The 72,089-nt window shown below is 50.2% G+C and overlaps 1 protein-coding gene across 1 annotated transcript; it reads right to left on the reverse strand.

Annotated features, from left to right (window-relative positions):
• Positions 1 to 5,588: 5,588 nt before the first annotated feature.
• On the reverse strand, positions 5,589 to 59,504 carry LOC120924713 (C-type lectin domain family 12 member B-like). The gene is made up of 7 exons (XM_040335728.1): positions 59,379 to 59,504; positions 33,247 to 33,369; positions 26,521 to 26,610; positions 23,289 to 23,591; positions 19,714 to 19,859; positions 10,949 to 11,040; positions 5,589 to 5,984 (listed from the first exon to the last, which is right to left on the reverse strand). The coding sequence occupies exons 1-7, from the start codon at positions 59,446 to 59,448 to the stop codon at positions 5,795 to 5,797; spliced, it is 1,014 nt and encodes a 337-aa protein (XP_040191662.1). The 5' UTR covers positions 59,449 to 59,504; the 3' UTR covers positions 5,589 to 5,794.
• Positions 59,505 to 72,089: the final 12,585 nt, after the last annotated feature.

Below are 72,089 nucleotides of genomic sequence, written 5' to 3' on the forward strand. Positions count from 1 at the left end.
ACACAGCAAACATATGGGGGAGGGGACACAGCAAACATGTGGAAGAAGGTGCTCTGGTCAGATGAGACAAAAATTGAACTTTTTGGCCTAAAAGCAAAACGCTATGTGTGGGGAAAACTAACACTGCCCATCACCCTGAACACACCATCCCCACTGTGAAACACGGTGGTGGCAGCATCATGTGGTGGGGATGCTTTTCTTCAGCAGGGACAGGGAAGCTGGTCAGAGTTGATGGGAAGATGGATGGAGACAAATACAGGACAATCTTAGAAGAAAACCCTGTTAAAGTCTGCAAAAGACTTGAGACCGGGGCAGAGGTTCACCTTCCAGCAGGACAACGACCCTAAAGTACAGCCAGAGCTACAATGGAATGGTTTAGATCAAAGCCTATTCATGTGTTAGAATGGCCCAGTCACAGTCCAGACCTAAATCCCATTGAGAATCTGTGGCAAGACTTGAAAATTGCTGATCACAGACGCTCCACATCCAATCTGACAGAACTTGAGATATTTTACAAAGAAGAAGAATGTGCAGAAATGTCCCTCTCTAGATGTGCAAAGCTGGTAGAGACACCCCCAAAAAGACTTGGGAAAGGGGGTTCTACAAAGTATCGACTCCGGGTGGCGCGCCATACAAATGCCCCTCCCCCCCACACATTTCACATATTTATTTGTATCATTTTCCTTCCACTTCACAATTATGTGACACTTTGTGTCTCTCACATAAAATCCCAATAAAATACATTTATGTTTTTGGGTGTAACATGAAAAAATGTGAAGAATTTCAATGGCACTGTATATGGGCATAGAACGTCGTAATCAAACCAAAGCCAGAAAAGAGCCCTCCCCCTTAACCACTCGCCGCCCGCCAATGACAGATTGACGGCGGCAAAGTGGTTGTAGAATCCTGACCGGACGTCATATGACGTCCTCAGGATTCTGAGCCGCTGCGTGCCCCCGGGGGCGCGCATCACGGCGATCGTTGTTGCGGGGTGTCAGTCTGACACCCCGCAACACCGATCTCGGTAAAGAGTCTCTCACGGAGACTCTTTACCACGTGATCAGCCGTGTCCAACCACGGCTGATCACGATGTAAACAGGAAGAGCCGTCGATGGCTCTTCCTCACTCGCGTCTGACAGACGCGAGTAGAGGAGAGCCGATCGGCGGCTCTCCTGACAGGGGGGGTTCGCGCTGATTGTTTATCAGCGCAGCCCCCCCTCGGATCGCCACATGGACCACCAGGGATGCCCACCAGGGAAGGGCAAAACAAAAAAAGATGCAAAAAAAAAGTCAAAATAAATAAATAAATAAAAGTAAAAAAAAAAAAAAATGGGAAAAAAAAAAGATGCAAAAAAAAAAGATGCCAATCAGTGCCCACAAATGGGCACTGACTGGCAACAAGTAAATCAGTGCCGCCCCACAGTGTCCATCAGTGACGCCCCACAGTGTCCATCAGTGCCACCCCACAGTGCCCATCAGTGCCATCCCCACAGTGCCCATCAGTGCCACCCCACAGTGCCCATCTGTGCCGCCCATGAGTGCCCATCTGTGCCGCCCATGAGTGCCCATCAGTGCCGCCCATGAGTGCCCATCAGTGCCGCCCATGAGTGCCCATCAGTGCCGCCCATGAGTGCCCATCAGTGCCGCCTATGTGTGCCCATGAGTGCCGCCTATGTGTGCCCATCAGTGCCGCATACCAGCGCCGCCAATCACTGCCACCTCATCTGTGCCCCGTCAGAACTACCTTGTCGATGCCCATCAGTGCCATCTCATCTGTGCCCATCAGTGCCACCATATCAGTGCCCGTAATTGAAAGAGAAAACGTACTTATTTACAAATAAAATTACAGAAAAAAATAAAAACGTAATCTTTTTCAAAATTTTAGGTCTTTTTTTAGTTGTTGCGCAAAAAAAAATCGCAGAGGTGATCAAATACCACCAAAAGAAAGCTCTATTTGTGGGTAAAAAAGGACGCCAATTTTGTTTGGGTACAGTGTAGCATGACCGCGCAATTGCCATTCAAATTGCGACAGTGCTGAAAGCTGAAAATTGGCTTGGGCGGGAAGGTGTATACGTGCCTGGTATGGAAGTGGTTAAAGTCCCAATCTCAACATTTTCAAATGCGTCTCCCATTTAATATGAACCCGGTAGCAACTACTAAAAAGACTCAGGGCCACAAAAATCCCACCTGATAGCTATGAAATCTCAATGTAAACAATAGATAACAGGTAAAAAATCTCTACCAATTTTTTTGCGTAATTAACATATTATACCAAATCAAAACAAACTAATGGAACTCCACCACACTACAATTGGGGAGACACAGAACAATAATAGTAATGAAAAACAAAATATAATAATAATAATTCTTCTTCCTTTTATTATTTATATTAATATTATTTTTTATATAGTAATAATTATGTACAGTATGGCCCAGATTCTCAAAAGAGATACGACGACGTATCTCCAGATACGCCGTCGTATCTCTGAGTCGCGCCGTCGTATCTATGCGCCTGATTCTTATGCCGCGTACACACCATCACTTTATGTGATGAAAAAAAATGACGTTTTTAAAAACGTCACTTTAATTGACTGTGCGTGGGGGAAAACGTTGTTTTATGTCTTGTAAAAAACGACCAAAAAAAATACGTCATTTTTTACTTCACAGAAATTGACCGTGTGTAGCAAAAAACGTCGTTTAAAACGACGTTTTTTCACCCGCGCATGCCCAGAAGCTACTTATGAAGCGAGCTTCAATGGAAAAACGTGGTGGAACGTAACCTCGCTTTGCTAGAACATTGTGAGAAAACGATGGTGTGTAGGCAACTTCGTCTTTGAAAATTGAACTTTCAAAAACGTCATTTTTTACTTCACTGAAAGTGTCGTTTTTTTTCATCACATAAAGTGATGGTGTGTATGCGGCATTAGAATCAGTTACGCGTAGATTTCCCTAAGATCCGACAGGCGTAAGTCTCTTACTCCGTCGGATCGTAACTGCATATTTTTTTTGACGCTAGGTGGCGCTTCCGTTGAATTCCGCGTCGAGTATGCAAATTAGCTAGATACGCGAATTCCCGAACGTACGCGCGGCCGACGCAGTAAAGTTACGACGTTTACGTTAGGCTTATAGTTGCCCCCTGCTATATGGTGGCATAAGTGCGGCGTAACAATGTTAAGTATGGCCGTCGTTCCCGCGTCGAAATTTGAAAATTTTGCGTCGTTTGCGTAACTCGTCCGTGAATGGGGCTGGACGTAATTTACGTCCACGTCAAAACCAATACGTCCTTGCGGCGTATTAGGAGCAATGCACACTGGGAGATTTCCACGGACGGCGCATGCGCCGTTCGTGAAAAACGTCAGTCACGTCGGGTCACAGTACATTTACATAAAACACGCCCTACTGATCCAAATTTTAATTAGGCGGGCTTACGCCGGCCGATTTACGCTACGCCGCCGCAACTTACGGAGCAAGTGCTTTGAGAATACAGCACTTGCCCGTCTAAGTTGCGGCGGCGTAACGTAAATTGGATACGTTACGCCGCCGCAGAGATGCGCTGATCTACGTGAATCTGGGCCTATATCTTTATAATAATTTAGCAATTTAATTAATATATTTTTTTATATGTTATGAGATCAAACCCTGAAAAGGCTTATGGGGTAGCGGTAAACAGTCAATGTATACCCATAGTCATTAATTCAATATATTTTTATTATTATTTATATTATTATTGATAAATATCAAAAAAACATAAATTTTGAACATTTACATTTCATCTATGGACTATAAAATAAAAAAAAACACTTAAAATTCCCCAGACACACTTGACACTAGCCTCTAAAAAAAAATATCAGGCAAAAAAAAACAAAAAATGCATATAAACGCTCCATAATAATCTCTGTGTTTCAAGGATTGACATATTCGGAATCGATACCCCAAATCCATTCACTGTCTTCAAAAGCAGATCCAGTCACCTGAATTGTATATTATACAATGGCGCCTCCTCCCTGATGCTAATCATCAAACTTGAGTCCTCTGCGCATGAAATCCCAAATGATATAAAGAAAAAATAATAATAAAAACCCGGGTATATAATTTCATATTGGAATTGTAAGGTTCTTGTACACAGAGATCTATTCAGGTGATTTGCACTCTGATTCAGCAATTTGAATCTCACGTTTATTAATTATTTATGTTGTGATCCTGGCCTGTGATTTATTTTATTGTATTTATTTTTTTATTTGAGGAATTCTTTATTTTATTTTAATTTTTTCACTTGAATTCTTTCTTTGTTGTAAATAGTAGATATCCACTATTCAATTGATGGGTACAGTAACTGCGTTTGATGACATTGTGGCGGCAATTTATGGGTACAGTGGCTGCCTAGGTGTAGGTGTCAGGGGGTCAGTATTGGTGTCAGGGGGGACGGTGTAGGTGTCAGGGGGGTCAGTGTAGGTGTCAGGGGGGTCAGTATTGGTGTCAGGGGGGTCAGTGTAGGTGTCAGGGGGGTCAGTATTGGTGTCAGGGGGGTCAGTGTAGGTGTCAGGGGGGTCAGTGTAGGTGTCAGTGTAGGTGTCAGGGGGGTCAGTGTAAGTGTCAGGGGGGTCAGTGTAGGTGTCAGGGGGGTCAGTGTAGGTGTCAGGGGGTCAGTGTAGGTGTCAGGGGGTCAGTGTAGGTGTCAGTGTAGGTGTCAGGGGGGTCAGTGTATGTGTCAGGGGGTTAGTGTAGGTGTCAGGGGGGTCAGTGTATGTGTCAGGGGGGTCAGTGTAGGTGTCAGGGGGGTCAGTGTAGGTGTCAGGGGGGGTCAGTGTAGGTGTCAGGGGGGTCAGTGTAAGTGTCAGGGGGGTCAGTGTAGGTGTCAGGGGGGTCAGTGTAGGTGTCAGGGGGGTCAGTGTATGTGTCAGTGTAGGTGTCAGGAGGGTCAGTGTATGTGTCAGGGGGGTCAGTGTAAGTGTCAGGGGGGTCAGTGTAGGTGTCAGGGGGGTCAGTGTAGGTGTCGGGGGGGTTAGTGTAGGTGTCAGTGTAGGTGTCAGGGGGGTCAGTGTAGGTGTCAGGAGGGTCAGTGTAGGTGTCAGGAGGGTCAGTGTAGGTGTCAGGGGGGTCAGTGTAGGTGTCAGTAAGGTAAGTGTAGGTGTCAGGGGGATTAGTGTAGGTGTCAGGGGGGTCAGTGTATGTGTCAGGAGGGTCAGTGCATGTGTCAGGGGGGTCAGTGCATGTGTCAGGGGGGTCAGTGCATGTGTCAGGGGGGTCAGTGTAAGTGTCAGGGGGGTCATTGTAGGTGTCAGGGGGGTCAGTGTAGGTGTCAGGGGGTCAGTGTAGGTGTCAGGGGGTCAGTGTATGTGTCAGGAGGGTCAGTGTATGTGTCAGGGGGGGTCAGTGTAGGTGTCAGAGGGTAACTGTAGGTGTCAGGGGATCAGTGTATGTGTCAGGGGGGTCGGGGGGATTACTGTAAGTGTCAAGGGGGTCAATGTAGGGGTCTGGTAGGTCAGTTTAGTGGTCAGCACAGATGGGCACTGGTGAGCCAGGCAGCAGCCAAGCCTAGCCCCCCCCCCCCCCAGCCGCCGCCCTGCCAAGCTTGGACTTCGGGTTGAAGCCCCTGGTCTTTTTCACACCTAGCCATGCCCCTGGATGAATGAAGGTGATGGCCATATATTGGTCGGGGTCCTGTTCCTCATAGATGGACACCATAAAGTCCCCCAGGTACGGTGAGTCCTGATGATCATCAGAGTATAATTGCGATAATGTTGGGGATTTTAGAGGGAATACATCGTCCGGTCTCTTCTCCCAGACGTTTGTCCTACATGTCCCTGTTGTGCTTTTTGTAACAAAAGAATTCTTCATTTCCCAAAATAAATTCCAGGTTCTTGTATTGAGTCTTCAGTGCAGTTAATACGAGGTTCCTCTCACAGATCCACCTATTGGAGTCCCAACAGGCCACACCTTTCAAGTTCCCTCCATCGATCTTCCAACAAGGATCCTCGAGATGTCTATGGAGCCAAACATGAAACAAAGTTACACATTTTTCATGAGAGATTATCTTCCAGGGAACGTGGGCCCGATCCTTGAAGGGGCTCCGAGGAATAACTATATATGACAACCCATGTCGGTCCCGTAGAGAGGCGATCGACACAGCAATGGTCGCTCCGATCTCTACGAGATCCAAGAGCATTTTTGTTCATTTTTAGGTAGATTCAGGTACAATGGCGTTAAGTTGCGGCGGCGTAGCGTAGCCTGTTTAGGCTACGCCGCCGTAAATTAGCTAGGCTAGTAATGATCCTCTATATACTTGCCTGCTAATATACGGCGGCGTAGCCTAAAACGAGCGGGCGTAAGGGCGCCTAATTCAAATGGGTTGGGGGGGGGCGTGTTTAATGGCAATGAGGCCTGACCTCACGTTTTTTACGTTTTTTGTCACTGCGCATGCGCCGGGCGACTACATTTCCCAGTGTGCATTGCGGTTACGTACGCCGCACAGGCCTATTGATTTAGACGTGGACGTAAATGACGTAAATCCCGGTTCGCGGACGACTTACGCAAACGACGTTAAAATTTCGAACCTCGCGGCGGGAACGGCGGCCATACTTTAACATTGTTATTCCACCTAATAGGTGGAATAACTTTAGGCCTGTAAAGGCCTTACGGAAACGGCGTAATTTGACTGCGGCGGGTTGGCGTACGTTCGTGAATCGGCGTACAAACTCATTTACATAATCTACGCCGGCCGCAATGGAAGCGCCACCTAGCGGCCATCCGAAAAATTGCAATCTAAGAGAGGATGGCGCAAGCCGTCCTATCTTAGACATGTTTAAGCGTACCTCTGTTTGAGCATACACTTAAACATACAGCGGCGTAGATTCTGAGTTAGGTTGACTTATCTACTGATAAGCCGGCCTAACTCTACCTGAATCTACCTATGTAATACATGAATTTTTCAGCCCTATGAAAAATATGGGAGCCAAGGTTACCAGATATATCAAATGAAATCCTAAGACACTCTACTGACCACGCCCATTTTAAGCCACACCCACAAGCCCACATCTGCATTTGTAGCCACGCCAACTAAATTACTCCCCCCATATTTAACCACTTGACCACTGGGTAAAAATCACAATTTTGTTTGCTAGAAAATTAATCAGAACCCCCAAACATTATATATATTTTTTAGCAGACACCCTAGGGAATAAAATGGCGGTCATTCTCGCACGGTATTTGCGCAATCATTTTTCAAAACGCCTTTTTTTAGGGAAATTAGGGAATTAAAAAATAACAAAACAGTAAAGTTAACCCAATTTTTAAATAGATACCTAACATGTCACGCTTTAAAATTGCGCACACTCATGGAATGGACGCCAAACTTCGGTACTTAAAAATCTCCATAGGCGACGCTTAAATTTTTTTTACAGGTTAGTATTTTCGAGTTACAGAGGAGGTCTAGTGCTAGAATTGTCGCACACGCTCTAACGCACGCGACAATACCTCACATGTCACATTTTTTATTTTATTTTAATAATTTTTTTTATTTTTACACTTTTTTTTACATTTTTTTTTTTATCGCTTTTATTCCTATTACAAGGAATGTAAACATCCCTTGTAATAGGAATCACTGTGACAGGTCCTCTTTATGGAGAAAGGCGGGGTCAATAAGACCTCCCCCTCCCCCCACATCTCTCCTCCAGGCTGGAAAGCATGAAATCGGTGAAAAAAATCACGACAGCCGCTTGTTTCTTTCCGGGTTACCGGGCATAACGTCGCGCCCGGGCCTCCGACGGTCATAGAGATGACTGTTACCAGGAAGCGCCGGCCGATTCGCTCTCCGGGCCCCCAATGGCACGGGAGAGCCCGCCGCCTATAAGAACGATCAAGCGGTGGAACTGCCGCTTTGATCGTTCTTATCGTGCGCAGAATCGGCGGCTGAAGACAGAGATATCTGAATGATGCCTGTAGCTCCACCCATCATTCAGATATCACCGCACAAAGGGGAGGACGTGCAGGGGTCAGGAGTGTGCAACACTGAGTGCATGGGTCAGGAGTGTGCAACACAGAGTGCATGGGGTCAGGAGTGTGCAACACTGAGTGCAGGGGGTCAGGAGTGTGCAACACAGAGTGCATGGGGTCAGGAGTGTGCAACACAGAGTGCAGGGGGTCAGGAGTGTGCAACACAGAGTGCAGGGGGTCAGGAGTGTGCAACACTGAGTGCAGGGGGTCAGAAGTGTGCAACACTGAGTGCAGGGGGTCAGGAGTGTGCAACACAGAGTGCAGGGGTCAGGAGTGTGCAACACAGAGTGCAGGGGGTCAGGAGTGTGCAACACTGAGTGCAGGGGGTCAGAAGTGTGCAACACTGAGTGCAGGGGTCAGGAGTGTGCAACACAGAGTGCAGGGGTCAGGCGTGTGCAACACTGAGTGCAGGGGGTCAGGAGTGTGCAACACAGAGTGCAGGGGTCAGGAGTGTGCAACACAGAGTGCAGGGGTCAGGAGTGTGCAACACAGAGTGCAGGGATTCCCCAAAAAGCTCTGGGTCTCAGGCATTCAAAATTGTATTATTAGCCCCGAGCCAGATAGGGGACGGATCTGACCCTGAGCGCGGCCGAGTGACATAGCAGGTCCCGCCTTCTGGAGCCTGCAGCGCCTATGATGGATGTCCCACTGGTCGGGCCCGCTGGACGTGAGACGTCGATCATAGGCGCTGCAGGCTCCAGAAGGCGGGAATTACAATGCGCCCGCTGCGCCGCATCACTACGAGGAGATGAAGTTCAATGCTTCCGCGCATGTGTCGAATGGTTTCCGAACATGCCTCGGAATTTTGCGCGTCGGAATTGCTACAAATGATCGGATTTTCTAATCAGAATTTTTGCCCTTCGGAAAAATTGAGAACCTGCTCTCAATCTTTTGCTGGCAGGAAATTCCGACAGCAAAAGTCCGATGGAGCCTACACACGCGCGGTCGGAATTTCTGATGAAAAGCTCACATCGGACTTTCGCTGGCGGAAAATCTGGTCGTGTGTACGGGGGCATTAGATTACGGCTTTGAAACCCTTCCTAGACCGACGCATGTCCATTATTTTGTTTCTAATGTGTTCTTGAATTTTTATAGATTGTGGCATGATGTGTGGCTTTTTGTGACCTGTAAGCGCGCTTCACTTTGTCAGACAGCTTCTGTAACGGTAGGGCCTGTGGGACCCAGAGGCGCTTGAAGGATGTGGGGTACTCCTGTGCCAGCTTCACCAATGACTCTTGGGTCTAGGGTCATCCTATGTCCACTAGGGGCATAGGATGACTGAGAAATGATATCATGGATTACATGAGATGGGACAGTAATGATAATTCATGTATTGCAGGATATCTTGAAATATTACAAGTTGTTCATTCTGAACCCAACAGGTCAATAGAGTGTCTCCTTCAATGTGGAACATAGACTGTTGAGTTGCTAATTAAGTCTGCTACTGTTAAGATGTTAATTGATGTTAATCACCTCCAGCTACCTGGCTGTAGTGATGAAAGCTTGCTGTGATTGCATTCTATTGTCTATTGTGTTAATTAAGCCTGGCTCCTAAGATATTTCATTGTGCTATGCTAACTAACACTGTATTGTGTGAAAGTTCTATTGATGATAATATGTGTTGTGAGTTAACACACTCTAAAGGTCAGAAGTCTGACTTATGTTCACTAAAGGAATGTGGATTGTGTAGCAGGTGAGAATAGCTTATCGCGGAGTCAGAAAGTCTGTCTAAGATGTGGATTGAGGGGGACTCGTTAGCACCCATTGTGTGATGTTGTGGGTGGAGTGTGCCATTGTCCCTTTTCTTACTGCAGCATGCTTTGTAACTGTATATAACAAACCTGAGTTTACCATTAAACTCTATGGGGCAGATCCTCAAAGATCTGCACCGGCGCAGCGTATCTGAGATACGCTACACCGCCGTAACTTACCTGGCTTTGGTTTGAATCCAGAAAGACTTTGCGCCGTAAGTTACGGCGGCGTAGTGTATTTCTCGTGGCGTAAGGGCGCGGAATTCAAATGCAGCGAGTAGGGGGCGTGTTTCATTTAAATGAAGCGCGTCCCCGTGCCGAACGAACTGCGCATGCCCCGTCCGTCAAAACTCCCAGGGTGCATTGCTCCAAATGACGTCGCAAGGATGTCATTGTTTTCGTCGTGAACGTAAATGGCGTCAAGCCACCCATTCACGGTCGACTTACGCAAACGACGTAAAATTTTAAAAATTAGACGCGGGAACGACGGCAATACTTAACATGGAGTACGCCACCAGATAGCAGCTTTAACTATACGCCGGAAAAAGCCGAACGGAAACGACGTAAAAGAATGCGACGGCCGCTCGTACGTTCGTGTCGGAAAAAGCTAATTTGCATACTCGACGCGGATTACAACATGAACGCCACCCAGCGGCCGCCGGAAAATTGCATCTTAGATCCGACGGCGTACTAAGGCGTAAGCCGGTCGGATCTAACACAGATGCCGTTGTATCTTGTTTGGTGGATACCAAAACAAAGATACGATGCAGGAAATTTTAAATTACGCGGCGAATCAACAGATACGCCGGCGTAATTTCTTTGAGGATCTGCCCCCATCTGTTTGAAAGCAGAGAACAGAGCTTGTGTCTCGTTATTTTGGGGGAAATCCAATGGGTCCTGTCTGCTGGATTGTGGAGTGTCGGAAGCTGTCCGTTACAGCTTCTATTTATGTGATTTCTTGATTCAACAGGTCTGGCAGTAATTGGGCCTGGGTGTGGCAAGTGAAATTTATCTCAGCTTTGCAAAAAATCGTGGTTAATCAGAGTTCATTCATGATTCAGCATGGGAGGGGGCAATTACTTTTTCACAGCATTGTATTACAGATCAGCACTTGGAGTTCTTCAATCCATCAGCTCTATGAAGGAAGATCTTTACGCTGGGAAAAGTTGAACGTCCACCGTGCGCTGCTATAATGTCATACTTACGAATTATATTCAGTGGGCCATTTCCACCCTCTTGGATAATTCCATATTATTTCCTTCCCAACCCAGAATTCTCCTTTTCTTGATAGAAAATTCTAGGAAGAATAAACAATTTGTGAATGAGGTGAGGTGGAGTACAGCTAACAAAACATTATCCTGAACCTTGCAGGAGCTATAGCTAGGGTTGTCCCGATACCGATACCAGTATCGGTATCGGGACCGTTACCGAGTATTTGCGGGAGTACTTGTACTCCCGCAAATACCCCCGATGCCTAAATAGAATACTTGCCGTCCCCACCGCCGCCGCCGTCACGCCGTATATCGCAAATCCGCCGCTGCCGTGTTAATCACCGTGCGGCGAACATTACAGGCACCTTTAGTTTGAATAGCTGTTTTGCCCGCCGCGGCGTGTATAGACACTCCCCCTTGGACGGATCTGTCCAATCCCGAGCAAGGGGGAGTGTCCTTTACACGGCGTGGCAGGGAAAACAGCTATTCAAACTAAAGCTGCCTGTAATGTTCGCCGCACAGTGATTAACGCGGCGGCATCATCATCATTAGGTATGGGGGACATGGCTGCATATGTTTGGGGACATGGCTGGATATATGTGGGGGACATGGCTGGATATATGTGGGGGACATGGCTGCATATATGGGGGACATGGCTGCATATATGTGGGGGACATGGCTGCATATATGGGGGACATGGCTGTATATATGTGGGGGACATGGCTGCATATATGTGCGGGACATGGCTACATATATGTGGGGGACATGGCTGCATATATGTGCGGGACATGGTTGCATATATGTGGGGGACATGGCTGCATATATGTGGGGCACAAGGCTGCATATGTGGGGGGACATGGCTGCATATGTTTGGGGACATGGCTACATATATGGGGGACATGGCTGCATATGTGGGGGGGACATGGCTGCATATGTGGGGGACATGGCTGCATATATGTGGGGGACATGGCTGCATATGTTTGGGGACATGGCTGCATATGTTTGGGGATATGGCTGCATATGTGGGGGGACATGGCTGCATATGTTTGGGGACATGGCTACATATATGAGGGACATGGCTGCATATATGGGGGGGACATGGCTGCATATGGGGGGGACATGGCTGCATTTGTGGACACATTTAAAAAAAAGTATCGGTATTCGGTATCGGCGAGTACATAAAAAAAAGTATCGGTACTTGTACTCGGTCCTAAAAAAGTGGTATCGGGACAACCCTAGAGCTGTAAAAAAAAAAAAAAAGCAGCCTGGCAATGTTTATCAAAAACATTGCTCAGCCAACACAGGAAGCTACAAAGAAACATTTTTCCGTTTTGTATCTTTCTGTTTATTCATCTACAGATCAAAGGGATGAACTTTCGATTTGCAAATTAAATCAGTTAAAGCAACATGACATGTAAAAAAAAAAAATGAAATTAAATGTTCCTCTGTTGAACCCCTTATTAACCCTTAGTTTACTCTCATCAGCCCTAATTAACTCCTTATTCTCCTTCTCCATTCAATTAATTTTCCTGGTGATTTTTTTTTTCTATTTTATTAACCACTTCACCCCCGGACCATATTGCTGGTCAATGACCGGACCGCTTTTTGCGATTCGGCACTGCGTCGCTTTAACTGACAATTGCGCGGTCGTGCGACGTGGCTCCCAAACAAAATTGGCGTCCTTTTTTCCCCACAAATAGAACTTTCTTTTGGTGGTATTTGATCACCTCTGCGGTTTTTAGTTTTTGCGCTATAAACAAAAATAGAGCAACAATTTTGAAAAAAAATAATAATTTTTTACTTTTTGCTATAATAAATATTCCCAAAAATATATAAAAAAAACATTTGTTTCCTCAGTTTAGGCCGATATGTATTATTGAAAATCGCAATAAGCGTTTATTGATTGGTTTGCGCAAAAGTTATAGGGCAAGATTCAGGTACCTGCGCTGCGGCGTAACGTATCCCGTTTACGTTACACCGCCGCAAGTTTTCAGCGTAAGTGCCTGATTCACAAAGCACTTGCGTGTAAACTAGCGGCGGCGTAGCGTAAAGACGCAAGCCTGCCTAATTCAAATGGGGCGTGTACCATTTAAATTAGGCGCGTTCCCGCGCCGGACGTACTGCGCATGCTCCGTTTTGAAATTTCCTGCCGTGCTTTGCGCGAAATGACGTCGCCCGACGTAATTTTTTGAACGGCGACGTGCGTTACGTACTTTCGTATTCCCGGACGACTTACGCAAAAAAAAAATTGAAATTCGACGCGGGAACGACGGCCATACTTTAACATGGGCTGTCTATTGTTACACCACCTAAATAGCAGCCGTAACTTTGCGACACGAAAAGCCGACTAGCGACGATGTAAGAGAATGCGACGGACGTGGGTACCTTCGTGGATCGCCGTAAACAGCTAATTAGCATACCCGACGCGGAAAACTACGCGATCTCCACCCAGTGGCCACCGAAGTATTGCATCCTAAGATCCGAAGGCGTACGAAGCCGTACGCCTGTCGGATATTAGCCAAATGCCGTTGTATCTTTCTTTGTGAATTACAAATTAAGATACGACGCGGCAAATTTGAAAGTACGCCGGAGTATCAGCAGATACTCCGGCGTACTTCTTCTCTGAATCTGGCCCATAGTGTTTAGAAAATAGGGGGGAGTTTTATGGCACTTTTATTAATATTTTTTTTACTACTAATGGCGGCGATCGTCGATTTTTTTTCGGTACTGCGACATTATGGCGGACACTTCGGACACTTTTGACACATTTTTGGGACCATTGGCATTTTTATAGCGATCAGTGCTATAAAAATGCATTGGATTACTATAAAAAGGCCACTGGCAAGGAAGGGGTTAACACTAGGGGGCAGGGAAGGGGTTATTTATGTTCCCTGGGTGTGTTCTAACTGAAGGGGGGGGTGGGACTGACTTGGGGAAATGACTGATCGCTGTTCATACATTGTATGAACAGACGGTCAGGCATTTCTCCCCTGACAGGACCGGGAGCCGTGTGTTTACACACACAGCTCCCGGTCCCCGCTCTATAACGAGTGATCGCGGGTGCCCGGGGGTGATGACGCGCGTCAGGATCAGGGGGCGAGCGGGGGGCGCGCACACGCCCCTAGTGGCTGATTCGTGAGGTGACGTAGATCTACGTGACCTCGTGCAGGGGAGCCGACCTGCCTCCGTATTACTGCGGCGGCTGGTCGGCAAGTAGTTAAAGTGGTTGTAAAGCTTTAAAAAAAATGTTTTAAATAACAAACATGTTATACTTACCTCCATTGTGCAACTTGTTTTGCACAGAGTGGCCCCGATCCACATCTTCTGGGGTCCCTCGGCGGCTCTCTCAGCTCCTCCCCACTTCTGATAACCCCCTCTGGGAAGCTCTCTCCCAAGGGGGTTACCTTGCGGGCACGCTCCTGAGTCCTGTATCCGGCGAGCATAGCCGGCAACTACACGACTCGGCCCTGCCTCCCAGCCCTCACGTCATTGGAGTTGATTGACAGCAGCGTGAGCCAATGGCTGCTCTGCTATCAATCTATCCAAGGAAGAGCCGAGAATAGCCGAGAAGACTGGGTCGAGATCAAGCGCGTTCTTGATGCGGGAATTTTCGAGGGCTCAGGTAGGTTAACCAGGGGGCTGAGGGGGCCGGAAAACATCAGGGGGCAGATCCACGTACATCGGCGCATTTTTGCGTCGGGCGTAGCGTATCTTGGGCCCCGTACTCACGACCAAACATGTCTGCTGAAACTGGTCCGCAGACCAGTTTCAGCAGACATGTTTGGCCGTGTGTTGGCCCGAGCGGACCATTTTGGGACGGATCAGACAGGTTTCCAGCGGACAACTGTTTCCCGGACTTGCTTTAAAACAGTCCGCTGGAAACCTGTCCGCCCGGACATGTACGGTCGTCTGTACAGACCTACCGTACATGTCCTGCCGCCCGCATCCCTCGCATGCGTCGAATGACTTCGACGCATGCGTGGAAGCATTTTTAAGGCGGCCCGCCCACGTCGCCGCGTCATTGTCGCGGCGACACCGCGGACACGCCCCGCGTAATGTTTACGCGCGGGCTTCTGTTCGATGGTGTGTATAGCCATCGAACAGAAGTCCCCGGGCAGTCCCCGGCCAGACATGTCCGATGGAAACGGTCTGCAGACCGTTTTCATCGGACATGTCCTGCCGTGAGTACTCGGCCTAAGATACACTACGCTGCCGTAACGTTTTTTTTTTTTTTTTTGGAATCCTCAAAGAATCTGCGCCGTAAGTTACGGCGGCGTAGTGTATCTTTGCCAGCATAAGGGCGCGCAATTCAAATGGATGAGATGGGGGCGTGTTTTATGTAAATACGTTGTGACCTGACGTAAACAACGTTTTTTTTTAACTGCGCATGCGCCGTCCATGGGGGTATCCCAGTGCGCATGCTCAAAATTAAACCAGAACAAGCCAATGTTTACGACGGTGATGTAATTCTACGCAAATCCCTATTCGCAAACGACTTACGCAAACGACGTAAAAATTTCAAAATTCGGCACGGGAATGACGGCCATACTTAACATTGAGTACGCCTCATAATAGCAGGGGTAACTATATGCCGGAAAAAGCCGGCCGGACGTATGTTCGTGGGTCGCCGTAACTATCTAATTTGCATGCCGAATTCAACGGAAACGCCATCTAGCGGCTGGCGGAAAAATGCACCTAAGATCCGACAGCATACTAAGACGTACGCCAGTCGGATCGAGGCCAGATGCAGACGTATCTTGTTTTGTAGATACAAAACAAAGATACGACGCGGGAACTTTAAAATTACGCGGCGTATCAATAGATACGCCGGCGTAATTCTTTTGTTGATCTGCCCCCAGATGTTTTTTCACCTTAATGCATAGGATGCATTAAGGTGAAAAAACATGAACCTTTACAGCCCCTTTAACTAATATTTAACCACTTGCTTACTGGGCACCTATACCCCCTTCCTGCCCAGTACAATTTTCAGCTTTCACCGTTCTTACACTTTGAATAGCAATTGCGCGGTCATACAACAATGTACCCATATGACATTTTTATTATTGTGTTCACACAACTAGAGCAGGGGTTTTTTTTTTTTTTGCTAAATACATGTTAAAAGACCAAACATGTTAAAAAAATATATATATATTTTTTATAGTTTGATATACAATTGTACAAACAGGTAATTTTTCTCCTTCACTGATGGGCACTGAAGAGGCAGCACTGGTGGGTACTGATGAGGAGGCACAGATGAGGCTGCACTGAGGGGCGGCACTGATGGACATTGGAAAAATGAGACAGATCGCTAACTTACAGGTAAGTAATATAATCCACCAAAAAGGAAGGGGGCTGGGTGCCAGCGCCGGCTCGCAACCGTGAACATGTAGACCAAGTGAGAAAAATTAGCTGCACGCCAACATCCGTCCAACAGGTTTATTGAAAGACTGCCAGCAGGACTAAAACAACGGACCAAGGGGTGACAACGTTTCACATATAACCCCGGGTTTTGAAGACGCACAAAGTACCGTATATACTCGAGTATAAGCCGAGGTTTTTTGTGTGCTGAAAATGCCCCCCTCGGCTTATACTCGAGTCACCTTTTTGCGCGTGATCTCCTGGCATTTGGGGACCAGGTCCTGGCCAAACGTAGGTCCCCTGGACCCTAAACTTGGCACACATGTAGCCCCATTTCTCCTCTATAAGTGTGCAAAGTTTGTTGGTTGGGGGACCTGCGGCTGGGGAGCACCGATTTTTCAAACTAGGGAACCCCTTTCTATAGACTCCCATGTTAAACAGTTCTTTCTCCAGTGATTTTTGGTCACCCGGTACTGGCCGGTCGTAGGTCCTCTGGACATGGAAATTAGCACACATGTAGCCCCATTTCTTTTCTACACGTGTGCAAAGTTTGTTGGTTGGGGGACCTACGGCCGGGGAGCACCAATTTTTCAAACTAGGGAACTCTTTCCATAGACTCACATGTTAAACAGTAATTTCTCTGGTGATTTTTGGGGACCCGGTACTGGCCGGTCGTAGGTTACCTGGACCTGGAACTTAGCACACACATAGCTCCATTTCTCCTCTAAAAATGTGCAAAGTTTGTTGTCTGGGGGACCTACGGCCGGGGAGCACCGATTTTTCAAACTAGGGAACTCCTTCCATAGACTCACATGTTAAACAGTAATTTCTCCGGTAATTTTTGGGAACCCGGTACTGGCCGGTCGTAGGTCCACTGGACCCGGAACTTGGTACACACATAGCTATATTTCTCCTCTACAAGTGTGCAAAGTTTGTTGTCTGGGGGACCTACGGCCGGGGAGCAACGATTTTTCAAACTAGGGAACTCCTTCCATAGACTCACATGTTAAACAGTAATTTCTCCGGTAATTTTTGGGGACCCGGTACTGGCCAGTCGGGCACCCCTTCCATAGACTCCCATGTTAAACGTCACAGTGAGGCATGGGCACAGTGAGGCATGCACACAGTGAGGCATGGGCACAGTGAGGCATGCAGATGGGCACAGTGAGGCATGCACACAGTGAGGCATGGGCACAGTGAGGCATGGGCACAGTGAGGCATGCACCTAGTGAGGCATGAGCACAGTAAGGCATGCACATGGACAAAGTGAGGCATGCAGATGGACACAGTGAGGCATGGGCACAGTGAGGCATGCAGATGGGCACAGTGAGGCATGCACACAGTGAGGCATGGGCACAGTGAGGCATGGGCACAGTGAGGCATGCACATAGTGAGGCATGAGCACAGTAAGGCATGCACATGGACAAAGTGAGGCATGCAGATGGACACAGTGAGGCACAGTGAGGCATGCAGATGGACACCCTAGGCTTATACTCGAGTCAATAAATTTTCCCATTTTTTTGTGGTAAAATTAGGTGCCTCGGCTTATATTCAAGTCAGCTTATACTTGAGTATATACGGTATATGTGGAACGTCCTCACCCATTGGTCCGTAGTTTTTGTCCTGCTGGCAGGATTTCAATAAACCTGATTGGACGGATGTTGGCGTGCAGCTAATTTTTCTCACTTGGTCTACTGATGGATAGGTGGCACACTGTACCCATATGGAATTTTTATCATTTCTTTCCCATAAGTAGAGCTTTCTTTTGTTTTTTTACAAACAAAAAAAGATGGAGAATTAAAAAAAAAAAAAATTCATAGTTTGTCATATTTCCAAACAGGTAATTTTTCTCCTTCATTAATGTGCGCTGATGAGGCTTTAACCACTTCAATACCGGGCACTTTCACCCCCTTCCGGCCCAGGCCCATTTTCAGCTTTCAGCGCTGTCGTATTTTGAATGACAATTGCGCAGGCCATGCAACACTCTACCCATATGAAAGTTTGATCATTTTTTTCCCATTTTTTTTTGGTGGTATTTGATCACCTCTGCGATTTTCATTTTTTGTGCTATAAACAAAAATAGAGCGGCAATTTTGAAAAAAAATCGAATTTTTTTACTTTTTGCCGTAATAAATATCCCCCCAAAATATATATATATATAAAAATATTTTTCCTCAGTTTACGCAATAAGCGTTTATTGATTGGTTTGCACAAAAGTTTTAGGGCCAGATTCTCAAAAGAGATACGACGGCGTATCTCCAGATACGCCGTCGTATCTCTGAGTTGCGCCGTCGTATCTATGCGCCTGATTCTTAGAATCAGTTACACATAGATTTCTATTAGATCCGACTGGCGTAAGTCTGTTACGCCGTCGGATCTTAACTGCATATTTACGCTGGCCGCTAGGGGCGTGTACGCTGATTTACGCCTAGAAATATAGTAAATCAGCTAGATATGCGAATTCACGAACGTACGCCTGGCCGACGCAGTACAGATACGCCGTTTGCGTTAGGCTTTTCCCGGCGTAAAGTTACCCCTGCTATATGGTGGCGTACATGCGGCGTACCAATGTTAAGTATGGACGTCGTTCCCGCGTCGAATTTTGCATTTTTTTACGTTGTTTGCGTAAGTCGTCCGTGAATGGGGCTGGACGTCATTTACGTTCACGTCGAAACCAATACGTCCTTGCGGCGTACTTTAGAGCAATGCACACTGGGATATTCCATGGACGGTGTCAATCACGTCGGGTCACAGAACATTTACATAAAACACGCCCCCCTGTTCCAAATTTGAATTAGGCGGGCTTACGCCGGCCTATTTACGCTACGCCGCCGCAACTTACGGAGCAAGTGCTTTGAGAATACAGCACTTGCCCGTCTAAGTTGCGGAGGCATAACGTAAATAGGATACGTTACGCCCGCACAAAAATACGCCAAACTACGAGAATCTGGCCCATAGCGTCTACAAAATAGGAGATACATTTATGGCATTTTTATTGTTATTTATTTATTTTTATTATTAGTAATGGCGGTGATCTGCAATTTGTATCGTAACTGCAACATTGCGGTGGACACATCGGACACTTTTGACACATTTTTGGGGCCATTCACATTTATACAGCGACCAGTGCTATAAAAATGCACTGATTACTGTATAAATGTGACTGTCAGGAAAGGGGTTAACCACTAGGGGGCGATCAATAGGTTAAATGTGTACCCTAGGGAGTGATTCTAACTATGGGGGGAGGGGACTGATGAGGGGGAGGAGACCGATCGGTTTTCCTATACACACACAGATGCTCTGTCCTGCTGTGTGACAGGCAATCGCGGGTGCCTGGCGGACACCGGGCACGTGACGCGGCGGGCACGCATATATATATATATATAATTATCTGTAATTACCTTTAGCTCCTTGTCATTCTGCTGCACAACAATCAGTTTGGAATTTTTGCTTCCGCAATCATTTTCACTATTTTTCCACGTTTTCTTTTCACTGGAAAACCAGAAACATTTCATTCTGAAATAGATCCATCCTTCAGGACAAAAGTCTGAAACGGAAACCCCGGAAGAAGCAGTTAGTGGTGGTGGTGGGGGGGGGGGGGGGAGAGAACAATAATAGTAAATGATTTTCTGAGGGGAGGGGTGTCAATTCCTTGTTACTTTTATAGGTATTTTTAGCACAGTCCCCAACAAAAGGTAAATTATACAGGATAATAAGATATTTTATCCCATAAAAACATCCATTATGGCCCGGATTCACAGACATCGGCGCATATTTATGCCGGCGTAGCGTATCTCTTTTACGCTACGCCGGCGCAGCGCACAGATGCAAGCACTGGATTCACAAAGCACTCGCTCCCACTCACTCTTAGGCCCCATACACACGATAGGATTTATCCGCGGATACGGTCCGCCGGACCGTATCCGCGGATAAATCCTCTGCGGATTTTAATCCGATGGAGTGTACACACCATCGGATTGAAATCCGCGCCGAATTCCCATCGCGGTGACGTGTCGCGCCGTCGATGCGATGATGACGCGGCGACGTGCGCGACGCTGTCATATAAGGATATCCACGCATGCGTCGAATCATTACGACGCAATGCGAGGGAAGGGTTCGGACGGATCGATCCGGTGAGTCTGTACAGACCACCGGATCGATCCGCTGGTGCCTATTCCAGCGGATAGATTTGTTAGCATGTCTACAAATTTTTATCTGCTGGAAATCGGAAATATCCGCGGATAAATATCCGCTGGAACGTACACACCAGGGGATCTATCCGCTGAAACCGATCCGCTGAGATTTTTCAGCGGATGGATCCTCTCGTGTGTATGGGGCCTTAAAGATACGCTGGGTTGCCTCGGCGTAAGCCAGCGTAAGTGGAAGTGGGAGTGAGCCATGTTAATGAGGCGTGACCCCATGCAAATGATGGGCCAAGCGTCATAGAAGTATTTAAAATGAACGGCGCATGCGCCGCCCCGTGGACATATCCCTGTGCACATGCTCAGAATCACGTCGGAATTACTCCCTAAGATATGACGGCTGTTCCCTGGTCTATACCTTAGCATGACTTGCGCCTCCTATATGGGGAATAACTTTACGCCGGACGTACGACTTGCGCAAACCGCATATATTATGCGCCGGGCGCAAGTACGTTCGTGAATCGGCGTATCTCCCTAATTTGCATATGTGCATAGGAAATCAATGGGAGTGGAAAATGCGCCCAGCGTAAATATGCGCCCACGATACGACGGCGTAGGCAAGTTACGTCGGTCGTAGGAAGCCTGTATTCAGGCGTATCTAGTTTTGTGGGCATGGCGCACAGATACGACGGCGCACATTTACACTTACGCAGCGTATCTCGAGATATGTCGGCCTAAGTGCTTTGTGAATCCAGGCCTAAGTATTTTTATTTTATTTATAAAGAATTACCGTATTTATCGGCGTATACCGCGCACTATTTTGCCCTGAAAATCAGGGCAAAATCGTGGGTGCGCGATATACGCCGATACCCGCTTTCCCGCCATGAGTTTGAATACTGCGCCCGCATATAGCGAGCGCAGTACACTCGTGAATCTTCGGCCAGTCTCGGCGCCTCTCGTACTGACGTCCTGACGTCCTGAGCGTACAGGACGTCAGTGCGAGAGGCGCCCGAGCCTGCCCGAAGATTCACGAGTGTACTGCGCTCGCTATATGCGGGCGCAGTATTCAAAGTCGTGGCGGGAAACGAGCGGGAGGACGCCGCCGAAGGACGCCGGACCCGCCGAAGATGGACACCGGACCCGCCGAAGATGGACACCGGACCCGCCGAAGATGGACGCCCGACCCGCCGAAGATGGACGCCCGACCCGCCGAAGATGGACGCCCGACCCGCCGAAGATGGACGCCCGACCCGCCGAAGACGGACGCCGGACCCGCCGAAGAGGACACCCGACGAGGCCGCAGAAGGACGCCGGACCCGACGAGGCCGCAGATGGACGCCGCGCAAGACATCAAAACTGTAAGTACAAAACAACAAAAAATCTTTTTTTCCCACAGGATTGGGGGCCACTTTGGGGGTGCGCGGTATACGCCAGAGCGCGTTATACCGCGATAAATACGGTACAAATAAATCTAAACATTTCTGCGCTTTTTTAGCATCATCAGCAAAGTCTCTGTATGCCTGTATAGAAGAATCTCAAAGAGATGATTCATTATAGAGAATGATGTGAGGGATTCTGGGAGATTCCTGCAAGTTGAAACATTGTGACAAGTTCATTCTTTTATTCTGTCAGAACTATTAAAAGGATCAATATGATTAAAACTCCTAATCATAGATTAGCACAGAGCAGAAGCCATCTTGTTCTAAAAAAAAAATATTTGTTAGGAGGTTAACCACTTAAGCCCCGGACCATTCGGCTGCCAAATGACCCGGCCATTTTTTGCGATTCAGCACTGCGTCGCTTTAACTGACAATTGCGCGGTCGTGCAACGTGGCCCCCAAAAAAAAAAATTGGCATCCTTCTTTCCCCACGAATAGAGCTTTCTTTTGGTGGTATTTGATCACCTCTGCGTTTTTTATTTTTGGCGCTATAAACAAAAATAGAGCGATAAGTTTGAAAAAAAAAACAATATTTTGTACTTTTTGCAATAATAAATATCCCCAATTTTTTTTTTTTAACTATTTTTTTTTTGCTCAGATTAGGCCGATACGTATTCTTCTACATATTTTTGGTAGAAAAAAGAAAATCGCAATAAGCGTTTATTGATTGGTTTGCGCAAAAGTTATAGGGCTAGATTCAGATAGATTAGCGGATCTTTAGATCCGCGTAATCTATCTATCTGATTTACGATCCGCCGGCGCAAATTTGAGAGGCTAGTGCAGTATTCAGAAAGCACTTACCTCGAAACTTGCGCCGGCGGATCGTAACTCCCCCGGCGGAATTCAAATTCCGCAGCTAGGGGGAGTGTAGCATTTAAATCAGGCGTGTCCCCGCGACGATTTAAATGCGCATGCGCCGTCCGTGAATTTTTCCGGCGTGCATTGCTCCCAATGACGTCGATAGGACGTCATTGGTTTCGGCGTGAACGTAAATTACGTCCATCCGTATTCGCGACCGACTTACGCAAACGAGGTAAAAATTCAAAACTCGGCGCGGGAACAACGGCCATACTTAACATTGGATACGCCGCATATAGCAGGGGTAAGTATACGCCGGAAAAAGCCGAACGCAAACGACGTAAAAAAAAAAAGCGACGGGCGGGCGTTCGTTTCTGAATCGGCGGAAATCAGAATTTGCATATTCGTCGCGTAAAAAACCGAAGCGCCACCTAGCGGCCGGCGGGAGATTGCAGCCTAAGATCCGTTGGTGTAAGTCACTTTTGGCTTCTTTCGGCTACTCGTGACACGCTGTATTAATTTTCATTTGTGTTACTTGTTTTCAAAATAGCACAGATACAATAATTTTTGATTTCTTGTTTTGAATACCTGAGATACCTTTTTCATACTTGTCCAGTTTAGTTCTTGTGTCTCTTAACATTTCCTCCGTTGCTCGTCTTTCAGATGTAGAATTATGTTCCTCCCACTTGCACTGCAGCAGAGAGCTGTTCAGATCCACAATACCCTGGACTGCCGTCTCCAGCTCCAGACGGGTCTTCTCCAGGTCACTCTCGGTGATCACCAGCTTCTTCTTCACCGATTCCAGGAGGTCCTCTCCACTCCTGAGGCTCCGAGTCATACTGCCGCTCATTGTCTCGTGATCGGTCACCGACTTCTGGAAATCATTGGACTGTTGGACATCTGCAACATGTGACACAGACAGACTGATGTATTAAGAGACAAAGAGACTTTGGAGAAGTTCCGAGACCCAATCTGTCTCTTGGCTCTCTAGAAGTCTGTGGGAGTCTGCTGCACATTGCACACAGACAGGAAGACAAAGTCAGCCGTAACACTGCAACGGGCTTTGTTGGTGAATATCCAGCTCAGAGGAATGGGGAAAAGGGAGTAACAAAACTTTGTTTAACCACTTCCATACCAAGCACTTACGCACCTTCCCGCCCAAGCCAATTTTCAGCTTTCAGCGCTGTCGCAATTTCAATGACAATTACGCGGTCGTGCTACACTGTACCCAAATGAAATTTTTATCATTTTGTTCCCACAAACAGAGCTTTCTTTTGGTGGTATTTGATCACCTCTGCGATTTTAATTTGTTGCGCAACAACTAAAAAACGACCAACATTTTTGAAAAAAATTAAGTTTTTATTTTCTGTTATTTCTTTTTGTAAATAAGTAAGCTTTCTTCTTCAATTATGGGCACTGATATGGCGGCACTGATGGGCACCGATGAGGCGGCACTGATGGGCACTGATGAGGCGGCACTGATAGGTGGCGCTGGTATGCTGCACTTATGTGCATTCATAGGCGGCACTGATGGGCACTCATAGGCGGCACTGGGCACACTTTGGCGGCACTGATGAGTGGCACTTATGGGTGGCACTGATGGGTACTTATGGGTGGCACAGATGGGCACTGATAGGTGGACACTGGGCATAGATGGGCACTAAGAGGTGGCACTGATGGCATTGCTGGGCATTATTACAGTCAGTGCCCATGTTGTCAGTCAGTGCCCATTTGTGGGCACTGATTGGCATCGATTGTGTTTATTTTTTTTGTTTTATTGTTTTTTTTTGCTCCATTTGGCAACCGGGGGGGCACTCCCTGGTGGTCCAGTGTTGGCATCCGAGGGTGGACTGCGCTGATAAACAATCAGCGCGAACCCCCCCTGTCAGGAGAGCCGGCGATCGGCTCTCCTCTACTCGTGTCTGTCAGGCAAGTGAGGAGAGCCGATCAACGGCTCTTCCTGTTTACATCGTGATCAGCCGTGCCTGACGTGTTCTCCCTGTCTGTGTTAGGGGAACATCTCTGTGTTCGAATCGTTGCCATAGAAACATTTGTAAAGGGGCGGAGTTGGTAAGATGACCACGCCCATGTGGGGGCGCCAGAAATATTTCTGCACCCAGGCGTCTGTGACCCTTTAGGATCGGCCCTGTATGTAGATTCTTACAATGAGCATCTTTAACCACTTGAACTCCAGAAGAATTTAGCTCTCTTATGACCAGGACATTTTTTGCTATACCGCACGGTGCTACTTTAATTGGCGATTGCGCGATCATGCAACACTGTACCCAAATGAAATTGATATAATTTTTTTCATACAAATAGAGCTTTCATTAGGTGGTGTTTGATCACCACCAAGTTTTTGTTGATGGGACCTTCCTGTGCGTGGGTCCGGTGGGGGGGGGGGGGGGCCCACACACAGGAAGGGGGATCGAGGCTTCCCTGTGCAGAACCATTACACAGAACAGGTAAGTATAACTTGTTTGTTTGTGATGCTTTTCCTTAAAATGACTTTAATAATGTGGGGAATTACCGTATATACTCGAGCCAAGGTTTTCAGCACATTTTTTGGTGGTGAAAAAGCCCCCCTCGGCTGATACTCGAGTCTCTCTGCCTCACTGTGCCCATCTGCAGCCTTATGATCTCCCGGCGCTGTGACATGCAGTCTAGTCGGCGGCCGTGTAGTGTAACAAAGCCCCGCCTTCTCCTCGTCCTCATCCGTGATAGGCTGAATACTGACTCACTGCTGGGAAACGGAGTCAGTGTTCCGTCACGGACGAGGAGGAGGCGGGGCTTTGTTACACTGGACGGCCGCCGACTAGACTGCATGTCACAGCGTATGGGCACAGTGAGGCTGAGGCATGCAGATGGGCACAGTGAGGCATGCAGATGGGCACAGTGAGGCTGCAGATGGGCACAGTGAGGCTGCAGATGGGCACAGTGAGGCACAGTGATGCTGCAAATGGGTACAGTGAGGCACAATGAGGCTGAAAATGGGCACAGTGAGGCTGCAGATGGGTACATTGAGGCACAGTGATGCTGCAAATGGGCACAGTGAGGCTGAAAATGGGCACAGTGAGGCTGCAGATGGGCACAGTGAGGCACAGTGATGCTGCAAATGGGTACAGTGAGGCTGAAAATGGGCACAGTGAGGCTGAAAATGGGCACAGTGAGGCTGCAGATGGGCACAGTGAGGCTGCAGATGGGCACGGTGAGGCTGCAAATGGGCACAGTAAGGGTTCAAATAGGCACAGTGAAGCTGCAAATGGACACAGTGAGGCTGCAAATTGGAACAGTGAGGCACAGTGAGGCTGCAAAAGGGCACAGTAAGGCTGAAAATGGGAACAGTGATGCTGCAAAGGGGCACAGTGAGGCTGCAAAGGGGCACAGTGAGGCTGCAAATGGGCACAGTGAGGCTGCAAATGGGCACAGTGAGGCTGCAAATGGGCACAGTGAGGCTTCAGATGGTCACAGTGAGGCTGCAAATGGGAACAGTAAGGCACAGTGAGGCTGAAAATGGGCACAGTGTGGCTGCAGATGGGCACAGTGAAGCTGCAAATGGGCACAGTGAGGCTGCAAATGGGAACAGTGAGGCTGCAAATGGGAACAGTGAGGCACAGTGAGGCTGCAAATGGGCACAGTGAGGCTGCAAATGGGAACAGTGAGGCTGCAAATGGGCATTGTTGACCCTCTTTTCCACTTACAGTAGCTGCTGTATTTCTCACCCTAGGCTTATACTCGAGTCAATACGTTTTCCTATTTTTTTGTGGTAAAATTAGGTGCCTCGGCTTATATTCGGTTTGGCTTATACTCGAGTATATACGGTACTTACATTTCACAGTCAAGCCGATGAGAGCTGCCAATGAAACCAGACAGAGCAGCAGGAGGACCAAAGAAAGGTGCAGAGACCACTTCTGGAGGCCTAAGAGACAAGAAGAGAGGCATTACTTCCCAGACCATCAGAAGACCTTCATCAGATGTAAGAGATATCCTTCTGCACACCAGTCACCAAAAAGACTTCCCAAAGTAATGTGAGCGCCAATAGCGATACAAAGGCTGATCTTTCCTGGTGTGTCAGACCCAATGCCCACCGTCTGCTCCATATTTCCACCAGTCTTACAAGTCTAACATGGCGGTGGGGAAATACGTCCAAAACACAAAGGTCCTCCTACGTCAGGCCACTGCCTGTATGTTGGTTGGCCTGTTCTAAGCATAGCACTGGGTCTGATGAAGACACGGGTCGCAACCAACTTTTACCAGGAGAACATTGGGGGACATTGGGGTAGAACATTGGAGGACATTGGGGTAGATTCAAGTAGGGGAGCGCACTACTACGGCGGCGCAGCGTACCGTTTTTACGCTACGCCTCCGTAAATTACTTGAGCTACGCTTCATTCACGAAGCATTTGCTCCCTAATTTGCGGGGGCGTTTCGGAAAAGTGGCCGGCGTAAGCGCGCTTAATTTAAATGATCCCGTAGGGGGCCGTGGATCATTTAAATTAGGCGCGTTCCCGCGCCAAACGTACTGCGCATGCTCCGTCTGGAAAATTTCCCGACGTGCATTGCGGTAAATGACGTCGCAAGGACGTCATTTGCTTCGACGTGAACGTAAATGGCGTCCAGCGCCATTCACGATTCACTTACGCAAACAACGTAAATACACGTCGGGAACGACGTGTATACTTACCATTGGCTGCGCCTCCTAATAGCAGGAGCAGCCTTACGCAGAAAGCGACGAATGCAAACGACGTAAAACTTAAACGCCGGGCGCGCGTATGTTTGTGAATCGGCGTGAGTATGCAATTCACACTGGACTCTGGCCTCCCAGCAGGGTTGCTGCCTCCAGTTGTCTAAGCTGAGGGTGTCTCTTTCACACTGCCCAAAGCCAACACTAAACCCCCCCCCCCACATACAGACGGGAGAGGAGAGAGGGCTCATTCTGCTCCTCTTCCTTCTGCCCCTTCCCCTCTGTGTCTGCCCACATTCCAATCCCAGAAAAGGAAAGTAGGGGCCGGAAATTTGAAGTCCAGCAGCCTCAGATACATCTGGATGAGAGGTGCTGACTGCCAAGGGGTGAGTGAGCTCACCATCCATTCCTGTCTGTGACTGAAGTCTCCTCCCTTCTCTCTCCTGCCTACACTAAGGTAAGTCAGGGTTCTCAGAGCACCCCTTATATTACAGTTCCACTTTACACCATAGGCCACAGTGTTCCCCCTTACAACAGAGTCCTCTCTGTGCTTCAGAGTAGTCAGTCTTCCCACTTAAATCAGGGTTTCCAGAGCATCCCTTATGTCAGAGTCCCCAGAGTTCTCCCTTACATCAGACTCTGTAGAGCCCTCCTTACAGTGAAAGGGAACTCTGCGGATTCAGATGAAAAAGAGGAACTCTGCAGGTTCAGATGTAAAAGGGGAACTCTGTGGATTTAAATGTAAAGGGGAACTCTGCGGATTCAGATGTAAAAGGGGAACTCTGCGGATTCAGATGTAAAAGGGGAACTCTGCGGATTCAGATGTAAAAGGGGAACTCTGCGGATTCAGATGTAAAAGGGGAACTCTGCGGATTCAGAAGTAAAAGGGGAACTCTGCCGGATCAGATGTAAAAGGGGAACTCTGCGGATTAAAATGTAAAGGGGAACTCTGCAGATTCAGATGTAAAAGGGGAACTCTGCGGGTTCAGATGTAAAAGGGGAACTCTGCGGGTTCAGATGTAAAAGGGGAACTCTCCGTTCACCAAAATGTCGGCACACGCTAGGGAAGAAAATGCACGGAGTTTCGTTTCTTCCCAGCGCATGCGCCGTTAACATTTTCGGCGGACTACAAGTGAAATATCTCCTAAACGTCGCATGTTTAGGAGATATTTCCACTACCTATAGGAAAGCCTTATTCTAGGCTTACCTACAGGTAGAAGTAGCAACAAAGGGTTTACAAACACTTTAACTGTACATTCCCTCTTGTATTTTATCTCTATGTATCTGTATGGTATGTAATAATGTTTGTATAACAACACCCCCCCCCCCACCCCCCATTATGTTTTTGCTAGTCAAGCCTGGAATCCTGTTTTTAACCTCAGGCAACGCTTCATGACCAGGTATCCATCTTCTGTTAAGTGATAAACAAAACCTGTTTTGTTTCGTAGTCATGTAACCAGTGGTCCTGGGGGAAAAAGTGTGGGAACTCCCACCCAAGATCCACTCCCCCAAACAATTATTAATTATACGCTCATAGTATGCATATATATTTCACAGAAAATACTGGCACTGGCCTGGCTGGTCTCAGTGCTGGCCTGGCTGGTCTCAGGGTGCTGGCCTGGCTGGTCTCAGGGCGCTGGCCTGGCTGGTCTCAGGGCGCTGGCCTGGCTGGTCTCAGGGCGCTGGCCTGGCTGGTCTCAGGGCGCTGGCCTGGCTGGTCTCAGTGCGCTGGCCTGGCTGGTCTCAGGGCGCTGGCCTGGCTGGTCTCAGTGCGCTGGCCTGGCTGGTCTCAGTGCGCTGGCCTGGCTGGTCTCAGTGCGCTGGCCTGGCTGGTCTCAGGGCGCGCTGGCTGGCTGATCTCAGGGCGCGCTGGCTGGCTGATCTCAGGGCGCGCTGGCTGGCTGATCTCAGGGCGCGCTGGCTGGCTGATCTCAGGGCGCGCTGGCTGGCTGATCTCAGGGCGCGCTGGCTGGCTGATCTCAGGGCGCGCTGGCTGGCTGATCTCAGGGCGCGCTGGCTGGCTGATCTCAGGGCGCGCTGGCTGGCTGATCTCAGGGTGCTGGCTGGCTGATCTCAGGGTGCTGGCTGGCTGATCTCAGGGTGCTGGCTGGCTGATCTCAGGGTGCTGGCTGGCTGGCCTCAGGGTGCTGGCTGGCTGGCCTCAGGGTGCTGGCTGGCTGGCCTCAGGGTGCTGGCTGGCTGGCCTGGCTGGCCTCAGGGTGCTGGCTGGCTGGCCTGGCTGGCCTCAGGGTGCTGGCTGGCTGGCCTCAGTGCTGGCCTGGCTGGTCTCAGTGTGCTGGCCTGGCTGGTCTCAGTGCGCTGGCTGGCTGGTCTCAGGGCGCTGGCTGGCTGGTCTCAGGGCGCTGGCTGGCTGGTCTCAGGGCGCTGGCTGGCTGGCCTCAGGGCGCTGGCTGGCTGGCCTCAGGGCGCTGGCTGGCTGGCCTCAGGGCGCTGGCTGGCTGGCCTCAGGGTGCTGGCTGGCTGGCCTCAGGGTGCTGGCCTGGCTGATCTCAGGGTGCTGGCCTGGCTGATCTCAGGGTGCTGGCTGGCTGATCTCAGGGTGCTGGCTGGCTGGCCTCAGGGTGCTGGCCTGGCTGGTCTCAGTGTGCTGGCTGGCTGATCTCAGGGTGCTGGCCTGGCTGATCTCAGTGCTGGCCTGGCTGATCTCAGTGCTGGCCTGGCTGATCTCAGTGCTGGCCTGGCTGATCTCAGTGCTGGCCTGGCTGATCTCAGTGCTGGCCTGGCTGATCTCAGGGTGCTGGCTGGCTGGTCTCAGTGCTGGCCTGGCTGATCTCAGGGTGCTGGCTGGTCTCAGTGCTGGCCTGGCTGGTCTCAGGGTGCTGGCTGGCTGGTCTCAGGGTGCTGGCTGGCTGGTCTCAGGGTGCTGGCTGGCTGGTCTCAGGGTGCTGGCTGGCTGGTCTCAGGGTGCTGGCTGGCTGGTCTCAGGGTGCTGGCCTGGCTGGTCTCAGTGTATCTGTATGGTATGTAATAATGTTTGTATAACAACACCCCCCCCCCCCATTATGTTGTTGTTAGTCAAGCCTGGAATCCTGTTTTTAACCTCAGGCAACGCTTCATGACCAGGTATCCATCTTCTGTTAAGTGATAAACAAAACCTGTTTTGTTTCGTAGTCATGTAACCAGTGGTTAAGTCCTGGGGAAAAAAGTGTGGGAACTCCCACCCAAGATCCACTCCCCCAAACAATTATTAATTATACGCTCATAGTATGCATATATATTTCACAGAAAATACTGGCACTGGCCTGGCTGGTCTCAGTGCTGGCCTGGCTGGTCTCAGTGCGCTGGCCTGGCTGGTCTCAATGCGCTGGCCTGGCTGGTCTCAGTGCGCTGGCCTGGCTGGTCTCAGTGCGCTGGCCTGGCTGATCTCAGGGTGCGCTGGCTGGCTGATCTCAGGGTGCGCTGGCTGGCTGATCTCAGGGTGCGCTGGCTGGCTGATCTCAGGGTGCGCTGGCTGGCTGATCTCAGGGTGCGCTGGCTGGCTGATCTCAGGGTGCGCTGGCTGATCTCAGGGTGCGCTGGCTGGCTGATCTCAGGGTGCTGGCTGGCTGATCTCAGGGTGCTGGCTGGCTGATCTCAGGGTGCTGGCTGGCTGATCTCAGGGTGCTGGCTGGCTGATCTCAGGGTGCTGGCTGGCTGGCCTCAGGGTGCTGGCTGGCTGGCCTAAGGGTGCTGGCTGGCTGGCCTGGCTGGCCTCAGGGTGCTGGCTGGCTGGCTGGCCTGGCTGGCCTCAGGGTGCTGGCTGGCTGGCCTGGCTGGCCTCAGGGTGCTGGCTGGCTGGCCTCAGTGCTGGCCTGGCTGGTCTCAGTGTGCTGGCCTGGCTGGTCTCAGGGCGCTGGCTGGCTGGTCTCAGGGCGCTGGCTGGCTGGTCTCAGGGCGCTGGCTGGCTGGTCTCAGGGCGCTGGCTGGCTGGTCTCAGGGCGCTGGCTGGCTGGCCTCAGGGCGCTGGCTGGCTGGCCTCAGGGCGCTGGCTGGCTGGCCTCAGGGTGCTGGCCTGGCTGATCTCAGGGTGCTGGCCTGGCTGATCTCAGGGTGCTGGCCTGGCTGATCTCAGGGTGCTGGCTGGCTGATCTCAGTGCTGGCCTGGCTGATCTCAGTGCTGGCCTGGCTGATCTCAGTGCTGGCCTGGCTGATCTCAGTGCTGGCCTGGCTGATCTCAGTGCTGGCCTGGCTGGTCTCAGGGTGCTGGCTGGCTGGTCTCAGTGCTGGCCTGGCTGATCTCAGGGTGCTGGCTGGTCTCAGTGCTGGCCTGGCTGGTCTCAGGGTGCTGGCTGGCTGGTCTCAGGGTGCTGGCTGGCTGGTCTCAGTGCTGGCCTGGCTGGTCTCAGGGTGCTGGCTGGCTGGTCTCAGGGTGCTGGCCTGGCTGGTCTCAGTGTATCTGTATGGTATGTAATAATGTTTGTATAACAACACCCCCCCCCCATTATGTTGTTGTTAGTCAAGCCTGGAATCCTGTTTTTAACCTCAGGCAACGCTTTATGACCAGGTATCCATCTTCTGTTAAGTGATAAACAAAACCTGTTTTGTTTCGTAGTCATGTAACCAGTGGTTAAGTCCTGGGGAAAAAAGTGTGGGAACTCCCACCCAAGATCCACTCCCCCAAACAATTATTAATTATACGCTCATAGTATGCATATATATTTCACAGAAAATACTGGCACTGGCCTGGCTGGTCTCAGGGTGCTGGCCTGGCTGGTCTCAGTGCTGGCCTGGCTGGTCTCAGTGCTGGCCTGGCTGGTCTCAGTGCTGGTCTGGCTGGTCTCAGTGCTGGCCTGGCTGGTCTCAGTGCTGGCTGGCTGGCCTCAGGGTGCTGGCCTGGCTGGTCTCAGGGTGCTGGCCTGGCTGGTCTCAGGGTGCTGGCCTGGCTGGTCTCAGGGTGCTGGCCTGGCTGGTCTCAGGGTGCTGGCCTGGCTGGCCTCAGGGTGCTGGCCTGGCTGGCCTCAGGGTGCTGGCTGGCTGGCCTCAGGGTGCTGGCTGGCTGGCCTCAGTGCTGGCCTGGCTGGTCAATCTATATATATATATATATATATTATTATAGCAGGGTACAAAAGGGGCTTTTTTTTACAGCTCGCTGCACACAGTGTCAATCTGTCAGTGTCAGGGCAGAGCGCGTGTGATGGTGTGAGGAGAGGAGACGCGGGGTCACCCTAGCGTTGCTGTGTGACTCCGCCTCCACGTGATGTCACATGCAACCGCCAGCCACGTACTGAAGGACAGGCGAGGTCGGAGCCTGGAGGAGGAGCTCCGAGTCTGCTCGGCTCAGTTCGCCTGCTCCTGACAGTGACTCGAGTCGAATCCTTCACTATGCGGCGATGCTGTGAAGGATTGGCTCGGGCTGCTCTCGGCTGCTCTTGTCCTGCAAAGGGAACGGCGTTCCTGCTGTGAAAAAAGTGCAGGGACGCCGTTCCCGCCCGCAGGACTCGAGCCCTGCACGTAGCCATAAAACAGCCCCTCTTTTGTTCTGTAGCCAATATATACTGCATGACTTTTTCAGTAAAATCAGACACCTTCCGAACGCACAAACTGCCTCTCGTACCTCGTTATTTAGGTGTCTCCAGATCTGAGAAGAGAGGCGCTGTTGGGAGACCTATAAGAAGGACGGTTTGTCCAGAATAACTAATATTTCCTTTCGGGAGGGTGTTACAACAGGAAGACAAACTTCAGCCAAAAAGCACAATGTAAAGTGAAAAAAATCCACCCATAGAACGTCCAAAGAGGACACAGATTACTCTATTATATTGGGAGGTTATTATTATGTGCTTTCTGTAATAACATCTCGGATTGGTGTAATTAGCAGAGTTTATATTGCACATTTGATGACAGATACAAGTACTGCACAACGTTGCGCCTCACCTGCCTTCAGCTGATGGCCTCTACCTATAGCGGGTGCCGGAGGTGGTATCTTCTCTCTGGGGGGCCGTAGACCGGTGAAATTCTCATACATAACATCCTCAGTGGGATCCTCTTGGGTGGAGCCTGAAGTGAAACAAAGTAATTAAATCCAGAAAACAAAAGATGTGCGATTGGATAGCACAGATGTACCGTGTTTCCCCCGAAAATAAACCCGGGTCTTATATTAATTTTGGCAACAAAAGACACAGTAGGGCTTATTTTCGGGGTAGGTCTTACCATGTAATGTGCTGTCTTCTCTCCCTCTCTCCCTGCCTGTCAGGAATCCCCAGTGTGAACTGAGTTAAAATGCTTGTAAAATCCTATAATCCACTCTATTACAGTATTAGATAATGTACAATATGTGCGTTTTTGTAATATACCGTATTTATCGGCGTATACCGCGCACTTTTTTGCCCTGAAAATCAGGGCAAAATCGTGGGTGCACGGTATGCGCCGATACCCACTTTGCCGCGCCGAGTTTTGAATACTGCGCCGACATATACCGAGCGCAGTACACTCGGGTATAGTCGGGCAGTCTCGGCTCCTTCCGCGCTCACGTCCTGGATGTACAGGACGTCAGCGCGGGTAGCCGAGCATTGCCGACAATACACGAGTGTACTGCGCTCTGTATATGTCAGCGCAGTATTCAAACTCGGCGCGGGAAACGAGCAGGACGCCGCAGAAGGACGCCGGACCCGCCGAAGAGGACACCGGACCCCCCGAAGAGGACACCGGACCCGCCGAAGAGGACACCCAACCCGCCGAAGACGGAGCCAGGACCCGCCGAAGAGGACACCCGAAGCCGCAGAGGGACGCCGGACCCGACGAGGCCGCCGATGGATGCCGCGCAAGACACCAAAACTGTAAGTACAAAAAAACTTTTTTTCCACAGGATTGGGGGCCACTTTAGGGGTGCGCGGTATACGCGGGAGCGCGTTATACCGCGATAAATACGGTAATTGTGCCAAATACCTTTTGTTATATCGCCGCTCTGCGCTTCTGTGACCCGCCGGAGCTCTCCTCCCCGCATTTATATTACAGAAACACACACATTGTACATTATACAGTATACTACTGTAATAGAGTGGGTTAAAGGATTTTACAAACATTTTAAACTAGGGCTTATTTTTGGGGTAGGGCTTATATTGCTGGAAAATAACGCTAGGTATTATATTCGGAGTGGCCCTATAGGGTGGCATAATACATTATAAACTGAATATACTGCATAAATATCCCATGGGAACCAACTCAGCGATTCCTCCAAAAGATGAACTTACTGGCCCACGAGGCAGGATCTACGGTATATAGTGTATATGAGGGGGTCACAGAGGGAGAAACTGATGAAAAGCTGCTTTCTGGTCTTCATCATCAATGCAGTGTACGGAATCCATGACTTCTTTGGAGTACGGCTGGCAGAGGCGGCTCTTTAATCAGGCAAATTAGGCGGTCGCCTAAGGCCTCACACTCACAGGGATACATCACGGGGACACATCACAGGGACACATCCCGGGACACATCACAGGGACACATCACCGGGACACATCACCGGGACACATCACCGGGACACATCACCAGGACACATCACCAGGACACATCACCAGGACACATCACGGGGACACATCCCGGGACACATCCTGGGGATACATCACAGGGACACATCACGGAGATACATCACAGGGGTACATCACCGGAACACATCACGGGGACGCATAACGGGGACACATCGCGGGGATACATCACCGAAACACATCACCAGGACACATCACGGGGACACATCACCAGGACACATCACCGGGACAGATCACCGGGACAGATCACCGGGACACATCACGGGGACACATCACCAGGACACATCACCGGGACAGATCACCGGGACAGATCACGGGGACACATCACCAGGACACATCACGGGGACACATCACCGGGACACATCACCGGGACAGATCACCGGGACAGATCACCGGGACAGATCACCGGGACACATCACCGGGACACATCACCGGGACAGATCACCGGGATACATTATGGGGATACATCACAGGGACACATCACCGGGACACATCACCGGGACACATCACGGGGACACATCACCAGGACACATCACGGGGACACATCACCGGGACACATCACCGGGACACATCACGGGGACACATCACCAGGACACATCACGGGGACACATCACCGGGACACATCACCGGGACAGATCACCGGGACACATCACCGGGACAGATCACCGGGACAGATCACCGGGACACATCACCGGGACACATCACCGGGACAGATCACCGGGATACATTATGGGGATACATCACAGGGACACATCACCGGGACACATCACCGGGACACATCACGGGGACACATCACCAGGACACATCACGGGGACACATCACCGGGACACATCACCGGGACACATCACCGGGACACATCACGGGGACACATCACCAGGACACATCACGGGGACACATCACCGGGACACATCACCGGGACACATCACCGGGACAGATCACCGGGACACATCACGGGGACACATCACCGGGACACATCACCGGGACACATCACCGGGACACATCACCGGGACACATCACCGGGACACATCACCGGGACAGATCACCGGGATACATCACGGGGATACATCACAGGGACACATCACAGGGACACATCACGGGGATACATCACGGGGACACATCACGGGGACACATCACAGGGACACATCACGGGGACACATCATGGGGATACATCACGGGGATACATCACAGGGACACATCACAGGGACACATCACGGGGATACATCACGGGGACACATCACGGGGACACATCACAGGGACACATCACGGGGACACATCACGGGGACACATCACGGGGACACATCACGGGGACACATCACCGGGACACATCACGGGGACACATCACAGAGATACATCACGGGGACACATCATGGGGACACATCACCAGGACACATCACCAGGACACATCACGAGGACACATCACGGGGATACATCACGGGGACACATCACCGGGACACATCACCAGGACACATCACGGGGACACATCACCGGGACAGATCACCGGGACACATCACCGGGACACATCACCGGGACACATCACCGGGACACATCACCGGGACAGATCACCGGGATACATTATGGGGATACATCACAGGGACACATCATGGGGACACATCACCAGGACACATCACGGGGACGCATAACGGGAACATATCACCGGGATACATCACGGGGACACATCGCGGGGACACATCGCGGGGGTACATCACAGGGACACATCCCGGGACACATCACAGAGATACATCACGGGGACACATCACGGGACACATCACGGGACACATCACGGGGACACATCACGGGACACATCACGGGGACACATCACGGGACACATCACGGGGACACATCACAGGGATACATCATCGGGACACATCACCGGGACACATCACGGGGACACATCACAGGGACACATCACCGGGACACATCACGGGGACACATCACGGGGACACATCACAGGGACACATCACGGGGACACATCACAGGGACACATCACGGGACACATCACGGGACACATCACGGGGACACATCACAGGGACACATCACAGGGACACATCACCGGGACACATCACGGGGACACATCACGGGGACACATCACAGGGACACATCACCGGGACACATCACGGGGACACATCACGGGACAAATCACCGGGACACATCACGGGGACACATCACAGGGACACATCACGGGGACACATCACGGGGACACATCACAGGGACACATCACCGGGACACATCACCGGGACACATCACCGGGACAGATCACCGGGACACATCACCGGGACACATCACCGGGACACATCACCGGGACACATCATCGGGACAGATCACCGGGATACATTATGGGGATACATCACAGGGACACATCACCGGGACACATCACCGGGACACATCACCGGGACAGATCACCGGGACAGATCACCGGGACAGATCACCGGGACACATCACCGGGACACATCACGGGGACACATCACGGGGACACATCACAGGGACACATCACCGGGACACATCACCGGGACAGATCACCGGGACAGATCACCGGGACACATCACCGGGACACATCACCGGGACAGATCACCGGGACACATCACCGGGACACATCACCGGGACACATCACCGGGACACATCACCGGGACACATCACCGGGACACATCACCGGGACACATCACCGGGACAGATCACCGGGACACATCACCGGGACAGATCACCGGGACACATCACGGGGACACATCACGGGGACACATCACGGGGACACATCACAGGGACACATCACAGGGACAGATCACCGGGACACATCACCGGGACACATCACCGGGACACATCACCGGGACAGATCACCGGGATACATCACGGGGACACATCATGGGGACACATAATGGGGACACATCACAGGGATACATCACAGGGACACATCACAGGGACAGATCACCGGGACACATCACCGGGACAGATCACGGGGACACATCACCAGGACACATCACGGGGACACATCACCGGGACACATCACCGGGACAGATCACCGGGACAGATCACCGGGACACATCACCGGGACACATCACCGGGACAGATCACCGGGATACATTATGGGGATACATCACAGGGACACATCACCGGGACACATCACCGGGACACATCACGGGGACACATCACCAGGACACATCACCGGGACACATCACCGGGACACATCACCGGGACAGATCACCGGGACAGATCACCGGGACACATCACCGGGACACATCACCGGGACACATCACCGGGACACATCACCGGGACACATCACCGGGACAGATCACCGGGATACATCACGGGGATACATCACAGGGACACATCACAGGGACACATCACGGGGACACATCATGGGGACACATCACGGGGATACATCACGGGGACACATCACGGGGACACATCACAGGGACACATCACGGGGACACATCACGGGGATACATCACGGGGACACATCACGGGGACACATCACCGGGACACATCACGGGGACACATCACAGAGATACATCACGGGGACACATCACGGGGACACATCACCGGGACACATCACGGGAATACATCACCGGGACACATCACCAGGACACATCACGAGGACACATCACCGGGACACATCACGGGGATACATCACGGGGACACATCACGGGGACACATCACCGGGACACATCACCGGGACACATCACGGGGACACATCACCGGGACAGATCACCGGGACACATCACCGGGACACATCACCGGGACACATCACCGGGACAGATCACCGGGATACATTATGGGGATACATCACGGGGACACATCACGGGGACACATCACGGGGACACATCACGGAGATACATCACGGGGACACATCATGGGGACACATCACCAGGACACATCACCAGGACACATCACGGGGACACTTTGCGGGGATACATCACGGTGGACACATCACCGGAACACATCACGGGGACGCATAACGGGAACATATCACCGGGATACATCACGGGGACACATCGCGGGGACACATCGCGGGGGTACATCACAGGGACACATCCCGGGACACATCACAGAGATACATCACGGGGACACATCACGGGACACATCACGGGACACATCACGGGACACATCACGGGGACACATCACAGGGATACATCATCGGGACACATCACCGGGACACATCACCGGGACACATCACGGGGACACATCACAGGGACACATCACCGGGACACATCACCGGGACACATCACCGGGACACATCACCGGGACACATCACCGGGACACATCACCGGGACACATCACCGGGACAGATCACCGGGACACATCACCGGGATACATTATGGGGACACATCACGGGGACACATCACAGGGACACATCACGGGGACACATCACAGGGACACATCACGGGACACATCACGGGACACATCACGGGGACACATCACGGGACACATCACCGGGACACATCACGGGGACACATCACGGGGACACATCATGGGGACACATCACGGGGACACATCACAGGGACACATCACCGGGACACATCACCGGGACACATCACCGGGACAGATCACCGGGACACATCACCGGGACACATCACCGGGACACATCATCGGGACAGATCACCGGGATACATTATGGGGATACATCACAGGGACACATCACCGGGACACATCACCGGGACACATCACCGGGACAGATCACCGGGATACATTATGGGGATACATCACAGGGACACATCACGGGACACATCACAGGGACACATCACGGGGACACATCACGGGGACACATCACAGAGATACATCACCAGGACACATCACCAGGACACATCACGGGGACACTTTGCGGGGACACATCACCGGAACACATCACGGGGACGCATAACGGGAACATATCACCGGGATACATCACGGGGACACATCGCGGGGACACATCGCGGGGGTACATCACAGGGACACATCCCGGGACACATCACAGAGATACATCACGGGGACACATCACGGGACACATCACGGGACACATCACGGGGACACATCACGGGACACATCACGGGACACATCACGGGGACACATCACGGAGATACATCACGGGGACACATCACCGGGACACATCACCGGGACACATCACAGGGACACATCACCGGGACACATCACCGGGACACATCACAGGGACACATCACGGGACACATCACGGGACACATCACGGGGACACATCACGGGACACATCACCGGGACACATCACGGGGACACATCACGGGGACACATCACAGGGACACATCACGGGACACATCACGGGACACATCACGGGGACACATCACGGGACACATCACGGGGACACATCACGGGGACACATCACAGGGACACATCACGGGACACATCACGGGACACATCACGGGGACACATCACGGAGATACATCACGGGGACACATCACGGGGACACATAACGGGGACACATCACAGGGATACATCATCGGGACACATCACCGGGACACATCACCGGGACACATCACGGGGACACATCACGGGGACACATCACAGGGACACATCACGGGACACATCACCGGGACACATCACGGTGGACACATCACAGAGATACATCACGGGGACACATCACAGGGACACATCACAGGGACACATCACAGGGACACATCACGGGGACACATCACGGGGACACATCACAGAGATACTGTTATATCCTCTGTGTTGTGAGGAAGACAAGACTCTGGGCTGGAACAATGGATGTTTATTCAGTACAGCCTGTACACTGCAACATGCATCTCAGGACATTACATATCTCTCTGCTTCCTACATGTGGTCTCTCTAAGATGGCTACTATGCCCCTTGACCCTTGTCATCGCTGCTGGGTGGAGCCAGCCTTAAAGTGCCAGTACATGTGAAACCCTTCAGGTATAACACCTTCCATCCATCCCTAAAAAAAAACAAAAAACAAAAAAAAAAAAAAACACAACAAAACAATAACAGGCACAAAACATTAACTGCTAACTGTCCAATAACAGTCCTCCAAACACAGGAGAATTACGGGACTTCAAGCTTGCGGGGTTAATATGTCATCGGATCACTTCCGTCGGCCCCGTCGAAAGTCTCGTAACCGCTCTTGCAACTGAAACCGGTCAGGAGGGCGACAGTGTCGCTGAGGCCGGGCATCCAGCGATTCGGGACCGGAGGAAACAGGGCTGGCCGGAATGGGTACCGGCAGGGCCAAGAAGGGATCCCCCAGCTCAGAGGGTAAACAGACCTCCGGACCAGAGCTGGAGGGCTCTGTTGGAGCTGAGTTCAAAAGTTCAGAGTCCCCACAATCATCAGTCTCTGTGCATCCTGATTCGCTGGGAGCAGATCCTTGAGATACTGGTGGTTCAGCCGGCATCAGGGATTCGGGCAGTTGAGAACGAGGACGCAGTTGGTCCGCATGACGTCTGCAAATGGAACCATCTTCCAGGCGGACCTTGTACATCTTGGGTCCCAAGGTCTCTGCAATGACAGCAGGAAGCCAACGGGTGTTGGAAGCCCCATAAGATCGGGCCCATACCTTTTGTTGGGCTGTGAATCGGGGGAGCTCATTGTGTTGGACCATCTTGTCTTGGGACTGTAGTACATGTTCCTGGACTGTTTGAGGGCGGAGCATATCCAAAACAGTCCATGGCTGCCGCCCCAGAAGGAGTTCTGCTGGAGTTTTCCCAGTGGTTGCATGTGGTGTGTTTCTGTAAGCAGAAAGGAAGGAGTCCAGCTGCTGGGGTGACAGGGACTGTTGTTTACTTGCAGCCACTGTAGCTTTGAAATAGCGTTTAAAAGTCTGCACAAACCGCTCTGCTTGACCATTTGTAGCCGGGTGGTAAGGTGCGGTCAACTTGTGCTTGATGTTGTGGGCAGTCAGGAAATGCTGAAACTCCTGACTGGTGAATTGTGCACCGTTGTCTGTGACGATTTCTCTGGGGTATCCAAACGTAGCAGCGAGATGTAACAGTATGGAAACCGTTGCCTTAGTCGTTGGCTGAGTAACAGGAATTACCTCAGGCCACTTTGAATGGGCGTCCACTATGATCAAGAAGGTGTGTCCTCTGATCGGGCCTGCAAAGTCCAAGTGTAGGCGAAACCAAGGAACCGTGGGCCAAGTCCAGGGCTGGACGCACCCTCGAGGAGGGTCTCTTGCCGTTTGTGCACATCCAGCACAAGCATTCACATATGTTGTGATATCTGAGTCTAGGTTTGGCCACCACACATAGCCTCTGGCCTTTTGTTTCATACGTGTGCTCCCGGGATGACCAGTATGTAGCAAGTCCAGAATGTGTCTCCGGAGGGTCTGTGGAATGATCACTCGGTCTCCCCATAAAACACAGTTGCCAGCCACAGTTAATTCCATACGCCTACGGAAATAAGGTTCATACTCCTGTGTGACAGTTGCAGGCCAACCGGAACGTACCCAGGAGAGTATTGTTTTCAGAAAGGTATCCTTGTTTGTATGGGCTGCTATCTCCCCAGAAGACAAGAAGGACAGGCTGGTGTAACGACAACTCTTGACCGGTGGAGAAGAGTCCATGGACCTCCCTGTCAGTCGGGACATAGCGTCCGCATTAGCATTGGCATCATGACCACGATACTGAATTTTGTAGCTGTATGCCCCCAAGAATAGGGCATAGCATTGGAGGCGGGCCGCAGTAGTCTGGGAGATGCCTTTGTCAGGGCTAAAGATCTGAAGGAGTGGTTTATGGTCCGTCAGTATGGTGAATTCCCTACCATACAGGTAAAGATGAAACTTCTTAATTGCCCATATCAGCGCAAGAGCCTCTTTGTCAATGTGTGAGTAATTGCTTTCTGCTTTTGTCAAAGACCTGGAGGCAAATGCCACTGGTTTTTCTGACCCATCTGGTAAGATGTGAGATAGTACCGCCCCCAGACCATAGGGTGAGGCATCACAAGCCAAGGTGAGAGGCTTCTGGAGGTCATAGTGCACAAGCATGCGTGACGCCAACAGCTTCCGCTTAGAAACTTCAAAAGCACGTTGGCATGCAGCCGACCAGTCCCATCTGGAGTGTTTCTCCAAAAGCTTGTTCAACGGAAACAAGGTGTGTGCCAGATCTGGCAGGAATTTGTGGTAATAGTTCAGCAAGCCAAGGTATGATCGCAGCTGCTGGACGTTGGTTGGGGCTGGAGCTTTGACTAAAGCATCAACCTTGGCTTCCGTGGTGTGTATACCTTCTGCATCCACAAGGTGGCCACAAAACTCCAATTTAGGCACCATGAATTGGCATTTTGCTAAGTTCACTTTCAGGCCCTGTTCTTGGAGTCTCGCCAACACAAGCTCCACATTCTGCTTGTGTTCCTGGTCGGTCCGACCTGTAATGAGCATGTCATCTAGCAGGCACTGAGTGAAAGGAATGTCCGCCAAAATCTCATCCATTTTTCGTTGCCAAATGGCTGGGGCAGAGGCTACCCCAAACACCATCCGATTATATTGATACAGTCCCTTGTGGGTGTTGATGGTCAGAAACTTGCGGGAAGAAGGATGGACCTCAAACTGTAAATATGCTTGTTTGAGATCAAGCTTGGTGAACTTTTGACCTCCTGCAAGAGAGGCAAAAATGTCATCTACTCTGGGTAGGGGATACTGGTCTATTTCCAGTTGAGAGTTCAGTGCCATGCGGAAATCGCCACAAATGCGCAAGTCCCCATTCGATTTCTTTACCGGTACAACTGGTGATGCCCACTCGCTGTGCTCTACCTTTGAGATGACACCTTGTTCCTCCAGCCGACTTAGTTCTGCTTCCACACCTGCTCGGAGTGCGAAAGGTACTGTCCGAGCTTTGAAGAACTTAGGCTGAGCGTTGGGTTTCAGCTTGAGTCTCACACAGTCATGCTTTATTTTTCCCAACTGGTCATCAAAAATCTTTGGGAACCGCTGCTTCAGGGACACCACCCATCCCTCATTATCTCCTAATGGAATGGTAACGGTGTTACAGGGACTTATGGCGATGTCTGGCATACCAAAGTGAGCAATCCAGTCTCTCCCAAAGAGAGGGGGTCCCCCATTTTCTAGGATATATAATGGCAGTCTCTTTGTCTGACTCTTGTACAATACCTTTACTTTTGCGTAACCCAGTGGGTGGAGTATCTGTTTTGAGTATGTCTGCAGTTTGATTGGTGTTGGGCGGACAGTTTTTCGGGTCTGAAGTTGTCTCCATTGTTTCTGGGTGATAACTGAAACTGCTGCTCCTGTGTCTACATCCATCCTGAGTTTCTTTCCCTCAACGGTTACATCTACAGTCATTGCGGAGGGTGCTGAATGCATATGATGTATGTCTAACCTGTGGAGCATTTCCTCATCCTCTGACTCAGATGATGATGTATATCTTCCCACCATATATGTCTTAGTCTTGGGGTTCAGAGGTTGTTTATCTCGCACCTTCTTGCTACGGCAAACTCGTTTCAGATGGCCGGTCCTACCGCAATTATGACAGGTCTGATCCTTAAACCGGCAGACTTTGTGGTCATGGTCTGTATTGCCACAACGGTAGCAAGCTGACTCCCGGCTTGGTGGGGGTCTGTATTTCCAGTTTGCAGCAGTTGGCTTGACTGCTGTTCTGAAAACTTCCTGCTTCACCTCTTCCCTTCTGCTCTGGGGGTTCAATTCCTCTGTATCTTTCACAGCCATTTCCATCACTGAAGCTATCTCAATTGCCTTTGTAAGGGTAAGGTCTTTCTCTGTTAACAGTCTCTTTTGTGTTGACTCACAATTCAGTCCCATGACAAACTTATCTCTCAGTGCAGTAGGTAGGTAGTCCCCAAAAGAACAGGTCGAGGCTAGTCTGCGAAGGGCGAGCACATAAGCTTTAATCTCTTCACCTGTCTGCTGCTGCCTTTGATAGAAGCGAAATCTTTCTGCAATTTCTAATGGTTTAGGCTGGAAGTGATTCTCTAGCAGTGTCAGCAGCTCTGCCAATGTCTTAGCTGCTGGTTTTACAGGGGAAAGCAGATCCCTCAGAGTGTCATATGTTTTGGCCCCAACCACTGTCAGAAACACTGCTACTTGCCTGTTGTCTGGGATGGCATTTGCACTGAAATACTGTTCCAGCCTCTCAACCCAGGAACTCCAAGATGTCTGTTCTCCAAACTCACTTAATGTCCCGATTAATGACATTTTCCTGCTGGGATCTGTGATTGCTTTTATCCAGGTGACAATCCACAATGTCTTTGTCTCTCTCTCAGAATGATAGACACTTTGTAAATCCCATCCTCGTCGCCACTGTTATATCCTCTGTGTTGTGAGGAAGACAAGACTCTGGGCTGGAACAATGGATGTTTATTCAGTACAGCCTGTACACTGCAACATGCATCTCAGGACATTACATATCTCTCTGCTTCCTACATGTGGTCTCTCTAAGATGGCTACTATGCCCCTTGACCCTTGTCATCGCTGCTGGGTGGAGCCAGCCTTAAAGTGCCAGTACATGTGAAACCCTTCAGGTATAACAGATACATCACGGGGACACATCATGGGGACACATCACGGAGATACATCACGGGGACACATCACAGGGACACATCACCAGGACACATCACGGGGACACATCACGGGGACACTTTGCGGGGATACATCACGGTGGACACATCACCGGAACACATCACGGGGACGCATAACGGGAACATATCACCGGGATACATCACGGGGACACATCGCGGGGACACATCGCGGGGGTACGTCACAGGGACACATCCCGGGACACATCACAGAGATACATCACGGGGACACATCACGGGACACATCACGGGACACATCACGGGGACACATCACGGGACACATCACGGGGACACATCACAGGGATACATCATCGGGACACATCACGGAGATACATCACCGGGACACATCACAGGGACACATCACCGGGACACATCACCGGGACACATCACCAGGACACATCACGGGGACACATCACAGGGACACATCACCGGGACACATCACCGGGACACATCACCGAGATACATCACGGGGACACATCACGGGGACACATCCCGGGGACACATCACGGGGACACATCACAGGGACACATCACCGGGACACATCACGGGACACATCACCGGGACACATCACGGGGACACATCACAGGGACACATCACAGGGACACATCACGGGGACACATCACAGGGACACATCACGGGACACATCACGGGACACATCACGGGGACACATCACGGGACACATCACGGGGACACATCACGGGGACACATCACAGGGACACATCACAGGGACACATCACGGGGACACATCACGGGACACATCACGGGGACACATCACGGGGACACATCACGGGGACACATCACGGGGACACATCACAGGGATACATCATCGGGACACATCACCGGGACAGATCACCGGGACACATCACCGGGACACATCACAGGGACACATCATCGGGACACATCACCGGGACAGATCACCGGGATACATTATGGGGATACATCACGGGGACACATCACGGGGACACATCACAGAGATACATCACGGGGACACATCATGGGGACACATCACGGGGATACATCACGGGGACACATCACCAGGACACATCACCAGGACACATCACGGGGATACATCACGGGGACACATAACGGGGACACTTTGCGGGGACACATCACCGGAACACATCACGGGGACGCATAACGGGAACATATCACCGGGATACATCACGGGGACACATCGCGGGGACACATCGCGGGGGTACATCACAGGGACACATCCCGGGACACATCACAGAGATACATCACGGGGACACATCACAGGACACATCACGGGGACACATCACGGGACACATCACGGGGACACATCACGGGACACATCACGGGGACACATCACAGGGATACATCATCGGGACACATCACCGGGACACATCACCGGGACACATGACCGGGACACATCATCGGGACACATCACCGGGACACATCACCAGGACACATCACAGGGACACATCACAGGGACACATCACCGGGACACATGACCGGGACACATCATCGGGACACATCACCGGGACACATCACCAGGACACATCACCGGGACACATCACCGGGACACATCACCGGGACACATCACCGAGATACATCACGGGGATACATCCCGGGGACACATCACAGGGACACATCACCGGGACACATCACCGGGACACATCACCGGGACACATCACGGGACACATCACCGGGACACATCACGGGGACACATCACGGGGACACATCACGGGGACACATCACGGGGACACATCACAGGGACACATCACGGGACACATCACGGGGACACATCACGGGGACACATCACGGGGACACATCACGGGGACACATCACAGGGACACATCACGGGACACATCACGGGACACATCACGGGGACACATCACGGAGATACATCACGGGGACACATCACGGGGACACATAACGGGGACACATCACAGGGACACATCACGGGACACATCACGGGGACACATAACGGAGATACATCACAGGGATACATCATCGGGACACATCACCGGGACACATCACGGAGATACATCACGGGGACACATCACGGGGACACATAACGGGGACACATCACAGGGATACATCATCGGGACACATCACCGGGACACATCACCGGGACACATCACGGGGACACATCACGGGGACACATCACAGGGACACATCACGGGACACATCACGGGGACACATCACGGAGATACATCACAGGGATACATCATCGGGACACATCACCGGGACACATCACGGAGATACATCACGGGGACACATCACGGGGACACATAACGGGGACACATCACAGGGATACATCATCGGGACACATCACCGGGACACATCACCGGGACACATCACGGGGACACATCACGGGGACACATCACAGGGACACATCACGGGACACATCACGGGGACACATCACGGGGACACATCACAGGGACACATCACCGGGACACATCACCGGGACACATCACCGGGACACATCATCGGGACACATCACCGGGACACATCACCAGGACACATCACAGGGACACTTCACCGGGACACTTCACCGGGACACATCACCGGGACACATCACCGGGACAGATCACCGGGACACATCACCAGGACACATCACCGGGACACATCACAGGGACACATCACGGGGACACATCACAGGGACACATCACGGGGATACATCATGGGGACACATCCCGGGACGCATCGTGGGGACACATCACAGAGATACATCACGGGGACACATCACAGGGACACATCAAGGGGATACATCACAGGGACACATCACGGGGACACATCACAGGGACACATCACCGGGACACATCACAGGGACACATCACGGGGACACATCCCGGGGACACATCACAGGGACACATCACGGGGACACATCACGGGGATACATCACGGGGACACATCATGGGAACACATCACGGGGATACATCACGGGGACACATCCCGGGACGCATCGCGGGGATACATCACAGGGACACATCACGGGGACACATCACCGGGACACATCACCGGGACACATCACAGGGATACATTACGGGGACACATCATGGGGACACATCACAGGGATACATCACGGGGACACATCACGGGGACACATCACGGGGACACATCACGGGGACACATAACTGGGATACATCACAGGGACACATCACAGGGACACATCACGGGGACACATCACGGGGACACATCACGGGGACACATAACTGGGATACATCACGGGGACACATCACAGGGACACATCACGGGGACACATCACGGGGACACATCACGGGGACACATAACTGGGATACATCACGGGGACACATCACCGGGACACATCACAGGGGTACATCACCGGGATACATCACGGGGACACATCATGGGGACACATAATGGGGACACATCACAGGGATACATCACGGGGACACATCACGGGGACACATCACGGGGACACATAACTGGGATACATCACGGGGACACATCACAGGGACACATCACGGGGACACATAACTGGGACACATCACGGGGACACATCACGGGGACACATCACAGGGACACATCACGGGGACACATCACGGGGACACATCATGGGGACGCATAATGGGGACACATCACGGGGGTACATCACCGGGATACATTACGGGGATACATCACGGGGACACATCACGGGGACACGTCACGGGGACACATCATGGGGACGCATAATGGGGACACATCACGGGGACACATCACGGGGACACATCACGGGGACACGTCACGGGGACACATCATGGGGACGCATAATGGGGACACATCACGGGGACACATCACCGGGACACAATTTTATGGAGTGGTAACCCCCACATGGCCATTCATAAAGCGTTACACCCCCCCCCCCCACTCCATGGCTATGGAGTTTCCCCTCCATAGCTATTAATATGGAGTTCCCTCACCCCCATGGTCATTAATAAGGAGTTCCCTCACCCATTGCCATTAAAGCGGAGCTCCGCTGAGCCTTTATAACCACTTTATTTAGAGTTGCCCCTCATGGTTATTAATATAGAGTTGCCCTGCATTGCCACTGATGTTGAGTTGCACTTCCATGACCATTAACATAGAATTGCCCCCCCCCCCCCATGGCTATTAATATTGAGTTGAACCCCCAGGGCCCTTATTTGTTGAACTAGATGCAACTATCCGATGTTAATAAGAAGTCCCCCTCCCCCATGTCCATTAGTATGGAGATACCCCCCCCCCCCCCCATGGCTGCTAATTTGGAGTTGCCATCACCTATTCCATTCCACCCCCATGGCCATAAATATGGAGTTTTCCCCTTCCACTCTACAAGGAAGGCTTTCTACAAGGTTTTGGAGCATTTGTGAGGTCAGGTTCTGATGTTGGATGAGAAGACCTGGCTCATCATTGGCATTCCAATTCATCCCAAAGATGTTCAGTAGGGTTGAGGTCAGGGCTCTGTGCAGGACACCCGAGTTCCTTCAATCTGATCACACTGTGTCTTTATGGAGCTGGCTGTGTACACGGGGGGGGGGGGGGGGGACAGTCATGGTGGAACAGAAAGGGGTCTCCACCAAACTGTTACCACGAGGCTGGAAGAGCACAATTGTCTTTGTATGATGGAGGATTGCCCAGACCACTCCCTGGAGGAACTCAGTCATAGGAGAGGGGTTCACATAGTTTAGTGTATCTGATATCTGATCCTATTGGGTGGCTTAGGGCAGAAACATCGCCCTAAGCCAATGATGAAGAACCTCGGCACCCCAGATGTTTTGGAACTACATTTCCCATGATGCTCAACTACACTGCAGAGTGCCTGAGCATCATGGGAAATGTGGTTCCAAAACATCTGGGGTGCCGAGGTTCTCCATCACTGGCGTAGGGCGATGTTTCTCCACTCCACTCCTCAAGTACCCCCAACAGGTCATGTTTTCAGGCCTTCCATTATTTCGCACAGGTGATTTGATCGGTTTCACTGCCTTAGTGATCACCACAGCCGTTTTCATCTGAGGGAAATCCTAAAAACATGACCTGTTGGGGCTACTTGAGGAACATCGGCTTAGGGAATTCAGATCTCCATTCAGTCAGACAATGTGAGGAAGGTAAAGGAATGTGCATTTTCCCACAAAGCCCAAGGAACGTTCCAATCATTCCAGGTGCATCAAATGTCCAAAGTCTTCAACACGCCCGTTGTGAATCAGCAGGTTAGCTGATTGGAGAGCTCCATCAGGGTTTGTTGGACCTCTGCAGAGAGACCACTGCTTCCAGTGGTCCTTTTTAACAGCATGCTGGCAGGGGACAGCTGCTTTACAACAGTGGCGGCTGGTGCTCAATTTTTTTTTGGGTGGGGCGCAAACAAACTGAAAAAAATCTCATCAATTGCAGCCACTGTGCCCATCAAATGCCACCACTGTGCCCATCAAGCGCAGCCACTGTGCCCATCAAACGCAGCCACTGTGCCCATCAAACGCAGCCACTGTGCCTATCAAATGCAGATACTGTGCCCATCAAGCTCAGCCACTGTGCCCATCAAGCGCAGCTACTGTGCCCATCAAGCGCAGCCACTGTGCCCATCAAACGCAGCCACTGTGCCCATCAAACGCAGCCACTGTGCCTATCAAATGCAGATACTGTGCCCATCAAGCTCAGCCACTGTGCCCATCAAACGCAGATACTGTGCCCATCAAGCGCAGCCACTGTGCCCATCAAACGCAGCCACTTTGCCCATCAAATGCAGATACTGTGTCCATCAAGCTCAGCCACTGTGCCCATCAAACGCAGATACTGTGCCCATCAAGCACAGCCACTGTGCCCATCAAACGCAGCCACTGTGCCCATCAAATGCAGATACTGTGCCCATCAAGCTCAGCCACTGTGCCCATCAAATGCAGATACTGTGCCCATCAAGTGCAGCCACTGTGCCCATCAAGCGCAGCCACTGTGCCCATCAAGCGCAGCTACTGTGCCCAACAAGCGCAGCCACTGTGCCCATCAAGCGCAGCTACTGTGCCCATCAAGCGCAGCCACTGTGCCCATCAAGCGCAGCTACTGTGCCCAACAAGCGCAGCCACTGTGCCCATCAAGTGCAGCCACTGTGCCCATCAAATGCAGATACTGTGCTTGTAACGGCTACCCACTGGTAGTGAGGGGTATCGGCCGTTGGAGACGTCCTTTTTGCTGACAAGTTATGATATGCAGGTACCGCCGGTATATCCCATCGAACGCCCTTCCAAGAAACGAGACGTGCTACATTTGAAGGGTCAAGCAGACTGACTTTATTTGGCATATTTCACCTGCTTATATCTGCTTACAACTGTTACAAGAACAATGACATCTCCTTGAATTAATCACTTGGCCAGTTTCTAGCCGCTTCGGCACCTCACCCCACTTAACATTTCCTGGCCAGGCACATAGAATTCAATTAACCTTTAAAACAATTATCACTCACACATAATCCCCATCAGCATACACCTCACAGGGGGGCTGTTTACCTGCACACAAAAGAGGGTTCATTATCTATGCGAAGGGAACATTAGCATTCCAGCAATGAAAGAGACTTGTCCAATTAACCCTTTGTGCTCAGAATACAATGTGGTACATCCACTTGTGACAAGCCATGCAGTTCCTTGTAGTCCCCCTGCACGAAGATTATAACTGTCCCGGCAGCAGGCATATGTCCGTTACACTACTCCCCCTTTGTGGAACACTCCGGCAGACCCGGATTGATCTTTTTCGGATCAACTTGGGGATGTCCGGTCTGCTGTTAGGGTAAAAGTTCAGTTTGCCTGGACAGGCCGTCGGCATTCCCATTGAATCTGCCAGGGCGGTATTGGATAGAAAAATTGTAGGGTTGTAGGGCCAAGCTCCATCTTAGCAAGCGCCCATTATCTCCGGCTACTCGGTTCAGCCATACTAGTGGGTTATGGTCCGTGATCAGGGTGAATTCCTGACCATACAGGTAGGGTATGAGCTTCTTTAAGGCCCAAACCAGGGCTAAACATTCCTTTTCCACGGCCGCGTAGCTCACTTCCCTGGGTAATAGTTTTCTACTCAGGTACGCGACAGGGTGTTCTCCTCCATCCTCCCCGATCTGGCTTAGAACTGCCCCCAGTCCATACATGGACGCATCTGTATGAACGACAAATCTTTTGTTAGGGACGGGGGCAGATAGGACAGGTGCGTTGATCAATGCTTGTTTCAAGGTTTGGAATGCTGTTTCACAGGCGGGAGACCACAGGACTACTCTAGGCAAATTCTTTTTGGTCAAATCCGTCAGGGGTTTGGCAATGGTACTATAGTCAGGGACAAATTTTCTGTAATACCCCGCTGTCCCTAGAAATGCCAATACCTGGGTCTTAGTGTGGGGAGTTGGCCAATTGGCTACAGCCTCAACCTTAGCGGGTTCTGGTCGTTGTTTCCCACACCCCACTCTGTGTCCCAAGTACTGGACTTCTGCCATCCCAAAATTACATTTTTCTGGCTTCAGGGTTAGGCCCGCGGCCCTAATCTGATCCAGTACAGCCTCAACATGCCTCAAGTGTTCCCCCCAAGTCTCACTATAGATCGCAATGTCATCCAGGTACGCGCAAGCAAAATCCTGGAAGCCATCAAGGAGGCGGTCCACTAAGCGCTGAAATGTGGCTGGGGCGTTCTTCATCCCAAATGGCATGACCTTGAACTGGAATAAGCCAAATGGGGTGACAAATGCCGACTTAGGGATAGCCTCTTTGGCCAGGGGAATCTGCCAATACCCTTTGCACAGATCGATTGTGGTCAGATAACGTCCCCTGGCAATACGATCTAATAGCTCGTCTACTCGGGGCATGGGGTAGGCATCTGTCACGGTTCTGTCATTGAGGCGTCGGTAATCGACACAGAATCGGGTTGTTCCGTCCTTTTTGGGTACTAGGACAACGGGCGAGGCCCAGGGGCTGTCAGATGGTTCTATGATCCCCAGTCTTAACATTTCTTGTATTTCCTTCCTCATCTCCTCTTTTACTGCCTCAGGGATTCTGTAGGGAGTCTGTCTGAGCGGGTTTTGTCCTGGGGTCTCTACGTAGTGAGTCGCTAAGAGAGTGTACCCGGGCTCCTGGGAAAATGTCAGTCCTTTCTCAGTTATCAATTGTCGCATCTGTCCCTTTTCTGCGGGAGGTAACCGCTCCCCTAGCTGTATCGTATTGAGCAGAGTCTTAGGTTTCCGAATCTGCTAATAGATCTGGGATGGGTAAGCTGTCGGGGTCTTCAGTGGCTGGGATACATATGGCTGCTACATCCTCTGGTCTTTCCTGATACTCTTTTAATAAGTTTACATGAAAGGATTTCTGGACCCTTTCATCTTGGCTGCTGGCGATTACATATGTAGTATCGCAGACTTGCGCTACCACTTTGTAAGGGCCCTGCCATGAGGTCTGGAGCTTATTCCCTTTGACAGGCCTAAGCACCAGCACCTTCTGGCCCACTTGAAACGTTCTCTGACGGGCGCCCCGGTCGTACCAGTGTTTCTGTCGTCCCTGGGCCGCTTGGAGATGGTCCCGTGCCATCCGAGCTAAATGTTCCATGCGGTCCCGCATTTCCAGCACATATGGCACAATGGGGACACCTTCATGTTCTGTCTCGCCCTCCCAGTGCTCCCGGATGAGGTCGAGGGGGCCTCGCACTCTCCGTCCATAGAGCAGCTCGAAGGGAGAGAACCCTGTGGATTCCTGCGGTACCTCTCGATAGGCAAACAAGAGGTGCGGCAAAAATCGCTCCCAGTCTCTGTATTCCGCCGTAAAGGTCCGCAGCAATTGCTTGAGGGTACCATTTAAGCGTTCACAGAGACCGTTGGTCTGAGGGTGGTACGATGAACTAAGCAGGGTCTTAATACCGCAGACCTTCCATAACTGTTGGGTTAGGTCTGCGGTAAACTGGGTCCCTCGGTCGGACAGGATTTCCTGAGGGAACCCCACTCGGGTGAATATCCCGACGAGCGCACTGGCAACAGTGTCCGCCTGAATATTCGTCAGAGCGACGGCCTCCGGGTAGCGGGTAGCATAGTCTACTACGGTAAGAATGTATTTCTTACCTGAGGGACTGGGGTTAGGTAGAGGTCCCACTAGGTCGACTGCTACCCTGCTAAACGGTTCCTCGATCACGGGCATAGGTGACAGTCGAGCCTTAGGGTGGTCCCCTCTTTTTCCTACCCGTTGGCATACGTCACAGGTGCTGCAGTAACGTCGCACATCCTTCGAGATCCCTGGCCAAAAGAAAGTCTGGGTGATCCTGTAGGTGGTGCGGTTACCCCCTAGGTGCCCTGCCAACGGAATGTCGTGGCCGATTCGGAGAAGTTCCAACCCTATACTTTCTGGGTACCACTAGTTGGCGCTTTTGCGAAGGGACACCGCCTCTCTTTCTGCCTTCAGTCAATCTGTATAACCTGTCACCCTCCCATATAAAACGTTCCCGCTCATCCCCTCTACTGTCTGCTAATTCTCGATACTTTTGAAGGGTGGAGTCCTCCCTAGTTTCCCTCCCAAATTCCTCTGGGGTGTCCCAAGCTATGGGTCTCTCTACCGTAGTGGGGTTACATGTCTGTTCTTGGCTTACCTGGGTCTCCTGGCCTGTTGTAGGATCATCTGTGATACGGGTCTGTGAGCGGGTGGTCACGGGGCAAGCTGCATCAGGTGTAGGTAGATACGCCGAAGTCAGAGGGCCAATGTCGTTGCCCAGCACAACCTCGGCCGGTAGGTTGTCCATGATACCAACGGTGGTCTTTCCTGACCCGACTCCCCAGTCTAAGTGCACCCGGGCGGTGGGTAAGCGGAATACAGCGCCCCCTGCGACCCGGACGGCAACTGTACGAGTGGAGAGGTTCTCTGGCTTTACCAGATGTTTTTGAACCAGAGTGATAGTGGCCCCGGTATCTCTTAAGCCTTGTGCTACTTGTCCATTCACCCGTACCTCCTGACGGTGATGCTGACGGTTATCTGGGGAGGCAGCTTGTATTGGGTCTGCCTCATACAAAATCCCCAGACATTCCTCCGGGCCCCCCTCGGTCTCCAGGCAGTGGGCCGCAGAGGGACGTGATGGAGTGACTTCTGTGTTGGGTGTTGTACGTCTCCAATTGTTATTTGTAGCTCTTAGAGGGCAATAACGAGCAATATGTCCCGTGTTGCTGCAGTGATGGCACGTCACCCTAGACGAATCCCGGGGGTAGTTGTTAGGCCCCTGAGGACGTGGTGGTCCTGGTGGGACTGGAGCCCGAAACTCTGGGCGTGGGGTGACGGTTGGAGTACGCGGTACCACCTTCTGAGCCAGCCGCATAGTACCCTGGCTTACTTTCCTTGTCTCCGCGTACTCATCTGCTAGCCGAGCCGCCTCGTTTAAGTTAGCGGGACGGCGATCTCGTACCCAGTCTTGTATGTCTGCGGCCAGGTCTTGGAAGAAATGTTCCATTAGGAACAGCTGTAATACTTCCTCCCCGGTGTTGGCCGTGCACCCTTGGACCCAATGGGATGCCACCCTTTCTAACTGGTTTGCCCATTCCATGTGGGAGTCCACAGCCTTCTTCTTGGACTCCCGGAAGCGACGGCGGTAGGCTTCTGGAGTTACGGCGTATCGGGTTAGCAGCGCCTTTTTAACTTGCTGGTATTGTAAAATATCCTCTGGGGCGAGAGCCCGAAAGGCTTCATTGGCTTTGCCCGACAATTTCCCCGACAAAATAGTGACCCATTGGTCTGGTGGTACCTGGTGTAGTGAGCACTGCCTCTCAAAGTCCGCCAAATATCCATCGATTTCCTCCTCACTTTCTACAAAAGCTTTAAATGCAGTGAACGGTATTTTCTTTCCTGTAGCAGCAGGTGGGGGGGTAGGAACTGCAGGTGTAATGGGCTGTCTCGCTCTTACCAGTTCCAGTTCTTGTCCCCTCTTCGTTTGTTTCTCCTCCCTTGCTTCCCGGAAAAGCTGGTTGATTAGTTCCATGGACGTTTCTGGATACAAGGATAATCTCCGCTGTACAATCCCAGTAATTACATCTTCCTCGCTGACCGGTGCAAGGGGCTCCGTTCCTTCCATGGATCCATCCATTTCGTCCAGCTCCAGCAGGTCAGCTATCAGCTCCCTCCGTGGTCTGTTGCTGGCGCTCCTACCACGAATCTCCAATAGATCTTTCAGTGTGGATCTTTTCAGCCTGGCGTACTGCGACTCCATTCAGAACTTGCTCTTTGGATAAAAGGACCATCCCACTACTGCCAACCAATGTAACGGCTACCCACTGGTAGTGAGGGGTATCGGCCGTTGGAGACGTCCTTTTTGCTGACAAGTTATGATATGCAGGTACCGCCGGTATATCCCATCGAACGCCCTTCCAAGAAACGAGACGTGCTACGTTTGAAGGGTCAAGCAGACTGACTTTATTTGGCATATTTCACCTGCTTATATCTGCCTACAACTGTTACAAGAACAATGACATCTCCTTGAATTAATCACTTGGCCAGTTTCTAGCCGCTTCGGCACCTCACCCCACTTAACATTTCCTGGCCAGGCACATAGAATTCAATTAACCTTTAAAACAATTATCACTCACACATAATCCCCATCAGCATACACCTCACAGGGGGGCTGTTTACCTGCACACAAAAGAGGGTTCATTATCTATGCGAAGGGAACATTAGCATTCCAGCAATGAAAGAGACTTGTCCAATTAACCCTTTGTGCTCAGAATACAATGTGGTACATCCACTTGTGACAAGCCATGCAGTTCCTTGTAGTCCCCCTGCACGAAGATTATAACTGTCTCGGCAGCATGCATGTGTCCGTTACAGTGCCCATCAAGCGCAGCCACTGTGCCCATCAAGCGCAGCCACTGTACCCATCAAGCGCAGCCACTGTGCCCATCAAACGCAGCCACTGTGCCCATCAAGCGCAGCCACGGTGCCCATCAAGCACAGCTACTGTACCCATCAAGCGCAGCCACTGTGCCCATCAAGCGCAGCCACTGTGCCCATCAAGCGCAGCCACTGTGCCCATGAATTGCCGCCACTGTACCATAAAACGCAGCTACTATACCCAGTGCGCCCATCAGTTGCTGCCAGTGTGCCTATCAATTGCCGCTACTGTGCCCCATCAATTGCTGCTACTGTGCCCCAGAAATTGCTGGCAGTATGCCCATCAATTGCCGCCACTGTGCCCATCAAATGCTGCCAGTGTGCATCGCCCGGGACTTACCTGGTTTGCAGCGGGTCACGGTGGCGTCCTCCATGTCCACGCTCCTCGATGTCTTTTCCCATCCTCTCTATCAGACGTCCAATCACAGCGTCCATTTTGGACGCCTATTAGATCCTACAGCTCTAATCAGGTGCTGTAAAAAATGCTGCTTTAATTCAGGTGCCCGGTGCCCGACAAAGGGACCCGAAACCTGAATAGGGGGCGGCAGCGGCGACCATAGATAGATTCATGCAACACATGAATCTATCTATGGTGAGAGAGGGGTGACAAGAGAGAGGGGGGCGTCGCCCGTGCGCCCTTTATGGACGCCCCGCCGCTGCTTTACAAAGAAAGTAGACTGTAAGAGCCCATTAATCCTCGGCGACGCACACCTTGCCAATGGATGGGCGTTCCGGCACATTGCAGTGTGTTTTGCCGAAAAATGCTGCCTACATGACTTTTCGCCCATTGTGGTGCATTGGGTAGCCCTAATGAAATGGCCATTGGTCACCCATGAAAGCACCATAGTGGTCCAGGCTGCTATGACATTGATCACCTTTTATTCGGATGCCCCTGCGATCTACGATATTTAGCTGATTTGCATTAAAGTTTCTGAGAATTAACAACCAATCAGCTTACAACGTCCACCAGGTTACAGTTGTCAGGACCATCAATGGTGGTTCTCTCAGTGGCGGCCCGTCCATAGGGGCACCCGGGCGCCGCCCCCCCCCCCCCCCCCCTGTAGTCATAAAAAAACAAAAAAAATAAACGGGCCCTTTAAGATATTTAGAATGTCTTTCTGCAGCGCCGCCGGCTCTCGCAAATATTGCACAAACATTGCATGAATGTATGTTATTGTGGCCAGCTGCCGCTGGTCTATTCAGATAGCCGCACATAGGGCGCCGGATACCTGAATAACGGCAGCTGGTTGGCTGTGCAGCCCCTCGGCTCCCCGGATGTCTTATCCTCGGAACGTAGGGGGGCTGCGTCCCTTGGATAAGACTGACGGCCGTCTCAGCCAATCAGGTTCACCGATTCGGTAACCTGATTGGCTGAAGCGTCATCGAGGGCGGCAGAGGACATCGAGGGACATGGAAGCAGAAAGGTAAGTGCATTTTACAGGGCACAGCGGCAACAATGGGCACAGAGGCGACAAAGGGCACAGTGTCATCAATGGGTACAGTGGCATCAATAGGTACAGTGGTGACAAAGGGCACAGTGGCGACAAAGGGCACAGTGGCATCAATTAAAGGGCACAGTGACATGCACAGTGGTGACAAAGGGCACAGTGGCGACAAAGGGCACAGTGGCATCAATTAAAGGGCACAGTGACATGCACAGTGGTGACAAAGGGCACAGTGGTGACAAAGGGCACAGTGGCATCAATTAAAGGGCACAGTGACATGCACAGTGGTGACAAAGGACACAGTGGTGACAAAGGGCACAGTGGTGACAATGGGCACAGTGTCAACGATTAAAGGGCACAGTGGCAACAATGGGCACAGTGGCAACAATGGGCACAGTGGCGACAATTAAAGGGCACAGTGGTGACAATTGGCACAGTGGCGACAATTGAGGGGCACAGTGGCGACAATTGAGGGGCACAGTGGCTGCGTTTGATGGCATGGCACAGTAGTGACAATTGATGGCACAGTGGCTGCATTTGATGGGCACAGTGAGGCTGCAATATTTTTTTTTTGTTTGTGCCCCCCCCAAAAAATTTGAGCACCAGCCGCCACTGGGTTCTCTGATTGATCGGTCTGACATTTGGAACTCAGCCCTTATTGGATAATCTGTGTTTGGGGTTTTCTACTGAACTCTAAAGGGCAGAAATACAGAATTAGCTCAGCTGACATAATAACAAAACACTGAATAAATATAGGTTATAATATTTACCGCCGTGCTTGGCTTCCTTCAGCGCAAAGTCACCGAATCGGAGGTCGGCGTAGGTGACGGCGTCGGTCATGTTGGTCCCATTTATCGGAACAATGAGAACTGAGGAGGATTTACTGTATCAGAAGAGGAAGGAACTCAGATCTGTTATAAATCACAAGATGTGGGGGAATCACGCTCTGCTGAGAACAGACGGCGGTCGCCGCCCACCGCCCACCGCGTGAAGGAACTTTATTGTTTAGGTAAAATCTTTTTTTTTTACTTTTCTGACACTTTGTGTTTACATGTAAAAATCTTTTTTTTTGCTGAAAAATTACTTAGAACTCTCAAACATTTTCCACGGGCGCATCTCATAAAATTAGAACATCATCAAAAAGTTCATTTATTTCAGTAATTCAATTCAAAAAAGCGAAACTCATACAGTGGGAATGGAAAGTATTCAGACCCCCTTAAAATTTTCACTCTTTGTTATATTGCTCAAATCATTTAAGTTCATTTTTTTCCTCATTGACCATTATGCAGGTTAAGGACCTGGCCCCTTTTTGCGGTTCGGCACTGCGTCGCTTTAACTGACAACTGCGCGGCCGTGCGACGTGGCTCCCAAACAAAATTGGCGTCCTTTTTTTCCCCACAAATAGAGCTTTCTTTTGGTGGCATTTGATCACCTCTGCGGTTTTTATTTTTTGCGCTATAAACAAAAATAGAGCGACAATTTTGAAAAAAAAACGCAATATTTTTTACTTTTTGCTATAATAAATATCCCCCAAAAAAGATATAGGGCCGGATTCAGAAAGCCCGGCGTTACTTTGTGCGGGCGTAGCGTATCTCATATATGCTACGCCGCCGTAACCTAGTGAGGCAGGTTCTGTATTCAGAAAGAACCTGCGCCCTAAGTTACGGCGGCGTAGCGTATAAGGCCCGGCGTAAGCCCGCGTAATACAAATTATCCAGGCAGTGGGCGTGTTGTATGCTAATCAAGGCTGACCCCACGTAAATGACGTTTTTTGACTTACAGCGCATGCGCCGTCCGTGAACGTATCCCAGTGCGCATGCGCCAAATTACGCCGCAAATAGTCAATGCTTTCGACGTGAACGTAACTTACGTATAGCCCTATTCGCGAACGACTTACGCAAACGACGTAATCGACGGAAAATTCGACGCTGGCCCGACGTCCATACTTAACATTGCGTACGCCTCATATAGCAGGGGTAACTTTACGCCGGAAAAAGCCTTACGTAAACGACGTACAAAAATGCGCCGGGGCGGACGTACGTTTCTGAATCGGCGTATCTCCCAAATTTGCATATTCGACGTGGAAGTCTTGGGAAGCGCCCCTAGCGATCAGCGTAAATATGACGGCGTAGGAGACTTACGCCGCTCGTATCTAGGCAACATTGAGGCGTATCTGATTCTATGAATCAGACGCGGAGATGCAACGGCTCGCATTCTGAGTTACGACGGCGTATCTGGAGATACGCCGACGTAACTCCTTTCTGAATCCGGGCCATAATTTTTTTTCCTCAGTTTAGACCGATACGTATTCTTCTACCCATCTTTGGTAAAAAAAATCGCAATAAGCGTTTATCGATTGGTTTGCGTAAAATTTATAGCGTTTACAAAATAGGGGATAGTTTTATTAAAAAATATTTTTTTACTACTAATGGCGGCGATCAGCAATTTTTTTCGTGACTGCGACATTATGGCGGACACATCGGACAATTTTGACACATTTTTGGGACCATTGTCATTTTCACAGCGAAAGTGCTATAAAAATGCACTGATTACTGTAAAAATGACAATTGCAGTTTAGGAGTTAACCACTAGGGGGCGCTGAAGGGGTTAAGTGTGCCCTCATATGTGTTTCTAACTGTCAGTGTTCGTCGTTCCCTATATCAGGGAACAGACGATCACTGACATTGCCACAATGAAGAACGGGGAAGGTTTGTTTACACTCACCTCTCCCCGTTTTTCAGCTCTGGTGACCGATCGCGGGACACCGGCGGTGATCGGGTCCGCGGGTCCCGCGGGCGCAGTCAAGGTGCTTTGGACCAGGTCACGAGCGCAACCCCACGGCTGGGCTCTTAAAGAGGACATACAGGTACGTGCCTGTGCCCAGACGTGCCATTCTGCCAACGTATATCGGCGTGAAGGGGTCCTTAACCACTTAAGGACCGCCTCATGTACATATACGTCAGCAGAATGGCACAGGCAGGCACATCAACGTATATATACGTCCTCTGCTTGACGTGGGTCGGGGGTCCAATCGGGACCCCCCCCGTACATGCGGCGGTCCCCGTGGCTTCAGGAGCGATCCGGGACGACGGCGCGGCTATTCGTTTATAGCCGCTCCGTCGCGATCGCTCCCCGGAGCTGAAGAACGGGGAGAGCCATATGTAAACACGGCTTCCCCGTGCTTCACTGTGTCGGCGCATCGATCGCGTCATTCCTTTTATAGGGGAGACACGATCGATGATGTCACACCTACAGCCACACCCCCCTACACTAGTAAACACACACAAAGTAAACCCTAACTCCTACAGCGCCTCCTTGTGTTTAACTCCCAAACTGCAACTGTCATTTTCACAATAAACAATGCAATTTAAATGCATTTTTTGCTGTGAAAATGACAATTGTCCCAAAAATGTGTCAAAATTGTCCGAAGTGTCCGCCATAATGTCGCAGTCACGAAAAAAATCGCTGATCGCCGCCATTAGTAGTAAAAATTAAAAAAAATGCAAAAAAACTATCCCCTATTTTGTAAACACTATAAATTTTGCGCAAACCAACCAATAAACGATTATTGCGATTTTTTTTACAAAAAATAGGTAGAAGAATACGTATCGGCCTAAACTGAGGAAAAAAAAATGTTATATATGTTTTTGGGGGATATTTATTATAGCAAAAAGTAAAAAATATAGAATTTTTTTCAAAATTGTCGCTCTATTTTTGTTTATAGCGCAAAAAATAAAAACCGCAGAGGTGATCAAATACCACCAAAAGAAAGCTCTATTTGTGGGAAATAAAATACGCCAATTTTGTTTGGGAGCCACGTCGCACGACCATGCAATTGTCTGTTAAAGCGACGCAGTCCCGAACTGTAAAAACCCCTTGGGTCTTTAGGCAGCATTTTGGTCTGGGGCTTAAGTGGTTAAATGGTTAATGTACACACAGCACCCCATAATGACAGAAAAACACAGAATTGTTGAAATTTTTGCAGATTTATTAAAAGAAAAAGTGAAAGGCTAGAAAGTCTTCCTGATGGAGGGAAGACATGACAGACCTGGTGGATTTTAGTAAAACCTTTGAACTTGAACAAAGACATTTAACGCCTTTAGATCCAAGATGGGCCAGCTGATCCTTATGGTTGTGGAGCAGTGAAAATGTGTCAGGTGACCTGTGGCCAGGTGACAAGTGCACCCCTTTGGGGTCAGGGATGCACCACAGGGTAGTGAACCCTATGGCCGACTGCTGCGATCAGAGAGGAAGCGTGAACCCAAGATCGCCCAGGGCGCAGAGTCTAAGACCCAGCTTTGTGTTCACCAGAGCCTCTAGTGGTGAGGATGGCCTTCACCGCAGCTGGATCCAGGTCGTGACCCCTGGGATTCCCTAGGTCACACTCCGCAGGGAGAGAGGCGAAGCAGCAAGCAGGACAAGCGGTAGTGATGGGTAAGCCGAGGTCAGGGCAACAGGCAGACAAGGGTAACCGAGGGACAGGCAAAAGGTCAGGATCACAGGCAAACAGGAGAAGTCAGGGACGAGCCAAAAAACGGTACACAGGAAGATAATCGTAGCACACAGCAGACAGGAACTAAAGCTAACAACACGGTTGAACAGCAAAGCAGACTAGCAGTGCAGTGGTTAATATAGACTTCCTGGGATGGCCTGGGGTGGAGCAATACAGGAAGGAGAGATGATAATATGGCAGCCAGAAGAGGGTCAGGCCTCTAATGAACACATGGAGACAGGTAAGCTGCCAGACTTTATTGCATATCCATGACAAAATGTTTGTATAGAAACCCTGAAAACGCTTATGCCGCGTACATCATAAATTACGACAAGAAAAGTTTGGTGTGAGCTTTTGGTTGGAAATTACGAACGTGTGTAGACTCTATCAGACATTTGCTGTCGGAATTTCCAACAACAAAAATTTGAAAGCTGGTTCTCAAATTTTCCAACAAGAAAAGTTCTCGACGGAAATTCCGATCGTCTGTATGCAATTCCACGCATGCTCAGAATCAAGCAGAAGAGCCAAACTGCCTATGTAACTTCATTGATCTTGGCTCATCATACGTCTTGTACGTCACCGCGTTCTTTTGACGGTCGGAATTTTGTGTAAACCGTGTGTATGCAACAGAAGTTTGAGCCAACATTCCGTCGGAAAAAAAAACATTTCAACCAAAAAGGAGATTCATTCAGGAAATAAGGACATTTTTGACGAACCTGTCTACGCAATTGTATAGGTCGTTTATATATATATATTCGTTTATAGCCGCTCCGTCGCGATCGCTCCCCGGAGCTGAAGAACGGGGAGAGCCATATGTAAACACGGCTTCCCCGTGCTTCACTGTGTCGGCGCATCGATCGCGTCATTCCTTTTATAGGGGAGACACGATCGATGATGTCACACCTACAGCCACACCCCCCTACACTAGTAAACACACACAAAGTAAACCCTAACTCCTACAGCGCCTCCTTGTGTTTAACTCCCAAACTGCAACTGTCATTTTCACAATAAACAATGCAATTTAAATGCATTTTTTGCTGTGAAAATGACAATTGTCCCAAAAATGTGTCAAAATTGTCCGAAGTGTCCGCCATAATGTCGCAGTCACGAAAAAAATCGCTGATCGCCGCCATTAGTAGTAAAAATTAAAAAAAATGCAAAAAAACTATCCCCTATTTTGTAAACACTATAAATTTTGCGCAAACCAACCAATAAACGATTATTGCGATTTTTTTTACAAAAAATAGGTAGAAGAATACGTATCGGCCTAAACTGAGGAAAAAAAAATGTTATATATGTTTTTGGGGGATATTTATTATAGCAAAAAGTAAAAAATATAGAATTTTTTTCAAAATTGTCGCTCTATTTTTGTTTATAGCGCAAAAAATAAAAACCGCAGAGGTGATCAAATACCACCAAAAGAAAGCTCTATTTGTGGGAAATAAAATACGCCAATTTTGTTTGGGAGCCACGTCGCACGACCATGCAATTGTCTGTTAAAGCGACGCAGTCCCGAACTGTAAAAACCCCTTGGGTCTTTAGGCAGCATTTTGGTCTGGGGCTTAAGTGGTTAAATGGTTAATGTACACACAGCACCCCATAATGACAGAAAAACACAGAATTGTTGAAATTTTTGCAGATTTATTAAAAGAAAAAGTGAAAGGCTAGAAAGTCTTCCTGATGGAGGGAAGACATGACAGACCTGGTGGATTTTAGTAAAACCTTTGAACTTGAACAAAGACATTTAACGCCTTTAGATCCAAGATGGGCCAGCTGATCCTTATGGTTGTGGAGCAGTGAAAATGTGTCAGGTGACCTGTGGCCAGGTGACAAGTGCACCCCTTTGGGGTCAGGGATGCACCACAGGGTAGTGAACCCTATGGCCGACTGCTGCGATCAGAGAGGAAGCGTGAACCCAAGATCGCCCAGGGCGCAGAGTCTAAGACCCAGCTTTGTGTTCACCAGAGCCTCTAGTGGTGAGGATGGCCTTCACCGCAGCTGGATCCAGGTCGTGACCCCTGGGATTCCCTAGGTCACACTCCGCAGGGAGAGAGGCGAAGCAGCAAGCAGGACAAGCGGTAGTGATGGGTAAGCCGAGGTCAGGGCAACAGGCAGACAAGGGTAACCGAGGGACAGGCAAAAGGTCAGGATCACAGGCAAACAGGAGAAGTCAGGGACGAGCCAAAAAACGGTACACAGGAAGATAATCGTAGCACACAGCAGACAGGAACTAAAGCTAACAACACGGTTGAACAGCAAAGCAGACTAGCAGTGCAGTGGTTAATATAGACTTCCTGGGATGGCCTGGGGTGGAGCAATACAGGAAGGAGAGATGATAATATGGCAGCCAGAAGAGGGTCAGGCCTCTAATGAACACATGGAGACAGGTAAGCTGCCAGACTTTATTGCATATCCATGACAAAATGTTTGTATAGAAACCCTGAAAACGCTTATGCCGCGTACATCATAAATTACGACAAGAAAAGTTTGGTGTGAGCTTTTGGTTGGAAATTACGAACGTGTGTAGACTCTATCAGACATTTGCTGTCGGAATTTCCAACAACAAAAATTTGAAAGCTGGTTCTCAAATTTTCCAACAAGAAAAGTTCTCGACGGAAATTCCGATCGTCTGTATGCAATTCCACGCATGCTCAGAATCAAGCAGAAGAGCCAAACTGCCTATGTAACTTCATTGATCTTGGCTCATCATACGTCTTGTACGTCACCGCGTTCTTTTGACGGTCGGAATTTTGTGTAAACCGTGTGTATGCAACAGAAGTTTGAGCCAACATTCCGTCGGAAAAAAAAACATTTCAACCAAAAAGGAGATTCATTCAGGAAATAAGGACATTTTTGACGAACCTGTCTACGCAATTGTATAGGTCTGAAGGAACCAGCTCTAAATGCTCAACAAAAAAAGGATTGGTAAGGATCATAGCTGGATAATTTGGCATAAGTTTAGTGCATTCCCATAAGGTTTGACAGACCAACATCATGGCTAGGGCAGGTTGCAAAAGCAGGGTCTGCAATAGGGTGACCACATTTCCAAAGTACCATTCAGGGACACACCCCCTCTCTCACCTTCCCCAAAAAAAGATGAGGGGGCGGGGGCAAATAGAGTCTCGGGGTTGAAGGGGGTTATTTGTCAGGTGAATATGCCACTTGCCACCAGATGCAGTGCCACTTGCCACCCATAGCCTGCCACCAGATGCAGTGGTGCTCTCACTCTGCATGAGCCGTGTGCGTAGAAGGAAAGGAGCGGCGTCACTATCTGGAGAGTGAAGATCACACCAGTTCCTGCTTCTTGCCGCTGGGTGCCAAAGAAGGTGCGAAGGTGGGTGGGGACAGCAGTGCTGCACTAGGCGCAGGTCTTGCTCCCGGTCTCACTGTCTGAGAGTAAATGGTTACTGGTTGCAAGATGCCAGGCAGCGCCGGCCCTAGGAACCAGTTCCGAAAATGTAGTTAGTAGGGGGTGGCTGTGTCCTCTATTTCATTCCAGGACATTGTATTGTGAGCGACCCGGGACCCAGGACAGACATGTCAATTGTGGGACAATCCCGGGCAATCCGGGACACGTGGGCACCCTAGTCTGCAAGCACAAACAATAATTTGGAAAGGGTTTCCAGATGTTGGTCAATGTGATCTTTAAACACTGGAGAATCCTCACAGTGCAATCCAGAAATAATAGCTTTAGAGAAGTCCTCTCTGGATAAGGCAGAGGAAGGGGCCACACCTGATGAAGCGAATGGAGACTCTGAGGAGTGTGTGGACTTGAGCAGAGGTTAAAGATTCAGGCTGCAAGTAACAGGTCCCTGAGGGAGGTCATTGACGGCCACCCTGGATGTCAGGGGTCAGACTCGAAGACCAGTAGCTATAGCAGTAGAGAGGCACCCCTTGTCATGGCGGGTGTAGTGTCATTCGATGGGAACCACCCATAGAGGCGGATCGTGTCAGCATTTTTTTTTCCTCCGTATCCTCCGCTTATTTTTTTTCTTTTTTTTTTAATAAAGGACTTTGTCCCAAGCTGTCTTGTGTGTTTTTTTTTTACACTTTTTTGGTGAAATGGTAGGGGTACAATGTACCCCGTTACCAATTCACATAGGGGAGGGGGCAGGATCTGAGGGTCCCCTTTGTTAAAGGGAGCTTCCAGATTCTGATAAGCCCGCAGCCCCCCACAACCACCGGGCAAGGGTTGTGGGGATGAGGCCCTTGTCCCCATCAACATAGGGACATCCTTCCCATGTTGAGGGCATGTGGCCTGGTACGGTTCAGGAGGGGGGGCACTTTCTCACCCCCCTCTTTTCCTGTGGCCTGCCAGGTTGCGTGCTCGGATAAGGGTCTGGTATGGATTTTTGGGGGCCCCCCCACGCCATTTTTTTTTACATTTTGGCGTGGGGTCCCCCTTAAAATCCATACCAGATCTGAAGGGTCTGTATGGATTTTGAGGGGACCCCTACGCCGTTTTTTTAAATTGGCGCAGGGCTCCCCTTAATATCCATACCAGACCTGAAGGGCCTTGTATGGAATTTGGGGGGACCCCCACGCAATTTTTTTAAAATTTTGGTTCGGGGTTCACCTTAATATTAATACCAGACCTAAAGGGCCTGATAATGGACTGTGGGGGGGAAGCCATGCCGTTTTTTTCAATGACTTTTATCTGTATTGCCGGGACCCGACAATTCATTACAGCCGCAAGTGGTTTTAAATGACTTTTTTTTCTTTAGAAATTACATTTTGTGCATGGACTGTTCTAAACACAGGAAGCAAGCGCTACTTTACAGGCATACTATAGACACCCCTCAGGTGCGAAGTTTAAAGGAATATTTCACTTTTATTGTTTCACTTTAAGCATTATTAAAATCACTGCTCCCGAAAAAACGTCAGTTTTTAAAAGTTTTTTTTTTTGCATTGATACATGTCCCCTGGGGAAGGACCCGTGTCCCCAAACACTTTTTATGACAATAATTTGCATATAAGCCTTTAAAATTAGCGCTTTAGATTTCTCTAGATTTTACAGGGTGTTCCATGGCTTTTCGAATTTGCCACAAACACCCCAGGTGGCTCAACAAGAAGAGACGTTGCCAGACACAGCAGAGGTCGCAGGTTTAGACCCGGGTCCTGACACTGGAACTATTACAGTATTGTGAGATAAGGGAACCCAATGCAGCTGGACTAGGGTGACCACGTGTCCCGGATTGCCGGGACAGTCCTGTATTTTGCAGGTCTGTCCCGGGCACATTCATTCCGGGACAATACAGTGTCCTGGAATGAAACTGACACAGCCACCCTCCCGAGCCAATCTGATGCCCCCAAAAAAGGCCGCCACATCACCGCTTTACTCACTGACAGTACTTGCCCTGGCCGGGAATGCCTGGAGGAGCACAGTCCCCTCCCCCTGCTTGTGATTGGAGAAATCATAAATCCCGCCTCTTGCGTCCAATCACTGTGCTGTGATTTGTTACAGCACAAGCTGATTTTTGGGAAGTGGGGGTGTCCCTGAATGGTAGTTTGGAAATGTGGTCACCCTAAGCGGGACTGCACCCCTTTCACTTTAGGATCTGGCAAATTAGGAAACTGGCTCCCTCTGATATCTGGTTTGTGTTATGCCGTTGAAATTGTTGAGTTCAGTTACATTATAGAGCAAAGCATGGTGGGCATTGTAGTGTGAGAGGAAGTGACTCTATTACCGTGGGTTGGATTGAGACTACAATTCCCACAATGCCACCGCGCTACCAAAATGCAGTGCGCCACGCACAGCCTGCTGGGGGAATTTGATATAAGGACAAGGACGGCCTCAGCTCACTCTCTCGGGACGCCATCTTCCAGCCGGCAGGGGGCCTGCTGTGAGTGTGCCTAGACCTGGGAGGAGCCTGGGGCCCAGATTTGGAGAGCTGATCGCCAGTGAGGGATCCTCTGGAACGACCCTGCTGATCGAGCCAGTGAGGGACCCATCTACGCTCCACAGCATCTGAAGTTATCCATCCACCTGTACCTCGTGAGCGGCCGTGCGGTGACGGAGGGACCGGGGAAATCGAGGATTCTTGGTGGTGAGAAGGCACCTGCCTACCCAAGTAGTTAAAGCGGGGGTTCACCCTATAAACAAAACAAAAAAAAATTTTTTTCTTCTAGCCTAAAATTAGGCATAGTAGCGCGAGCTACAGTATGCCTGTCTTGATTTTTTTATCCCCGTACTCACTGTGCAATCGTACATTGAAGATACCGACTCCCCGCGGGGAATGGGCGTTCCTATCCAGACGGAGGATGATTGACGGCCGGCTCTGGCACGTCACGCTTCTCCGGAAATAGCCGAAATAGGCTTGGCTCTTCACGGCGCCTGCGCATAGTCTGTGCGCAGGCGCCGTATAGCGCCGTAAAGAGCCAAGACCTACTCTGGCTGTCTTCGGGGAGCGTCACGTGCCAGAGCCGGCCGTCAATCATCCTCCATCTGGATAGGAACGCCCATTCCCCGCGGGGAGTCGGAATCTTCAATGTACGATTGCACTGTGAGTACCGGGCTAAAAAAATCAAGACAGGCATACTGTAGCTCGCGCTACTATGCCTAATTTATGCTAAAATGTTGCTATGGAGGGTGAACCACCGCTTTAACTGACTTGCAGGAGGGTGGTTCCTAAGATTCAATACATACTTACTGACATTTGAAGTGCTATATTAGGGAACCATTGCACTCGAGAGTTATAGCGGCCTGAGAGACCTAGCGGATCCCTTGCCATTACCGCACATTTTACAAGGGGATCACCACTTTCTTTCTCTTTACCTATTGTCTGAAATACAATCACGTGCACCAACAAAGCTAGCAGAAGACCAAGAGAATTAAAGGAACATTCACCCCTTTTTGCTCCTTTTAAAAGGCCATTGCAAAGGGACACGTATCAACCTGGTTGATGGAGAGTGTGATGAGGTTGAAGCATTATGGGTGGAACTGCATACAGATGTGCGTAGTTTAAAATTAATCATTGGAGTTTGTTATAAACCACCCAATGTTAATGAGGAGGTGGAGACTCAGCTCCTTGCACAGATGGAAAGGGCTGCAAGGTCTGGGACGGTGATAATAATGGGGGATTTTAACTACCCAGAAATTGACTGGATTAATGGCACTTCTGGGACAGTTAAAGGACAAAAATTTAAAAACCTATTGCAGGACAATTTTATGGTGCAGTTTATTGAGGCCCCAACTAGGAATGATGCTCTGTATTCAAAACGAACGACAGATTGCAAAAGATATTAATATATTAATAGTAAAAAGGTGAAGTCTGAGCATGTAGGCCCCTTACAAAATAATCTAGAGTGGGTGACTGGGGACAAAGAGAAGGCAAATTTACTAAATGTTTTCTTCAGCTCTGTGTATACAATGGAGCATGGGGGAGCTCATGTCCAAAATGGGGGTGGGAGTGACACAGCCCCAAATCCACAATGGCTCAAAAGTGATATGGTCCAGAAATATTTAGACAGAATAAAGGTGGATAAAGCACCTGGACCTGATGGCATCCATCCACGGATCCTAGGTGAGTTGAGCTCTGTCATTTCAAAGCCACTGTATCTAATATTTAGGGACTCATTAAAGACAGGAATAGTACCACTGGATTGGCGCAGGGCCAATGTGGTGCCCATATTTAAAAAGGGAACAAAGTCTTTACCAAGTAACTATAGACCTGTTAGTCTAACTTCTATAGCTGGGAAGATACTGGAACGTTTAATAAAAGACCACATGGATGAGTTCTTGCTGGAAAAAAACTATTTAAGCAGCAGACAACATGGATTCATGAAAGACAGAAGTTGTCAGACAAACCTGATTTCCTTTTATGAAGAGGTAAGTAAAACCCTGGACAGAGGCGTGGCTGTGGGCGTGATATATTTGGATTTTGCAAAAGCGTTGGATACAGTTGCGCACACACGGCTCATGTGTAAGGTAAGGTCTACAGGATTGGATATATCAGTTTGTAAATGGATAGAAAACTGGCTGAAAGACAGAATTCAGAGAGTCGTGGTTAATGATTCTTACTCTGAATGGTCCAAGGTTATCAGTGGTGTACCCCAAGGTTCAGTGCTGGGACCCTTACTTTTCAATATATTTATAAATGATATTGGGTCTGGGATCAAAAGTAACATTTCTGTCTTTGCAGATGACACCAAGCTATGCAGTGGAATAACGTCCTTACAGGATGTCTCCAATTTACAAGCCGACCTCAATGCTCTGTCTGATTGGGCGACTAAGTGGCAGATGAGGTTTAATGTAGATAAATGTAAAGTTATGCACTTGGGGGCTAAGAATATGCATCATACATACTAGGGGGAGTACAACTGGGGGGGTCTGTAGTGGAGAAGGATCTGGGGGGATCCGTAGTGGAGAAGGATCTGGGGGGATCCGTAGTGGAGAAGGATCTGGGGGGATCTGTAGTGGAGAGGGATCTGTAGTGGAGAAGGATCTGGGGGGATCCGTAGTGGAGAAGGATCTGGGGGTTTTAGTTGATCATAAGCTCAATAATAACATGCAATGCCAAGCTGCGGTCTCCAAAGCGAGCAAAGTCCTTTCTTGTATAGAGAGGGATGGACGCCAGATACAGAGATATCATTTTTCCCCTTCACAAATCATTAGTAAGACCTCACCTGGAATATGCAGTTCAGTTTTGGGCTCCAGTTCTCAAAAAGGACATCGGGGAACTGGAGAAAGTGCAGAGAAGAGCAACCAAACTGATAAGAGGCATGGAGGAGCTCAGCTATGAGGAAAGATTAGAAGAACTAAATCTATTCACTCTTGAGAAGAGGAGAATAAGGGGGGATATGATCAACATGTACAAATATATAAGAGGTCCATACAGTGAACTTGGTGTTGAGTTATTCACTTTACGGTCAACACTGAGGACAAGGGGGCACTCTTCACGTCTAGAGGAAAAGAGATTTCACCTCCAAATACGGAAAGGTTTCTTCACAGTAAGAGCTGTAAAAATGTGGAACAGACTCCCTCCAGAGG

This window comes from Rana temporaria, chromosome 1 (genome assembly GCF_905171775.1).
Source record: "Rana temporaria chromosome 1, aRanTem1.1, whole genome shotgun sequence".
Taxonomy (NCBI): domain Eukaryota; kingdom Metazoa; phylum Chordata; class Amphibia; order Anura; family Ranidae; genus Rana; species Rana temporaria.

Excerpts from the sequence above, each read along its gene's own strand:
- LOC120924713 (XM_040335728.1), bottom strand. The coding sequence starts at position 59,448 with ATGACCGACGCCGTCACCTACGCCGACCTCCGATTCGGTGACTTTGCG. Across the intron at positions 26,611-33,246 it reads AGGCCATCAGCTGAAGGCAG|GCCTCCAGAAGTGGTCTCTG; the intron begins GTGAGGCGCAAC and ends CTTGTCTCTTAG. Across the intron at positions 5,985-10,948 it reads TGGCCCACTGAATATAATTC|ACATCTCGAGGATCCTTGTT; the intron begins GTAAGTATGACA and ends TTGGCTCCATAG.